The 69,186-nt window shown below is 60.1% G+C and overlaps 1 protein-coding gene across 2 annotated transcripts; it reads left to right on the forward strand.

Moving 5' to 3' along the window:
* Positions 1-2,546: 2,546 nt before the first annotated feature.
* On the forward strand, positions 2,547-58,632 carry FOXO6 (forkhead box O6). 2 transcript variants are annotated; one of them, XM_080379259.1, is made up of 3 exons: positions 2,547-19,494; positions 19,646-20,697; positions 54,231-58,632. In XM_080379259.1, exons 2-3 carry the CDS (start codon positions 20,263-20,265, stop codon positions 55,641-55,643), a joined length of 1,848 nt encoding a protein of 615 aa, XP_080235385.1. In that variant the 5' UTR covers positions 2,547-19,494; positions 19,646-20,262; the 3' UTR covers positions 55,644-58,632. The 2 variants fall into 2 exon arrangements, with proteins under 2 accessions (XP_080235385.1, XP_080235386.1); XM_080379260.1 differs by having other exon boundaries at positions 2,547-19,405.
* The last annotated feature ends 10,554 nt before the right edge of the window (positions 58,633-69,186 follow it).

The following is a 69,186-nucleotide window of genomic DNA, read 5'->3' on the forward strand; positions in this document are numbered from 1 at the left end:
GGGAATAGTAAATAGCTGTGCTGGATGAATGGGATATTCCTAGGAGGAGATGGATGTGACTACAGCCTTCAGCATCACCCTTCTCTTCCCAGCTTGCTTTGCTACCTCCTGCTTCTCCTGCTTTGGGTGAGATCCCAAACAGAGCCTGAGCCTCTTCCCACCAGCTGTCCCCTTCCCTGGCTCATGGGGAACCACCATGTGCAGGACTGGAGGAGGAAGGGGTGGGATGAGGGGATATGAGACAAGACGGCACCGTCCTGCTAGGGGACTACCCACACCAGGGCACCCATCCTGCCCACTGCTTCCTACGCTTCATCGGGGCTGAGTCCTGCCTGGCTCAGGCAGCAGGAAGACCCCACGATCAGCGGGGTCTGAGGTGCTCAGGTCTTTCCAGGCATGCTCAGCTCCACAAACCCTCAAAGAAAGAAACAGGCGAGCTGTGCAGTCCTCCACTGCTCTGCAGCAGCAGAAAAGGTCGAGGTTTAGACCAGCCACTGATAACGGCTTGAAAATCTGCATTTCTGTGATATGTGGATCTCCCTTCTTAGGGACGCATGACCTTGAACATTTTGATTTGATCTGGGGAAAGGAAGAAGGTAAGAAAAAACGTCTGACCCAGCACCAGGCTGAGCCTCCCCTGAGGAAGGCAGGTATGGTATTAAATCTCACCTTGCTACTATTGCCCTGCCAGTTGTTCGTGCTTGGCTGAGGGTCTGGAAGGTGACAGCTCTTAATTCAGAAAGGAGAACAATTAACAAGAAATAAAATACCAGTGAGCCTTGAAAATCACCTGGAAGATAATAAAGAGAAAACAAATCTATCCCTTTTTTTTTGAGAGCTCTTCTCAGCTCAGCAGATTTATTGTTGCCTTTTTAAATTTTAACAACTTGCAAGGCCAATGCACTGACTTCTATTACATTAAAACTTTTGCTTTTTATTCCCTAATTTGAAGCACAAGGGAAGCTAAATCACTAGGCAGTGAAAGGCTTCCAGTCGACAGGCACTGCCGTGCAAGGAAATAGAATTCTCTTGCAAGGTGTCCAGTCTGCCAGGCGGCACACGATGCGAGGGGGATTGCCTTCCTCCGCTGCTGGGGGCATCGGGAGGACCAGGCTGCTGCAGCCTTTTGGGGGCCCTGAAGTGAGAACTGCCCTGAGAATCTGCTCCAGCACATCCACGTCAGGTGGTGGGTGTTTTCCAGGGCACTGGCTGGTTACGGGGAAGTGCCTGCTGAGTCCCGGTGGCTTGGGACACCCATGCTTGTGTGGTGAGGTGGTTCTGCACAAGATGGGAGTATCGCTCTGCGCTCCCACGGGCACACGGTCTGATCTCAGCCAGTGGTGATGAGGCCTCAGTCCAGCAAAGACAAGGTGAAGGAAGCTGTTGTGCTTGGCTACTCACCTGCTGCAAGACTCTAAGCAAGACACTCCTGTCAAGCTTCATCTACAACAGGGACCAACAAAAATCTTTTTCCCTGAGTATCTTGCAAACTTTCCTTACTTGGCACTGTTTGACAAGGACTTGGGTGGCCGTGGAGGGATGCTTATGGGAGTTCCCACACCCTGCCTTCACCCCCTGTGTCTGAGCACAGGGCATGCTGCACTCCATGCCTCCCTGTGTGACACTGGACCATTACCCTGGCTGCCCCTTATATAAAGAGAGGCGCCCCGGGGCCCCGTGGGCATCTACAGTATCTTCCATTGCCTTCAGAAGATGTAGACCACAGGAGTCCCAAAGAGATATGCAGGATGCCTCAAGGGGCACGACCATGCTTGGGGCACTCAGAGCCCGATATGAATGCGTGGTGATCACCTTGGTCGATGCACCAAAGGCCACAAGTGCAGTGTGTGCCTGCATGTTGCTGGCTCTGCATAGGTGGTCGTTGGACTTGCTGGGGGTAATTGATGAAAATTGTTGAACCTGGTGGCAATACAGTGGATGCTTCGTTAATAAGGGGATGTAGACCTGGCGGTTCATGCCAGCCTAACAAACAGGAGGCATCAGACCAACAAGCTGGGGCTTGTAGATGTCTGCATGCACTGTCAGGGTGGTGGGGAGCAAACCCCACACTGTGTCCATCAGCACGTCCTTAATGCTGCCTGTCCCTGCTGCCTGTCCTGCCAGCCAGGCATTGCCTGCTGCCCGTCAGGCTCAGGACAGCTAGCTTCTGCTGGGACTTTGCTTTGCGGGACAGTCAGAGCTGTCCAAAGCAAGCACGGATGTTTTTACCTCTCACACAGACGTGGCTAATTCCTGTGGGGTTTTCTTTGGCCAGGATTCAGGGGAAACTCCCAGTGGGGCAGGTTCTCCATCTTCCATCACCCCCCCAACACCACTTCCCACGTGCCAGACACGATGTGCATTCCAGTGCTGCCTTGTCCTTCTCCAGTGTCTCCGACCCCTGACACCTGCGGGGTGTGGGACGGCCACAGCCCAGGGACCGACCTGCAGCAAAACAGCTCTGAGGCTCCTCTGTGTGCTGCGGTGAGAAGTTAGCCTGCAAAGAGAGACCAAGCAAGGTCTGCCAATTTTGTCTCTAGGTCAGGCCCTCCTTCTTTTCAAGCTAAAGATATTCCACCTGGGAAACAGGCTTTCCTGGCCTGGGAAACCTGGTGGCCCCAGTCCTGCAGGTGTCTTGAGTACAGCATTATCCACGTGCCGTGGGGACCTGCCAGCACCAACCGAGGGTGATGCCTGGGCTTCAGATTTCATCAGGATGGAAAGGGAAGCGAGATGGCACAAGCAGCTGTTGTGCAACCATGTTACTCATGGTCAGATGCAGCATCAAGAACCTGCTTTTCATGAGGAACTTGACTTGTTAATGAGCCTGGAATCTGGGTCAGGCATTTCCCACACTGGGGATGGGTGGACGCGGGCATCGACACCATACCAGGGAACCTGGAGACACGAGGCAGAGCAGCCAGATTGTCTCTGGCTGCGACAACCACAAGTGAATTTTTGCGAAGGGCCTTTTGGCTTCTGTCTCCTGCCAGTTTCAGCAGGCTGGGGTGTGTGTCTCTGCTGGCTGAGAGCAGCTGCAGTTGTGAATCTGGCCCTGAGATCATCACAGAAACTTGGCTCTTAACTGAAGGTGCCTGGTGCACAGTGGGTGCAAGTCCCTTCAGGCCCTGGCTCCTCCTGGCACACCACTGGAGGGTCACGGCTGCCCCTCTCCTGGGAGCAAAGCAAAAGCTGCTTTGGAGATGATGCATTACTTTCTTTAATGCAAGACTAAGCGCTGCCCTTCACAAGGTTTTCCTGGGGTGGGGAAGCAGTTGACCAAAGCTGTGTCAGCAGCTGGGCCATGGTCTGTGCGGTACAGAGGCAGGTGCTGCCCCAGCTGAGTGGAGCAGACACCTCTGCAGGCTGCTGCCCAGGTCACTGCAGCGCCCATGCAATGCTCTCCAGCTCCTGGGGTGAGACAGACCTTCCCTGCCACCCACCTGATGGCTGTTCTGGTGGGGAGCCTGCTGTCCTGGTGGCATGCTCCAGCACCGAGCAGGTTTGCTGAGCCCCCAGGGCTGCAACACCATAACCGTGGGAAAAACAGCCTGACGGAGGGTCTTCCTTCTGCTCTCTGTCCTGTGCTGGGGTATGGTTTGGGTGTTTCACTCCAGTGTCACTCTGCTCTTCGACCAAAACTTCAAAAATTACACACAGCAGCCTGTTTCATTTGTATGCATGTCTGGGCACTGGATTTGAAAATGAAAATGGTGCACTGAACAGGGGTTAAAGTACAGGCAAGTGGCTAATCAGATCTTTACATCCCGTGTGCCGGCTGGGATGCCCTCACCTGATTTGCAGGTTACTCTTGCCTTGTAGCTCTTTTAATTCCTTGATCCAAGCAGCATATTCAGTGAAAATCAATGTAAATAAGGCTCCTGTGGTTCTGCCTCTCCCCATTGGAGCCCAGTACTTGAGTCAGAGGGACCAAAAACTGCTCTCAGCCACTTATTTATTTTTTAAAATGAATCCAGCCTAGAGCAGGATTACGTGGATTAGCAGCTGAGCATTCCCCTGCCTACAAAACATGCACAGCCAGCCAGCCAGATACTCACTGATGGGAACCCTGTCCTCCAAACACGACCTGTATTTACATGGCCTCTTGGCTGCCTGCATCCAAGCCCATCTGTTCAGCTGATTCAGGGTCTGCCCGTCCTCCCGGGCGGGTTGGACCGCTGCCCTGGGGCGGGAGTGGCAGCTAGGCTGGTGCAAGGAGGAGATGCTGTAAGTTACTCCGTCTGCAGGGAAGCTCTCCTCACTGACAGCATTGCATGCCGATGGGGGTCACAGAGCAGAGTGGGAGACCTCCTTGAAGCAGGGGATGCAGGGAGGCAAGGGCTCCAGCTGACCAGCTGTTCCTTTTACCAGCAAAGCAGGTGGCATTTTTAGCAAGGAGGCCCTCCCTGGTGATCTGCAGATCTGGAGAGGAGGATGAAGCACAGCCTGGAGTTATCAGAACACAACCCAGGGTAGGAGGGATGTATTGGGCTACAAAAGCACCGGTGCTTTTCCAGACCTCAGAAGGCACCTGAGTGCCTTGAGTAGGAACATCACTGGGACATGGTGTCCAGCACAAGAGGCTGTGGAGATGGGTAGGAGACCCCCAGCAAAGAAAAAGCCCAGTGGGTCCTACATGGAAGGAAACACCCCAGCTGCTTGTCGGTACTAACCCACCAACAGCCTAGGGAAGGATTTAAATCCAGGCCTGAGCAGCCCAAAGGGCTGGGCTGGCTCTGAGCCACACGGAGCAGCACAGAGGAGCCAGAGCTGTCCTTGTGTCTGAAAGGCCACCCCCGGGTGCAGAACTTTGTCCCCAGGGAAGGATCTGTCCTCCAGCCAGGCATCGGGGTGGTGGTGTGTGTGGTTCTGGGGGCCCAGCTGGGTCAGCAGCGAGTGCTGGGGTTCATGGCAGTGCTGGAAACCCCCTCGGCTGGGGCTGGCAGGTGGGCAGGACCAGGATGGGTGGCTGCCTGCAGGATAGGGCAGGTGGGATAGGCAGTATGTGGGCAGGAGGGGGAGAAACTCAAGGGGTGCAAGCTCTCTAGAAGGACCTTTCTCCCTCTAGCTTTGCTGCTGGGAGGACACTGAGCTCTAGAAGACACCTGCAACTTGTGGCACAGCCAGGCTGGCCTGTGGGTCCCCCATCCCCTGCACCACCCCGAGTGCTGATCCTGTGGCTCTGCCTGCTACCAGCTCCACTCTACTCCCTGCCTGTGCCTGCCTGCCTGGCAGGGGCTGAGGACCACAGCAGTGCAGGGAGCTGCCCAGCACCGGTCCCTGTGCCAGGGAAGCCCACTTGGCTAAGCAAGTTTTCACTGACACCTTTTTTTTTTTCCTTCAGTGGAAGCCTTCCAGCAGTTTTTAAATTGCTCTCTGCTGAGCAGAGCGAGGCCAGCTCCCTGCCTGCTCCTTGCTCGGAGCAGACAGCTGGCTCCTGCCCTGAGCTGGCCTCCCAGGCTGACTGCCAAGCAGGCAGGACGTGGGTCCCACGCTCTCACGCATGCTCGCACAGCGAGCGGGTGCCCACGCAGCTGCAGAGAGCTGGCACGGCTGCTGGCTCCAACCCGGCATCCAGAGCGGGAGCAGGGCTGCGCTGGAAATCCCAGCCTCGGACAGGCACTGGTCCACCCGCAGAGGAAGGAGCAGCGTCTGGCTCAGAGCCTTGGCCGCGGGTTGCCTCGGGGGGGTGCCCTCCTGCAAGCCCAGAGCCCAGGCTCTGCCCAAGGAGCAGCACCTTGAACGAGATGCTGGTGCCAGGTTGCACAGGCGCCGGCGACCTCCGTTCTGTCCAGTGATGCCCTGGCACAGGCTGCCTGGGGGGCTGCACCCCTCCTGCCCACACAGCCAGACCCTCTGCGCGGGGCTGCCCTGCAGCCCTGTCCCTCTCTGCAAATACTCGCAAAGGAGCTTCCCAGGACCTACCCCCAGGATTAAAGGATAATTTTCTAGAGGGAGGAGGGTAGGTGGAGTGGAGGTGAGATAATCAGAGGTGGTTGGACGGAGGAAGGTGGAAATAACTCTGCTGCATTTGATGGTTTCCCTTGTTAATGCATTGCTGGTGGTTCCGGTCTTGCTCACGCGGGGAGTGACACAGGCCCCTTCTGCCTGGCTCCGCGCAAGGGTTGGATGCGAACAAGCCTGTGATTCACTGAATGAGCACCAAGGAAAGGAAAGTATTGAGCAGCTTTGTCATTCCAGACACATCATTCCTCCTTCACCGAACAAGGCAGGAGCGCGTGCTAATAATCTGGGATCTCGTAATTAAACACCCTGCAGCCTGAATATGTATAAGAATACACAGTTACGGTTTCATGGACTATCTCACTTGTGGCATTTCTGTGGGTTGGAGTTGCTTTGCTTTGCAACTTAAGTGCTCATGTAGGGCTTGCTGTATGTGGCACACTATCAATCATGGGTATGAAAAATCCCCCAAGCCACCAGAAAATGGAAACAATCTTGAACGCTCCTGAAGTGAAAGCAGAAAGCCATTCCCAAGACATTCCTTCCAACAGTGAAATGGCTTTTTAAAGAATCCAGACAGAAGATGTAATAAGGGAAAAGCTGTACAGAAAAAGAAAAGCCCACCACCTGCAGCAACACAGTATCATAGGAAAATTCAGGGTGGAAGGGACTCTGGAGGTCTGTTGTTCAACATTCTGCTCCAAGCAGGGTCAGACCAGGTTTCTCAGGGATTTTTTTTCAAGACCAGTCAGGTCTTGAAGGCATCCGAGGACAGAGACTGTACAGCCACTCTGGGCAACCTGCTACAGTGTTTGACTTTCCCCATGGTGAAAAAATTTTCCCCTATATCCAGTCCAAACTTGTTTCAATTCATGTCTGTTGTCTTTCATCCTCCTACTGTGAGCAGTAGTGAAGATCCAGGGTCTGTGCCTTCTCAGTAACCTCCTTGTAGATGGCTTTGAAGATTCCCCCCCCCCCCGTTGAAGTGTTCTCATCCTCAGGCTGAACGAACCTTGTTCCCTCAGCCTCTCCCCACAATGGCACATGCTCCAGCCCCAGGACCATCTTGGTAGCCTCCTCTAAACTCACTCTGCCTTACTGATGCCCACTGGCAGACCCAGAACCAGATGAGGCACTTAGATGCACTCTAATGAGTGTCGAGTAGAGGGAGATCCAAATGCCTCAGCTCCTTCGTAAGCACCTCCAGCCGTGTGGTCTACATCTCCAGGCAAGCCCTCTCCCCTCAGGACAGAGGTGTGCATGTCAGGAGGTGGCCACAGAGGGCTGCAAGGGAGATCTTGAGGACAACCTGTGAAAACCCTGGTAGCAGAGGGCTAAAAGCACCATCCTGGAGGCTGGCTGCACAGACCAGCAACCAAAGATGTCAATGCCATTTCCAAAGGAGGAGACAGTCCAGGGAGACAATTTGTACCCTCTGGGATAGCATCAAAACCACAGCACCTGCCATCCCTCCAAAAGGCTCCCCAGGGAAGTGCGAGGAGATGACACCAGCCAGGGTGGAGATGCTCAGTGAGGGGAAATCAGCCTAACTGTGGCCGCTCCGTGGAAGAGAGAAAGTGCAGCACCACCCTGCCAGGGCACAGGGCCAACGTGTCTCTGCACAGGCAGGCAGAGCTTCCCGTGCATGAGGTGCACAGCATTTACTGCAGGAACATTGTTGAAAATATTTGAAGAGCTTCTCAGCCCCTTCGTGCCTCCCTGGAGGCATCCACTTGCGTGGATGTGTGCACCACTGCACCAAAGGGACCGTGCCCACCATTTGGCTGTGGACTCCCCAAATCCAAATATATATACGCTTTGAGCAGTGCTTGCTACGTAATTCCTCAGGTACTCACACAGCTGTGCTTGCCCCAGCGGTAATGGGATGATCTGAGGTGTCGATGAATGGCCTTTGGTGTGAATTTATAGCGAATGTTGAGATTTCAGAAGTGGCTTTGGGGGATGACGTGCTTAACTCCCACCCCAGTGCACCATATCCATGGGTTATGGGAACAACAATGACAATGTCCCCCTAAACCAGTTCAAACTGGAGTTCCTGTAATTCTGTTTAATGTGTGGGGAAACACCTGGGAGGCTGATGGCAGCTGCGCTGCAGATGGCAGGGGACAGGGGGTCTGTACAGAGCTCTCCCCATGTCTGCAGGATGGAATACCATGCAGTACTGTCACTGTCCCTGTCTAGGGGTTTGCATGCCACCTTCAACAGATATAGCCCATGGGTGTCTTCCTCTCTGGTCCACCCCCACTTGCTGAAGGCCTGTAAGTATCTGCTGAGCTTTCCCATTGCTCTCTTCCAGGCCCCTGTCTGTCTCTGTGCCACCTGTAACCCTCAGCACAGTGAAGCAGATGATCTGGAGGATTCCTTGGTCCCAGTACTCCCCATTTCTGTTTGCACCCATCAGCTGGCTTTTGCCATGTGCTGGGATCTCCTGGGAGTGGGGCAGGTCCTGCTGTGTTTGGACATCACATAGGTGTGATATGGCTTGCAAGGGGAAAGGGGCAGCAATCGCATGGTGTTGAGTTCCTCCTCGGCCCAGTTAGCTAACCACAAACAAGGTTGCATTGGCACTGTCAGGCATGTTTCATTACAATAAACAGGGAAATGGGTAGTCTTTTGCTTTGCCTTTTGTAAGGAAAATATGTCAGATCTCCACTGATGGACTGGCTGACCTCTTGGGCTGTGGCACCAACTGGGAGCTGCCCCTGCCTGGGCTCATAGTTGGTTCCCGATGAGGACATAGTTCACATCAGCCCTCCTCATGGACGGGGATTTTCCTGTGGGCTCCCATCCTGAAGTCTTTTGACACAAGTAAGGGACCAGGTGGGTGTCAGGGCAGAGGCACACGTGGTGGAGGAGCGGTTCAGCCCATACACTGTTGAGAGGAGTGGGGATGTTGCCACGCTTGGTCCAGGGCAAGGCTGGCAGCTGAGCAGGGGCTGGGTGCTGCTGGGCCCTGAGGGGGGCTGGGGAGGGCCGTGGGCTGCAGGAAAGGCTGAAGTGGATGCTCAGTGCTGGGGCAAGAGTTTTGGCTCATGCTGTCACTGCCAGCTTCCCATCTCACATGCATTGCTCAACCAGTTTGTCCACAGAAGTCCAGGTCCTACCTTCTCATCCCAGGGTAGTGGTGCACGCAGTATTTAAATGCAGATTGCCTGGCACCCAAACGCCTCATCTCATAGTTGCTGGTGCTTAAAGAGTTCTGTAGATTGTCCAGCTTTTAAGCAGCTAATTGCAGAGCCATTGGCATGTCTGCAGTGCGCTGGAGGCTCAGAGGCTCGAGATGTACGTTTTGTTGTAGGCCTGCAGAAGATCAGATAATTCATCCAGGTCTGCTGACAAGAACAGGCTTTGACACAGACTCCCCAGCTGCTCGGCGAAGCCAGCCGAGCCCCCGCGGGCAGGGGGAGCAGCCTCAGGGAAGCGCAGCCGTCACACTGAGCCTTGGGGAGAGGCAAAGCCCCAAGAGCACAGTGTGTCAAGCCCAGCCGCTGAGGAATTCTGGGTTTCCAGCATTGTTTGTGGAAAAACAGGCACAAAATGACACACATCCCCCTAAATTCAGTCCCCTCCCAGGAGAAGTAGCTGGGCTCCCCTGACCCACAGCGCATCTCCAAAGCACCAGCCCCCAGCCAGGACAGGTAGCCAAGCTGGCTGCGGGAGGCACGGGCTCCTGGCTCCCAGCTCACCTCCCTCATGCTGCCAAACGCCCACGGCATCTTTTGTGGTGCTGGTATGGCCAGAGCTGACGGCAAATGTCCTGCTTCACCAGGGCTTGTGCTAGGCACATCATGGCCACCTCACCAGGGCAGTTACTCCACCAGCACCAGGAAGGCTTTCTCCATCGCTGCACCCCCAGCAAGGAGCCCCAGGCCGGGCAGGCCATGGTGCCCATGCCACCCACTTTTCCTGGTCCTTGGCTGTAGCCCATAACCCCAGAAGTTAACTGGCCACCAGCCCTCTGCGTGGGGGAGGGGTGGGTGGAGGGCAGAACATGGCCTCAAATCCAGCAGGAGGGACTCCCATCCCGGGCTGGCTGGAGATGGTGCTTCCCAAGGGTGGGGTCATGAGTCTGGGCCACCCTGACCCTTTCCTGGGCTATGAGATGCTTGACCCCCCCTTGCTGCACCTCCCCTGTGTGTAGTGCACCTCTCCACCTGGCTCGGTGCTGAGGGCACACCAGGTTTGATGAGGGGTTGAGTGGGTCAGAGTTGGTATGTGTTGGTGCACGTGTGGAGTGAGGATGAGGTCTCAGAGGTCCGTCCCCTCCTGCCCTTGTCCAGGAGCTCACCTGTCACCCCTCTGTGCCGCAGCAATGCCTGCCTTATGCACAGCCCCTTGCACAGCACTTCTCGTGCAAGCTGCGCCAGGGCTGGGGCAAACTGAGGCAGGCAGGAAAGGCTGGGGAAGGCAGAGGATTTGCAGTGCTGCAGGCTGGAAGCAAAAAGCAAACGGCACGAATTGACCCGGCTGTCCTCAGGGCAGCCAGGGAGCAGGTGACCACGTCCATCAGGCTCCTCTTGCAGGGTGGGCCCTCCCACGCCAGGACCCGCGGGCCAAGGCCGTGCTGTTTATTTGCAAAGTGGCTGGAGAGGGGCTGGCGGGTGAGCACGGCCCCGGGTTTTGGCCCACGCATCAGCCAGGGCGGGGGAGGCCAGGGCTGCTGCTGGACGCGTTCGCCTCTCGGGATGCCTTGGGACGGTGCCTGGTGCGTGGCTGGGCGAGTGCAGCAGCAGACGCACCCTGCTTGGGGCGTCGCAGGAGCTGAGCTCGCCGGCTCTGGGGAAGGCCGGCGTTCCTTCCTCCCCACGCGCGGAGCAGGGAACTGCACGTCCTCTCCCGCTGACCCCTCCTGCCGGGTCAGCAGGTCCCCGCTGGCCCGAGCCGGAGGAATGCTGGAGCACAGGCCGTTTGGATGCTGTGCTCGTTAACTTCAGCTCAAGTGCTGCGCTCATTTAAAAATATCCTCTGACAAATACCTGCACAAACACGGGAAAAAAACCAACCCACCAAACCTCTTAAAAAAAAAAAAAAAAAAAAAGGCATCTGTAATTTTCCACAGGACGGAGGCATATTATTTGGCCTCCCTGCACCAGGACTGTGCTGAGCGCCTTGCCCAGCGCCACGGGGTTTGCAGCCAGCGCAGCCCCTCCACAACGCCTTTGCAAGGGGGGCTGAGCCGGGCAGCTGCGGCGGGAGGAGGGACGCTGCCTGCCCAGCCAGGCCTCGCAGGGTGAGGCTCGTAACGATGCGAGCACCCGCCTAAGTCTTCCCGGCAAGTCTCTGGCACGGCTGAGCAGGGAGTGGGTCCTGCGCTGACCCGCTCAGCCGCACCCTCCTCCCGCCTCGCACCGGCTGTGTTCTGCTGGGGCTGCTCCTGGTGCTGGCACTGCCTGCGCTGGTGCTCGGCATCTCGCCTCCCTCCCACGCAGGTGCGGGTACTGCCCGGCAGGCAGCCACGCTCCCATGGGAAAGGGCTTCCATGGGTGCCTGGCAGGAGGGGGCTGCCTGAGCCTGGCCAGGGCTTTGGTAGGGGAAGGATGTTCCCTGGCATGAGCCTCAAGCCCAGGTGCATGGTCTGGAGGTGAGAAATGCCTGTCAGCACCACTCTGTCAGCACCACTTCTGCTTGCTAAAGCTCTGGCTGGGTTTCATGGCACTGGGGGCTATGGGTGAGAAACTCCCCAAGCTGCCTGCCCAACTGGGAAGAGGAGGGGAAGCATCAGCTCAGAAGGGGGTGGGGGGGGTGGGGGTGGGGGTGGGGGGGGAGCACAGCCCCAGGGAAAAGCCCCATGGGGATCAGGCACTGGGTGCAGATGGACTGGGACAAGGCTGGGGGGACCAGGCTCTGGGTGCAGGATGGCCCCATTTGGTGAGCTGGAGGCAGCCCTGGGGACCACCCCGCTTAGCAGACATCCACTAGGCAACCAGCCCCAGGCTGCAAGCACTGACTGGAGGGCAGAGCCACAGGGGTGCCTGGGGAGGGTGTGCATGTCCCTGCCATGGAGCACAGCCCTCCACCTCACCCAGGCATGGTCAAAGAGGGTCCCTGCGGTACTGGGAGACACCCAGCCCTCCAGCATTTGGCCCTCCCCTGCCTCCCCAGCTCAGCCTCATCTCCTCTGCAGCCCTGCCTGGGGCTGTGGCATCACCAGCTGCATTGTTGCCTCTGGATGGGCTCTCCCACCCATGCCCTGTCCTGCTAGGTCCTCCTGCTCTCCCTGCACCCCAAAGCAGGGCTGCCCAGGGGAGGCAGGATCCTCAGCACCAGCTGGGGGGCAGTGGGAGTGGGCACGGATATAAGCCCATTGCAGAGACCCAGGAGTGCAAGGTCCTGGCAAATCTCCCATCCAGCTTCCCAAAATCAGTGCAGTGCTGGTACAGCGACGCTTTCAGCTCCCTGTGACCTTGGGGATGCAAGACCCACCTGGGTCTGGTGCTGTGATGGGATGGGACTCCCACCATCACTGTAAGAGCCAGGTGTGTGCCTCTGGTGGAGGTAGCCTCCCCCTCACAGGGTGGTGCTGGCAGCGAAGCCCAGCAAAGTATCAGCTGGCCATACCCAGAAATGCTCCCATCGGGCTGGATGCTGACCTGTGCTCACGCTTGTCCCCACACCATGCCCCCTACACCTTGTGGCGAGTGCTGATAAAACCATATTCCCCACCACGGTGACCAGCAGCACTGCTGCCTCCACCCCCTGGGCGCTGGCTTCCTGCCCCATACACTCAAGGGATGCTTCGCTCCTGGCTGATGACCAGGCGCCTGCCCGGAGTGTTCGCTCTCTGAGGGACAGGGAGATGGCTGGGCTGTGTGGCTGGCGTGGTGTGGGCACGTGGCCACCACGGAGGAGCAGTGGCAGCCCAGAGCATTCCTCCAGGGCTCTCCAGGAAAGGAACGGAGAACCTTGGTCCTGTCTGAGCGGCACAGAGCTGGCTGTCCTCATGCAGAGGTCAGCATGGCTGGGAGAAGGTCCTGAATGCTGCAGCTGGGTGCTGCGTGCTGGATCGCAGTCTATGTGGTGTAGGACAAGGCTGGATGGTTGTGGAAGAGCATGGGGTCTTCAAGGGTCTTGAGGATCTTGGGTCATTCCTGTTCTCCTCCTGGCAGACACAGGGGCCCTCCAGAGCCCGTGGACACAAGGGCTCTGCTTCACAAGGGGGCACACCTCTGCTGCCAGAGCAGCCTGAGCAGCCTGGCTTGGGGCTGGAGCCTGTCCCAGCTGGAAGAACCAGAACCTCTGAGGAGGTGCGTGTGTGTGTTTGCACAGTGCACATGCATGCATGCATGCGTGTGTGTGTGTGTGCGCGCACATGCATGGACATGTACATGAGTGTGGGCACATGTGTACGGATGTGTGCATGTGGCATGCATGTGTGTGCACATGAGATTGCACATGCAGATGTCTCAGCAAGTGTCTGTATGAGTGTGTATGCCCACGTTCCTACAGCCCTGTTTCTTTTCTCTGGGGCCCTGCCCACCTCCCCTTTTGACAGGCAGGGCATGCATAGCCCCCAGACCCTTCCTACAGACACATGCTCCTGCTCTCTCCCTTGGAAATGCAGTTATTTATATGTGAAAATATGGAAGAGTGTTGAGTCCCTGCTCAGTGACCTTCAAAACCATCCAGCAAATTCAGCTTGGACTGTGAGCCCAGCCAGATGGCCCTTCTCTAACACGCTGGCCGTGCAAACTGGGGTTTTACTCTTGATTCTTGCTCCTGCTCCAAGGCAGGCTCTCGAAACAGCGGATTCAGTATGTGCTCTGGGAAGGCAGCCACGCAGCCCTGCTCCGAGGAGGAGGCAGCAGGGAGAGCGCCAAGCTGGGGACTGGGGGACCACGCAGCTGCGGGCTGGTGGCCGAGGGGCTTTGGGGTTTTAAGGGAAATGTGAAGCAGAGTTTCATTCAGGGGGATACAAAAGTGGAGGGGAGGGAACTGGGTGCAGGTGGCCAGTGCTGCCAGTGTCAGCTCCAGCTGAAGAGGCTGCTGGGGGTGTGAGCGAGGTGGAGGGTGGTGGGAGACATCTCTGCTGCTGGTGGAGAGGAGCCCCCAGGGGTGGCTGGACCACGGGAAGCTGGGCAAGGCCAGCGGTGGCTCCTGAAGCCCGGGAGAGAAAAGAGCAAACCAAAAGAACATCACCTAACAGAAGGGAAGGGTTAAAAGACCTGTCAGAGCTGAGCCTCTGTGGAAACATGGGAGACAGCTGGAAAAGATTTAAATAACTCTTTGCTGTGTGTCTGCAAGCCGTGGGTGCCAGCGAAAGGTAGTCTTATTTCTGATAATATCTGGTCTGACACACTCAATGTGTTTAACAGTTTTCAGTTCACTCAGGCAGATGAGACTAACTAGGCAGCAATCATGCAGGGATTCCTGGATGCTGCATTAGCATGCAACCTCCAAGAGGAATGTTTTTGCCTCTAAATGCAAATAGAGGTTGAAGCTATTGAAGAGGCTGTGACTGATCTCAGCCTGAGGAATCAGTCTTGCAAATTCAGGGGTAACCAAGCCGCTGGTGCAGATGCCATCATGCAGGGTGAAGCCCAACAGGGATGTTGGGACCTCTCCGGTGCGGTGCCTGGAGGGGTGCTGGGGCTGGGGTGCCCTCTTGCTCACCTCCATGTCGGCCACCAGCAGCACCCACAAGGAGACACACTGGGGAGGTGGCTGATGCTGGCGATTTCCTCCAGGTCAGCAGGGCCCGGATGGCACAGCTGGGTGCAGGGAGGTGGGGCATGCTCCCCCGTACGGATGGGGAGCTGGAGGGGGCTCCCTGAAGGAGCTCAGCTGCCAGTAAATGCTTCCCCATGGGGCTGGCACAGCCCTGCTGATGACCTCGTGGGTGCTAATGGCGTAGTGATGTATCCACACAAAAAAGGAGTCTCTGGCAAGGGTTTCATGCCCTCACCTGAAGGACACCGGTGCGAGGAGTTGACCACATCGCAGTAAGGTCTCTTGCCAAAACGGTCCTCACTTAGATGATGGGGGGCTCTGCCTGGGGAGACTGGGGAGACTGTGAGATGGCAGGGTGGTGTGAGGCAGGGGAGCTGATGCAGCCTTTCAGTGTGGAGACGGAACAGGGTGCTGGGCTGGAGAGATTTTACTGCCTTCGTGTCTGGCCACAGTACCTATGCCAGAAGGTGAGATTAGAGGGTTCGTGAACTTGTTGCATGGCATACACCATTTTCTATTGAGCAAAGGTATATTTAATCACACGGAATTGCTACCAACAATTAACATTGAAAAATATTATTAGGCATTACTATCATTAAAGAACAGATTTTCCCCTAAATGTTGTTCTGGAGCAAAATTTAATACCTATATCATACCACGAAGATCGGTCAGAAATTTTCCACCCGAGTCGTATCACATAAGAAATGGAGCTGTCAGCTACATGGGCCTATTCCTAAAGTGTCTGCTGGGGTTTTCAGCAAAACTACATCCTTCTGGACACAATGATTTTGGTTTTCAACTAAAAACACTCGTTCTTGAAATTTCTCCAAATAAAAGTATGAAAATTTAGTCCCGCTGTAATGCACTTGGTTTGACATGATGTGAGTGTGAACACGGACATGAAGGAGGGGACAAGCCCTGCTGCTGTTGGACTGCCTGTGCCCCTTTCACAGACTAAGGATTCAGCACGAGACACTGGAGAATCCAACCCTGCGGCGTGCAGGGGTGCGTCCGCCCCCCTTTCCCCAGGCAGGACGACGGCAGCTTTCCCTGCCTGCTGCAGCTCTGGGAAATGACTCGGGTGCCTGGCAAGCTGGTGACCCGGGGATCTCCTGGAAACCTGCCCTCTGCACAGGGCTGAAGGAGAATGTTGCCTGGAATGGTTTTCCATCAGGGAACAGGGTTTTATTGGAATCAGATCTTTCCCTGGGAACTTGTCAATTTTGCTGCCATTTTCTCCAGGAAGAAGTCTAGCAGAATCACTTTGACTTTCTTGTTTCAGCAGTGTCAAAATGTTTATTCCGATCATGTCAAAACACCAAGTTCATTTCAGGAAAGTAAAAATATTTCATTTTGACTTTATCATTTCATTCGCTTACTTCCACTTTATGTTCCCTGAAAGTATTTTTTAATACGTGCCGCTTGAGATCCTTTTGCGCTGCGACATCCAGGCACTCTGCGAGGAGACAACGCTGGATCATCACACGCGGCGTTTCAAAGGCCTGAATTAGCATTTGGGCGAATTTTCATTTCACAGGACATGCTGCACGTGTGGCTTTGCCTCCCAACGCGGAGCAGACACTGTGCCCGCTGCTGGGGTTTGCTTGGTACTTGCCCCCCCCAGCTCTGTGCAGACACCTGTGGGAGAACCTGTCTGCTGATTCCTGTTGGGATCAGGGGGCTGGTGGGGTGGCCTGAGGTGAGGGTGATGGGCTGTGGGGTGAGATGGGCACCCAGGATGTGCTCCCCTCCTCCTGGCTGCCGCCCGCTCCCCTCTCACCCTGCCAGGCTGCAGTGCCAGGGGAGCTCCCTTGCAGCAGGGTACTCCATGTTGTGATGCTGAAAACTGGATTTTTCCTTGGTGGCAAGACAAATCAGTCACAAATGCAGTCCTTGGAGCCTGCCGTTGATTTTTTGCATGGGCAGGTAGCCCCGTCTGCCTCCAGCGTGGTCCCTCCTCTGCTCCTGCAGCCCCATCACCACCCACGGGGCTCTGCTCTGGACCCCGGTGCTGCTGGGCACCCCCAAGCAGGGATGGTGAAGGAGATGGGGGCTTCAAAACAGCCCATGCAGTGTGGCGAGTGCCTGGCACCTGGGTTGTGGCATCTGGGACAAGGGAGCGCTCCGGGGTGTGCGGGAGAGACGTGGCAGCCCGGTGCCCGCCAGCTCTGCTCCTGAGACTTACCATAAAGCGGTGGATGAGCAGCAGGGCCTGCTGCTTAACAGGGACGGTGGCAGCGTGCAGCTGGCTTAATAGAGATGCTCCTGCCTGGTGCCAGGCGGTTAAGTGATAATTAACCAGGTGCTTGGGAAGGTGATGCTGGAAGCCAGCCCCACGCTGCTGCTGCTGCGGGGTAGAGAGCTGAACCACCACCTCTGTGCACCCCAGCCCTGCGGGTGCCTGTGCTGAGGCCACGTGCACCCAGAAACGTGCTGCTCTGCACCCTCGGGGCTGGGCAAGGAAGCCAGGGATGAGACCCTGGGCAAGGCAGGGATGGGAGTGCCAGGCAGCTCTGGTCACTGTCAGGTGTGAGGAGCCATGAAGCCATCCACTGCCTGCCTGTGACCTTTGTCACCAGCAGCCACCCCTGTCTGCAAAGGTAAATGCTGCTTTACAGGTGGGGAAACTGAGGTGGCAGGTGAGCAAGACCAGCACGTTTCTGCAGCGTTATTGATCAAGCACTGAGGAGACCTGGCAGCGTGGGCAGGGAGGTCTCAGTGCCGTTGCCCAAGGGATGAGGTGGCTTAGGGTGACCGCAGGGCGACGCATCCGCTGCAGCGGAGGAGAAGAAATGCTGCGGGAGAAACTGAGCAGCACCGGGCAGGGAGAGGCACCGGTGGGAGCAGCATGGGCAGGGCTGTGCGGGCTGGGACCCTCCTGCTCGGCTTGGCACCGGGGAGCTGAGCCTGGGCTGGAAAAACAAGGCTTGGAGGAGCAGGTAAGAAATGTGGGAGGGTTTCGGCTAATAAAGGCAAGAGCAAGGTAAGAAACTCCACCAGGCTCCAAGTGGGCAAAAGGCTGCTGAGAGAGGCGGGAACGACCCTGCCTCCGGGCCCTCGCGGCAGGGGAAGGAGTCTGTGGGTGTAAACCATAGCAAGGGAAATCTGGGAGAGATCCCAGGAGAAACGTTCCGGGAAGGAGGGAGGCAGAACGAGGTGTGGAGGTTCGTGCACCCTGGGGTCCGTGGAGTCGGGGGTGCGTGGCCGGGTGGGCATGCTGGGGCTGGCCCGGCTCAGCCCGCCTGCACCAGCTGAACCAGTCGCCACGGGGCTGGGTCAGCAGGTCCCCCAGTGTGGCCAGGGGTCGGGGAGCGCAACACCCCAGCCCCCAGCGGGGGGGACAGCAGGGGCACCCAGAGCCACCGCTGCCCCTTGGCCGGCAGTGCGGAACGGGGCACGTGTGCAGCCTCTCCTGGGTATTGTATCGTATTGACCCTGTCATTGTACCCTCGGGGTCCCTTCCACGCCGGACCACCAGACCAGAGCCTTGAGGCCAGCGGAGGTGCCTGCGGCCGTGCTGCCTGGGGAGCCTTGGCCCGGCCCCGGGCACCGCAGGGACAGCGCCATGTGTGACACTGGCACTGAGGACTCCATCAGAGGCACGGCTGGTGGCAGCAGGGTGACAAAGCCCCGGAGCGACCCAGGGCGCTGGGTGACAGCGTCCCCAGGGCCATTGGGGCAGGGGGGCAGTCGGAGTGGGCAGTGTGGGGCAGGCAGGCAGGCAGCAGCCCCTGGGGACACACAGGGGAGACAGGCTGCGTGGGGAGGGGGCAAGGGGGGACACAGCTGCTGACACCCCTGTCCCCGGTGGGTGCAGTGAGGCATGTGTCCCCAGTGGGTGCTGGGGTGGGTGTGCGTTCCGGGGGGGATGCATGCCGAGGGGCAGGCGGCCAGGTGGGTGCAGGCAGGGCTCGCGAGTGTGTCCCCAGCGGGTGCAGGGGCAGAGGCGGGTGCCAGGGCAGAGGCAGGGCAGCGGCCCGCGGGCGGGGTAAGGTGGGCTGCCGTGCCAGGGGCTGCCCCCTGCCCTGCTGGGCCTGGCGGGGAGCTGGGGGGGCTGCGGGCCTCCGCCCCGGCCCCGGGTGTGCTTCGTGGCTCTGACCTCATGGTCATCACATGCCCCCGCAGTGACGTCACGGGGAGTCACCGGCCCCGCCGGGACCAATGAAGGGGAGGGGCTCGGGGGCGTGCCTCCGGGGGCGTGGTCTGTCAGCGGGGGGCGTGGGATCGGGGGCGTGGTCCGTAGTAAAGGGGCGTGTTCCTCCGCGCGGCCGCGGCGGCGGCGTTGCCCGGGGTGACGCGCGGATGCAGCCGGCACCCCTGACGTCACCCGCCCGCCCCAATCCCCCCCTCCGCCGAGCGTCCCGCCGGCGCCGCGCCAATAGGCGGGCAGGGGGGGTGTGTCCGCCGGGCACCTCCCGCCAATGAGGCGACGGCGGCGGCTCGGGGCAACAATGGGGGGCGCCCGGGGCGCACGTGGGGCCGGCGGCGGTGGCGGGGCCGGGGCGGGGGCCGGGGCTGGGGCTCCCCCGCTCCGCTCCGCTCCGTCCCGCCCGGCGCCGGGGCACTCCCCTCCCCCGCCCTCCCCCGCCCCTCCGGGCCCTCCCCCTGTGTCACGGCGGCGGCCGCATTCGGGGCCGGGCACGGCGGAGGGAGGGAGGGAGGGAGGGAGCGAGCAAGCGAACGGCGGCCGCCCCGGCAATGTGGCCCGCCCGCGCCGTGGCGGCAGCGCGGCGGCGGCGGCGGCGGCGGGCAGGTGCGCGGCCGCTGAAACGGAGCGGGGGGGCGTAGGGGCGGGGAGCCGCCCGCCGCCCGCCCGCCGCCGCCCTCGCCCGGCGCTGTCAGGTGCGTGCCGCCCCGCCAGCATGGCTCCGCCGCGCCGCCGGACTTAGCGCCGGGCCGCCCGCCGCGGCCCCCAGCCGCCCCGGGGGGGAGGCTGCGCGCCCGCCGTGCCGGAGGCTCCCTGCCCACCTCCATCCCGCTTCTCCCCGCCCAGGTGCCCCGGCGCCGGAGCACGCCGGTTCCCCGGCCGAGGATGCCGCCCGCCGCCGGTCTCTCCGGTTCATCTGTTGCTGCCTGACCGCGCCGTCAGCCCGGTGCAGCCTCCGCCGATGGATGCGGCAGCCCCCGCGCCCTGCCCGCCCGCAGCCGCCCCGCTGGCCACCGTGCCGGGAACAACTCCGGAGCTCCGCGGCCGGTAAAACAAAAACAAAAACAAAACAAAACAAAAACCAAAAACCAAACCAAAATCCAACCCCCCCGTCTCGCCCGGGGCTTGAGAGGCGACCGATGAATATGCAGCATCCTCCCCGGCTCGTCTCTCCCGTTAGCCTCACGCTTCCCGGCGCGGAGCCGGGCACAGCCGCCTCCTAGAGCTCCGCCGGACTTCGGGCTGCGCCCGCCAGGACCCGGCGCACGGAGCGGCTCCTCCTCCCCTTCTCCCGCTCCATCCGAGCTTGGAGCCCTTCTTCGCACTCCTCTCCCTCTCGTGTTTTTGGTGGGTTTTTTTGTGGGTTTTTTTTTTTCCTTTTCTTTTTTTGGGTGGAAACCGACCGTAACTCCGGGGAGGGGGTTGTCGAGGGGGGGGGGGGCGGGAGCGGCGGGGAGGGGACCATGGAAGAAAAGCTCCAGGCGCATCAGGTGGAGATCGACCCGGATTTCGAGCCGCAGAGCCGGCCCCGGTCCTGCACTTGGCCTCTCCCCCACCCCGACTTCTCGGCGGAGGAGGAGGATGGGGGCGCGGCGGGGGGACCCCCGGCGCTGGCGGCCGGCGGCGGGGAGGGAGCCGAGAACGCGGCGGCCCCGGCGGAGCGCAGACCCGCCGCCGCCCCCCTGCCGCCCCCCGGCGCGGACGTCGGGCAGCTCCGCAAGGCCAAGACCTCCCGGCGGAACGCCTGGGGCAACCTCTCCTATGCCGACCTCATCACCAAAGCCATCGAGAGCTCGCCGGAGAAGCGCCTCACCCTCTCGCAGATCTACGACTGGATGGTGCGATACGTCCCCTACTTTAAGGATAAAGGAGACAGCAACAGCTCGGCCGGCTGGAAGGTACCCGACCCCCCCGACGCGACCCCCCGGCTCAACTTCCCCCCCCCCCCCCGCCCCTCCCGCAGGCGCACCGGGGCTTGGATGCTTCCCGTGGGCTGGGAGGTTTGGGGGATCCCCGCTTTCCTCACGGTCTAGGGGGTGTGTGGGGGGTAAGGGCTCGGTCAAGTTTTGGAGTATTGCATGTTGGAAGAGGGGTGAGTGTGGCTCGCTGGCCGGGAGCAGAGCCTGGAGCACCATGCCGCCAGCCCCCCCGGCACGGCAGGGGCAGGGGGGTGGCAGCAGGCAAGGGGGTCGTGCCCGCTCTCCTCTGCCGCGTGAGCACCGGGGTATGGTGGTGACAACCTCGCTGCCACAGCCCTGCCCGCGGGGACCCCAGGTGTGCCAGGTCCCAGAGCAGCAGTGGTGTGCCTGGGGGGCGGCCGGAGGGACAGCTGTCCCCCAAAACAGGTGTCTCCAGGCTGGCTTTTATCCAGCTTGGCTGCCCTGCCTTCCACAGGGCTGTGTCCCCCTCCCCGGGGGGCCACGCAGGCAGCATGCGGCCCCCAAGGTTCCACACCGGCATCCCCGGGCTCTGCTCCCGGGTGGCACTGTGGGCTTGTGAGAAATCCCTGGTGCGGGCAGTAATCCCCTCCACGCTCGGGGCGAGCAGGCGATACATCGTACCCACCGCCCCGGAGCACTGGGTGAGGTCACGGAGGGTGTCAGGTGCTTGGGGGGGGGGGGGGGGTCACACCAGCCCGTGCCCCTCCGGCTGACGCTCGGCTGGCTTTGCGCTGGGAAGGGGGAAGCAATTGCCTGTGTCCAGATGGTGTCAGTAAAAAGGAGACGGTTTCTCTTAAGCCCTCCCCTAAGCCCTGTCACCTCCAGTGTGATTAGTGTGTAACGAGGCTTCAGGGGCTCCGATACCAGCCTGCGGTCCTGGCAGGCATGCCCTGGCTCCGGCGGAGGCGGCCAGACTCTGGCCTGCCTTGGGGGGTCCTTTCGGGGTGCAGACGGGGCCCTTTTGGGGCAGGGAGGCCGGACTCTGTCTGGCACCTGTGGCCAGGCCATGGGAGCTGGCGTTGTGTGGACGCTGGGCATCCTCTCCACCTTGCCTCACTTGGGAGAGGTGGGCAGGGGGCAGCTGGTGTCCCCCCATGGCAGACATTCACTGGGGCATGGTGTCGGGGGCTGTGGAGGTGGCAGGAGGTGGCAGTTGCGTGGGGGTCTCTAAAACGTCCACCCGGGGTGAGACCTGCATGGCTGTGGGTGTGCATGGGGGGAGAAGGGTCCCCCCAAGGCTTGCACCCAGCGGGGACAGGGGGGAGCACGCACTGATGGGGTCTGGGGACATGCTGGGGAGGTTTGATTTGGGCTCTGGACTGGTGGCCAGGAGGGCTGGGATGAGGAGTGAAGGGATTCCCAGGCAGCTATGCCTGTCACTGGGGTCTGGGATGTTTGGGGATCCCCCCAGGCGGGTGTCCCTGAAGGGCAGCCCGGGTGAGTGAGGGCGAGGGCATGGGGCCGTGAACAGGGTCTGTGTGCCCAGCTGCGGCCGGGCAGGACGGGGGAGGGGGCTGCTCGTGTCTCCCAGCGCTGGCACACGAGCCAAAGCCATGGAGCAAAGCCCTCCCTGGGCGGGAAGGACCCTGGCTGGGGACAGCGGGGCCAGCAGCCATCCTTGTCACGGCCTGTGCTGGGAGTTGATCCAGCCACGGCTTGCACGGGACAGAGGAGCGAGCCGTGTCCTCCCTGGGCGTGCCAGGGCTTGCACAGGGGACAGTGGCAATGCATGGGTGTGTCTGTACGGGTGTGCAAGGTGGCACAGGCTTCCCGTCCCGCCTACACCAGCACCGGCTTTTGGCCCCTGGACAAGGACAGGCTGTGACAGCAGCAGCATTGCGTGCCCGCATCAGTCCTGGAGAGGCGACCCTCGAGGGCATCCTCCCAGGAGAGCTGGAGTGGCCTTCCCCCGCGGCAGCTGTCACCCGGGGGTCCCGATGCGTCCCAGACCCAGGGGAGGGCCAACACCTTCTCCTTGGCAGAACCTCCACCAGGGAGCGTGTGGGAGCAACCTGTCCCTTGCCCCCCACGCTGTCCTGGTGTCCCCAGTTGTAGCAACAATGCCTGGTCTGTGTCCCCACATTGGCACTGCCTGAGGTGCCACCAATGGAGCCCCATCACCTGGTGCGGGGTTTGGTGGCTTTCTCGAGGGGGACTGCGTCCCTGGAGGCTTTGTGGTGTGTGATGTGCAAACAGGGAGGACAGCTTTGGTGTCGAGCTGCTGTTGGGCCCGAAGGGGCATTGGCAGGGGCTGCTCGCTCGGGTGGGTTTGCCTGGGTGCACCCTGGGGTGGGATGCTCTCTGCCCTCCTGGCCCGTCGCCGGTTGGAGCAGCTACACCGTGGCTCTGCCTGTGTCCTCTGGGCTGCACTGCTGCTGCCTGCTCCCTCCTGGCAGCCCCTTGCCCCACGTTGTCTGTGGCTTAAACCTCCCAGCCCAGGGCTCGGCTGGTCACAAGGCAGACGGGAGGGCTGGGGCTGCCCAGCAGAATGCCCTGCCTGCCCCACCTGCCCACAGGGGTGGGCGCCCTGGGGCCTTTCCTGGTGCTGCAGGTGCCTGATCCACAGCCTGGGCTGGCAGTATGAGGGCTGGCAAGAGCCCGGGGCAAGAAGATGCAGGGGTGTTCCCCCTTTGCTTGGTGGTCTTGTTTGACACCAGCATGTCAGGGTTTAAATGCCCTCCTGACAGCCCCATGTCTCTCCTGGCTGTCCCCTGTTCTGGACCCCTGGGTGACCCCTGTGCACCCCTCACCAGGGCAGGCTGGCAGCTGCTGGTGCTGAGGGAGCGCCCAGAGTGCTGGGCAGTCAATTTTGTGGTAACAAGCTGCTGGTGGCTTATGAAAGAGCCCCTGGAGATGCCACGACCTTCCTGCCCCAGGCCTGGGAGAAGCATGGTGGATTTAAAGCATTTCATTACCCAGCACAGCAGTGTGGAAGGGGGGTCTTGGGTAATGGACTACTCCTTTAATTAGCTCCTTCACAGCCTCCCCATGCCTGGGAGAGCGGGGATGATGGAGGTCTGGGAGGCCAGCCGAGGGCACGGCATCCCTACAGGCACAGGCTGTGGTGCTGCTGGTGTGGCAGGACCCTCCCTGCCCTGCTCCAGCACTGGGGGGACTTTCCTAGCAGGACCCCTTCCTGCATCCAGTGGCTGTGGGGGTGTTGCACCCGCACCTGGCTGCGGTGTCCGATGTGCCCATTGGTGATACGTTCCCCCAGGCTCGTTGGTTACTGCTCAGAGGGGAGGGATGCTGGCACGAGGTGCCTTCTGGGGTCAGGCCTCTGCTTCCTTGCCAAGCTGCCAGTTGCATCGCATGGTTTTATGGCGAGGTAGACTGAGGCACAGTATCTGAAAGCCTCAGCCATGCTCGACCAGGACCCAGCTCTGTCTTAACGGGGAGGGGGGAATGCTGTGGCCGCTGGGATACCCATCCCTCTGTGCTCCTGTGCCGCGGTGGGCTGGGTCGGCGTGTTGGACTCGTGCACTGGGAGCTGATGCTGATGCTTCCCGATGCAGGGCAGCAGGCACCCGTTGACTGACAGTTCTGCTTAATTAGGGAGTTGTTATTTTATCAATTCCAAAGCGCTTGAAGTTTTCTGCTCCAGCTCACGCTTTCCACTTGTTAATGGGAAACCAACACCCTTCGTCAAAAAGGCAGCAGCACTGATGCATTTTAAAGGTTTCTGCTTGCTCCGGTTTGACATCCAAAATATAACAATCAAGCAATCAGCTGGTGGATGCCTGTTTGATGTGGCTCTGACAGTGCTGAAAACCTTAATTTTCCAGCCCTCCCCTACACCTCCTCCTCCTTTATATTGCTGGGTCGGAAGCGTGGCGGCTGTTCCCAGCATGGGGGACCGGAGCTGCTGGCTCCTGCTGGCCTGTGGGAGCTGGGAGCACTGTGTGCTTGGTGCTGGGGGCTGCCATGCAGACACCCTGCCACCACCCCCAAGTGTCCTTGACCCCTTGCAGGGCAGGATGGAACTGAGCTAGGGAGAAAAAGGGGTGGAAAGAGTGTTTGGGTAGGAGCGTGGTCTGAGTGCCCTGCGCTGCCCAAGGGTTTGGTGTGTACTGAGGTGCTTCACCTCCTTGCTGGGCATGGAGACCCCAGGGGGGCAGAGCCATAGCTCTGTCCGGGAGCATGACCCCACAGGGCATGGCAAGAGCATCCTTCAGGGTAGCTGCTCCTGGCTGTGCGTGCTCTGTCCCTGCTGCCACCCCCTGCCCTTCCCCTTTTAGATGGTGGCTAATGCTTCTGCCTGGAACGTTGCCTGGTGTGGCTGGAGAGGCTCAAAACCAGCACCTGGGACTAATGGGGACAACTTCCCCCTTGCGGAGGGCAGCCCGGGTGCCAGAGGTGCCGCAGGGGGATGGCACAGCGGCGAAGGGGGCAGTTATGGGGCAGTTGGGGTCATGTGGCTCTGGGGGCACACAGCAGGCTTGCTCCTGGCCACACTGGGATGAGCAGCATGTGCCACCTAGCCCCGGGGGGTCTCGTGGGGGTCTGCAGGGGGCTGCCCAGCCAGGGCTTGTCGTGGGGCGGTTTGGCTTGGCTCGTCGTCCCCATCCTCTCCATATATGGAGATTTTTCCAGCAGCATGGAGAGCCCGATGCTCCCGGAGAGCTGCCCATGGCCCGGAGCAGAGGGGCTGGGAGAGCCCGGCCGTCCCGGGGGTGAGCAGGGCTGGGAGGAGCTGCTGGCTTCTTCACCTCAGGAGAAGCCCTCTGCTTCATCCCCCAAAGAGCCCCTGGATAAGCCACCCCGGCTCTCCAGTCCCCACAAGTGAGATGCCCCTGAAGGTCCCCCTGATGTAAGGGGACCCCTCTGGCCCTTTCCCACAGCACAGGCAGGGTGCCCCGGGATGCTCAGCTGGGGTACCCGACCCTTCAGCATCCCAGGGCTGGAGCAGGGGACTCCACACTTGTCTCCAGCTTCGCACAGGGACGGGGGAGCCCGCTCGCTCCCTGCTCCGAGCTGCTGTGATGTGCTCTGGTGCTGCTGGCGGCATGTCTGTGAGGAATCCCCCAGGCTCTTCTCCTCCTTCCTGCCTCATTTTTCTCTCTCCTTTTGGAGATTTTCATCTTCATTCTAATTCCCTCCCCCCCCCCCCCCCCCCCCCCATTCTTCTGGAATCACTTTTCATGCAGCGCTAACTGCTGAAGTAACACAAACCTGCTAAATGGTCCGGCTTTATGATAGCATAAAAATGATACTACAGCAGTGAGTGGGGCTTTATTAAACCCAAGGGAAAGGCTCCAAATGAACAGCTTGCTCTGATCTTAGCTTTCCCCCCCACTCTCCCCCCTTTATTTTTAATAACTGCTGGAATATAAACTACAGTTAAGATCCTACGGACTAGAATAGCGCTCGCAGCCCGGCATTATCTCCGTCCGTCCCCACGCACAGGTCCCTGTGTGCGTCCCTCCCTCCTGCTTGCTGGGTGCTGTGATGGGAGGACCAGCATCCTGGGCTGGGAAACGAATTTCCTGGTGTTCGGCTTTGTGCTTAAAAAAAAATCATAAATATTTTGCAGGGGGGCTGTGCCCCCAGTGGGTCAGGCCAGGTGTGATACAGGAGTGAGCTGGAGATCCTTGGCCCGGCTTCCCATCCTGGTGGGATCCTCACCGGGATGCTGCCAGCTGTGGGAGGTCCCCTGGGCTTAGGGAGCGGGTTGGACACCTGTCACCACCGTGTCCTCGCAGAAGCACACTGGAGGGGGATGAATCTCTCCACTGCTGCAGCAGGGTCTGGGCACGGTCGGACTGCCAGCCACAGGCTGCCCCCTCCATCCCCGAGGTCCACCCCAAGCCCCACTGCCCCTGGGTCTCCCATGGGGATGCCCTGGAGCTGGGTGTGGGGTCTCCCCCTTGTCCTGCCACTCCACAGCCCTCCTGTGCCCGTGGTGGTGGGCTCACCACTCCCCGATCGCATTACTTATAATTAGCCTGACACTTCCCGTTGGCTCCTCTCTCCTGCTGAAGGTGCCTGATTAGCGCCGAGGTGAAAGGCACTTTGGGTTACAGAAGGACACGCGGAAAGGCTCGCCTGTCTGCTGCTGAAGCTCATTTTGGACAGCATCTGTTCATTATTATGTGGTGCCTTGGCTGAGCGCCAGCCAGGAGAACTGAAAGCCCCAGCACAAAGCTTGCTTTCACCCGCTGCAGAGAGGAGGAGGGAGCCGATGTTGGGAGGGGGTGTGGGGACCCCCCAAAGCAGCCTGGTCCCTTCCCTCCCAGTGATGGTGCTCCAGCATTCTGGAACATCCCTGAGCTGCTGTCTGCTATGGGACTGGCCATGGGGTGTCCAGCCCTGCCAGCACCACTGCTCTTCTGTGGGGTGGGGGGCTGCCCCAGGGGTGTTAGCAGCAGGATGGGGTGATGTTGGGGTGTGCATGGCTGATGCCTGCTTTTTCAAGAGTGGGCTTACCCTTCCCATCCCCAGCACCCCACTGGCACCCTGTGCGTCCAGCTGTGCCCATCGGGGCAATGCCCTGTGCCGGGGCTTGGCAGCAGGGAGGTTCCTGGGCTTTGTTGGCCCTCTGGACATGGGTGCCAGGCTTGAGAGCACTTTGCACCCAATGAGCCAGGGATGCAGCAGCAATGCAGCGTGGCTCACTGCTCTCCTGGAGCCTGGGGGGCAGAAGAGGTTTCCCAGACAGCCCTGGCTGCTGGCAATGGGGGTATGTGGGGGGATTGCTCCGCCACCTTGATACCCTGGTGCAGGCAAACCCTGCTCTGTGCCTGCCCACAGAGCAGGGCAGAGCACAGGGCGCTGCAGGCAGCAGTGCCGCAGGGCATCCACTGCCTGTGCACACGTCTGAATTTGCCCGTGTTCCCTTGCACACTTGTGCGTGTGCATTTGGGGCAGGGCATGTGCACACATGACTCATGTGCTGGGCTTGCCACGTGCACTGCTGTGTGTGCTCACACCTGCACGTTGTAGTCAGATGTGCATCAGGTGTGCAAGGGCAGTGTGGGGAAGGAGCCTTGAGCCCACCTTGGGCTGGCTTGCACCACTGCACGGCCCTACTGGGAGCATGGGCTGATGGCAGCATCCCCCTGTCCTTGGGGACCAGGGAGGGGTGACATGGCCTTGCCATGGGGCGGTGGGTACTGCAGGGGCTGAGTGCTTTGGAAAATATGACACTGGGTCAGTGTGTGGTGGGGAGCCTGAGCTGGGGTGCTGAGCAGCCACCTTGGATTTACTGGTAAGGGGGGGGGGGGGGGGGAGGAGGGGAAGCCAACCCCAAGAAAGAGAAGAAAGGCGAGGGTTGTTTGGAGCTGCCTGCCACCTGGCGCAGTGCCAGCCCAGGGACGCTCTGGAGTAGACATGCCAAGCTGTAATTGCAGACAGGCTCATTTCAAGAGACGAGACGGTTATTTTTAACTTGTGTTAAGGTAATGCACTGATCTCCTGCCTGCTGGTTCAAAAGTTCACATCCCCCTCACCCCAAACCCCGGTCTGCACACCCACCCCATGGCGGTACCCCCCAGCTGGGCTCTGGGTGCCCCCCGGGGAGGAGCATCCCCTTGCCTGTGGCCTCATGACTGGGCAACTTGGCCGTGCCAGAGCTCTCGCCCTCCCCAGGGCAGCCTTTGTGTCTCCCGGGGAGTCTGGCTCCGCTCCTGCGGGACTGGGAGGAGGCTGCAGCAGGGGCCAGCACCGGGGTATGAAGCAGACCGGCGCTCACGGGGCTGTGGCAGCTCCGGGCCCAGCCTCTGCTCTGCTGAGGTCCCGGGGGGATGGTATCGGGGATGGGTGCTGCATGCCAGGGTGCCAGCTCCTGCTCAGAGCCAGCGGGAAAGCCTTGCAACGCTGAGCGGTGGCATTGCTCGCGCTCCAAGGTCCCCAAGCACTCTGCAGCCACGGTCCCATGTGCTGGTGTCCATGCTGCCCCAGGGAGCGCTGGCATCTCCTTCAGCTGCAGGGGTGGCAGGGCAGTGCAGGGATAGTGGGATGCAGGTTCCCTCCTCCTTGGGCTCGCTGGGCATCCCCTCGGTGGAGGGCTGAGCCTCTGGGCCACCTGTCTGGGTAGACCAGCCAGGGAGCCTTGTGCTCCCAGTGCCGCTGCTTATTCCACGTGAAGGACTGTGCAGCTGCCTCAGTCCTGGCTGCTGGCAGTGGGAGAGCCCAAAAGCCAGGTGCAGGGATGTGTCAGCTCTTTTTTTCCCCCCTTAAAACATACTGGAAAGTACCAGGAGGGCTTGGGTGCCCTCTGCTCCTCGGGGAGCAGCTCTGCTACCCTGAGATGGGATGTCACTGGCTGCATGGGACCCAAACGAGGTCCCAAGCTAGGGAGCATGGGGATGAGCCTGGTACCTGCTCCCCCAACCCTCTGCCCAAACCATCTGAAGCAAAAGTGGAGCAGAAACGCTCCACACCATGTCAGGTTTGGACCTGTAATAGCTGTAATTAATCCTTTGCACACACACACACACACCCCACACACACACCAGCCTCCCCCAGGAGTTCAGCAACTGGGAGCCAGCAGGAGCAAAGCCCCAGGGAGCGTCCCCCTGTCCCCAAATGCCCTCTTGCCCTGGTTGGTGGCATCAGCAGTTTGCCATATGGCCGGGAACATCCTGCGTGGCTGAGATGTCTTTTGTCCTTGGCCATCGCATGGCCGGGACTGCGGCCGCAAGTGCTTCCCTGCTCCTTCCCGCTGCCATGGTTCAGCATTTTCCTCCCCTTGGATGTAGCTGCTTTCAGCAGGAGCACCGAGGTCTGGGGGCACCCAAGGGGAGCTGAGAGCTGCTGGCCACGTTTCCTGGTGTTCCGCTGCACACCCAAGCTCATCGCTGGCCCCTGTGGCAGCGCATCATCTGCTGGAGCCAATAAATCAGGGGGAATAGCCCGGCTGCGTCAGCGGTGAATTGTGGAGCCGTTATCTGTAATGAGTTCAACAAGGGTGGCACGGCGGGAGCCGCGGGGGGAGCCTTGCCAGGGTTATCGCTGGACTGGAACCCTGGCAAAGCAGGGGACATCTCCTAGCCCACCGGGGTGGCTGGCTCCGCAGGGGGGGTTCATGGCCGCGCACGTGGCTTTGCTGCTCCACTGGGCTGGACCTGTGGGGCGGGAAGGGCTGCCTGCCATCCCGTCTGCATGGGGGATGGGAACGGAGGCAGATGGGGGGACCCTGTGGGTACCATTGGCTCCATACTGGTGGCCTTTGGTGCTGGCGGCAGCGGGCACCGTGTCAGTGTGCACTGAAGTTTTGAGCATCCCTGGGGCCTTCCCTGGGCTCTCGGGTGTGTTTGGTAGTGTGGGATCGGAAACGCCTGGTGCGGCCTCTGAGGATGGAAGAGCTGGGATGACCGCAACTGGGACCGTGCTGGGGTCCACGCTTGGGACAGCACTGGCTTGGGACCACGCTTGTGCCCTCCCTCAGCAGCGGGTGCGCTGGCTCCTTCCCCGGCAGGTGCCAGGCACCAGGAGCCATCCCATCCCGCTGCGTGGCCGGTCGGCCCTTCGGAGGGCTGGCGGTTGCCAGGAGCAGGTCTAAGCAGGATGAAGGGCAAGTCCCCGGCTCCGCGATGGCCCACCGGCGGGTTCGGGCAGCCAGGCTGCTGTCACCTCCTGCCTGCAACCTGCCTGTCCCGCAGCCGGCCCGTGCGCCCTCCCTGCCCCAGGTGGAGGGCGCATGCAGAGATGCAGGGAAGGGATTAACAAGCTTGAGGAGCGACAGGCTCATAAATTTTGGCTTTTTTTTTTTGAGACTGTCAAACCTATGCCTGTCCCAGGGATGTAAGACAGCATTTTATTGCTGCCTGCTTGATGGTTGTTCCCTTCTCCTCTGTGGCTGTGATTTATCTCTGCACTTTGCGCTGATTGGATTAGAAGTTTAAATGCTAAGGGTGCATAACAATATATTTTTCTTATTAATATTAAAAAATCATTATTGGATTTTTTATAGTTCTGTTTTGAATTGAATCCCCTTGCTTGATTTATTGTCTCTCCCAGAGTAGAATTTAATGCTAATAGGAACAATCATTGCTTTGTTTTGAATCTTTGACTGTTTGGAAAACTTTCCCTGCAAAGGGAAATTACAGCATTATTAAGAGTCCATTAAAAGAGGGTTTGCCCATTCCTGGGTATTACCTGCGAGCTGGAGAGAAAACAAAAAAGCAAAGACAAAGAGTCTCTTTTGCAGGGCTTTTTGCTTACACCCTTCCCTAGGTGTAACACAATTATTGTGCCAATTACTATAATCAACTCTATTGTATCACAGTTATTAATTGCAGGACCCGTCCGTTCAATTTCTTGCAGGATGCTGGGTGGTGAATGCGTATGCGTGGCGGCTCAGTGCGACTCATCTGTGCTCACCTATGCATGGGCGAAAAGCAGGGCCTTGGCTGCCCACGATGGGGGGTGATGGGGACTGCGAGGCTCCTCCGCTTCCTGCTGGATTTCATATCTTTAAGGCAAATACAAGAATCACGGTGGCGGTCCCCTGCTGATGCCTTTCTCATCAGGGTACCAAGCGCGGGATGGAGGGTGCTGGATTTCCTCCCTGTGCTGCCCCTGGCCCTGGTGCGGATGCTGAGTAGTGCCTCTGCCCACGCCTGGGGACCAGCCATCATCCACCCAGTGCCGTGCCAGCCCCGTGACCCAGCACATCGTTGCAGTTGTGCCTGGCGTGCCTTGCTTTTGGGCAGCTGCCTGCAGCCCGCCGGGCTCCAGCAGGCAGCGGGGCTGAACACGCCGCCCAGGCAGCCCTGAGAGCAGAGGCAGGTGGGGCCAGGCAGGGGCTGGGGGAGGGCGCGATGCCAGGCAGCTGGAGACACGCCTGGGCTCCGTGCATGGCGCTGGGGTGGTGCAGCAGCGATGGGGAGTTGCGCCAGGCTTGGCACGTGGCCGGCAGGGTTGGCAGGGGGAACGCAGCCTGCCCAGGCACGGCTGGGGCAGGCCTGGTCAGCTGCGGCCCCGAGGAGCGTTGAGGTGGGACAGGGAGGCTGGGGTGTGGGGTGCTGCTGGGTGTAGGTGGGAGCGGCAGGAATGTCAGCCTGAGGCACGCGGGATCAGCCTCCCTGCAGTGCTGCACCGTGCCAGGCCACCGCCCGGCTCTCCGCACCCCAAAACCTGCAGCCTGCACCCCTCACTCTGCTCCCCAAAGCCTGCACCTGTATCCTGCACCCTGCTCCCCTCACTGAACACCCCGGATTCTGCCCCCCAAAGCCTGTATCCTGCACCCTGTGCCCCGAACCCTGCACTCTGCGCCCCAGAACCTGCACCCTCCACCCTCCATTGTGCTCCCCAAACTCATCTCCCTGTGTCCTGTACCTCATGCCCTGCATACCCAACCCTGCACCCCGAAACCTGCACCCTGTACCTCACACCCTGCACCCCACCTGCCCAGACTCCCACCCAGACATTGCTTATTGCAAACCTGTACCCACTCCCACTGTGCACCCCGTACCCTGAACCTGCACACCCAGAAACCCACCTGTGCTTGCTGGACACCCCATATCCACATCCCACTGCCCTCCTACTCCCACCCAGCCCACCCCATACCTGGAGCCCCCCTACCCACCCTGCTAACCTGGGGCTGCTGGGGCTGGGAGGGGGTGCAGGCAGGGGGGCTACCCTCACACACTGCACCATGGGCTTGGCTTTCACCAGAGCTGTTGGCTCCCTGACCTCTGCCCCACACGTCTTGCCCTTAGTGGGGTCCACACCTTGGAGTCACACCTTGGGCACTCTCACCTACTCTTCAGTGGGATTCCCAGTTGGCCCAGTGCACCCTGGGCACTGGGAAGCTCCATCTTGCTGGGCCACTGTGCATGGGTGACAATGCCCTCAAGCCCTGGTGTGCTCAGCTCTGCCTCCCCGACCCCTCTGTGCTCTGTGGGTTACGGGTGTCACTGCAAAGTGTGTCAGCTGAGGGGGTGACCCCTGTCCCCCCTCGCCCCATGGCATGCCAGCACAAGCAGTTTGGATCATGGGACTGGGGGTGCAGTGCCATCCCTTGGGCACCATTCTGCTGTGATGGGGTGGGGGTCCCTAGCACACCTCTGTGTCCTGGGGCACGCTGGTGTGATGGGTGTTTGGAGAGTGCTGTCACTCACCCGGCTTTCCCCCACGTGCTGCCGAGCCTGCAAAATATTTTTTTTGCCATCACTGACAATGCTGTGGCAAATGCACGCAGCAAGACAGCAGCCTCAGTGTAATGAGAAAATGCCAGACGGGTGCGTCAGCTGCCAGGCCGAGGGGAGCGAACCCAGCCACGCTGTGGGGTCTGGCTCACCCGGCGATGGGGTGAGGAGGTGCTGCCTCACACCCCTCTGGAGCTGCGGGCTGAGCCCTTCCTTGCATGCCGTGCAGGGGAGATGCTCACACAGAGGTGGTCTGGCTACCTCCCCGCTGCTGCTGGGACAGCCCCACAAGGCACACACGTGCCCCCCTACCCCACGCTGGCAGGTGGCACCGGGCATGGCCCCAGTGTGGCTGCTGGTACCCGCACAGCATCCCCATCTTCCGAGCGGCATGTCCTTAGTTGTCCTCCATGCGTCGGGACCATCTGGCTGAGGTTTCCAGCACCCCATTCATGGGCAGGCAGTGCTGGGATCCCGGTGGTAGGATCTGCTCGCCCTCCATGCGTATTTTTTGGCTGACCCTCTCTTGTTTTCCCTCCATCCTGGAGCCTGAGTGCGCCAGCCAAGGAGCGGCTGTGCGGAGGCTGTCTGCCAGGCCCCCGAGCCGGCTGCGAGGCCGTGGGGTTTATGGCAGTGGCAGCCCTGCACTTGGCTCGCGGTGGCGGCTGCGGGCTTTGAGGCGGGGACCTGGCATGGGGGGATGCGGGGGGAACCCCGGGATGCGTGGTGGGGCCCTGGCAGGTACCTCTGTGCCCATCCTGCTGCCCATCCCCAGGAGGCAGGGACACGTCGTCATACCCGTGCAGGGTGCGGGGTGTGACCCCACAGCTGGGATTTGGGGGGTGAAGTGGGAAGACATGGGGTACAGTGCCGTGGAAAGGCTGGGATGCAGTGTGGGGAGATTTGGGGTGTGGGACTGTGCAATGTGGGGTGCAGGGCTGGGACATGTGGGGTGCTGCAGCTGCCACAGGGCAGCAAGAGGAGACATGGAGCAGCAAGGGGAGACATGGTGTGCGCCGTGCTTGCAGTGGGGCCATCCTGGCTTCCCAAAGCTCCCAGTTTAACCAGCAAGGCCCCAGCAAGGTACCCAGCTGTGGGGGTCTGGGGCAGGGCCCCATGGCCACCCAGCCAAGACCTACAGGTGGCTCCTCAGCAGGGGGGCAGGATGCCCAGGGTCTTCTTCTGCCTCGCTGGGGCACCCCCACAGTGGCACAGCCCCAGGGAGACGGGGCTGGCAATAGCCTTGGTCCCCGGGACTCCTCTCCTGCCCCAGCCCCTCTCCATGGCATGAATCCTGCGCCTGCCTGCAGAGAGCGAGTAGAACCAGGGGGCACCTATAATTATCATCGCACTCTGAATAATTCACAGCAGCATTACTCCAACAAAGCTGCTCCCTGTCCCGGCTCCCTGCCACACCGCCTGGCAAGCACTGGCTGGCTTTGGGGGTGCTATAAAGGGGGGGGGGGCAGGCTGGCCGGGGTGGGACAGAGGGGTGTCTGTCACCTGCCACCTGCTGCCAAGGGTTGGTGGGCAGCACGGGCAGGGTATGGAGGGGTGGGTTGGGGTGCATGGCCCTGGGGGCTTCACCATCTTCCGCATGGCTCCCCCATGCTGTGTGCCTCAGTTTCCTCCTTGTCACAGTGCTAGGGATCCTGGGGTGAGCTGGACTGGCCAGCAGTTTGTATCACTGCCTGGCTCAGGACACCCCCTCTTTTAAGGGGGGGTGTCTCTGCACAAGCACACAGCACCCTGATCCTTCCAGCCATTTCTGCGGGGCTGGATTTGCCCCAGGGGAGAGTCAAGACCCCATCCAGCCGCGATCTGGCTGTGGGTCCAGGAGCTCCTGGCCCTGGGTGGCTGCGAGTCCGGGAGCAGTGAGGGGTTAAATGCAATAAAGCTGATGTGAAACTTTTGGCTGGGGAGCTGCAGGCAGAAAGTGCATTTGTAGCCGCAAGTGGCCGCCTTGAAGACGATCCAGATTTGTCTGGGAGCCGTCTGCTGCTAAAACCCTTTGATCCACTTACTTCTCCCCGGGGAGCTCCCTGCAGCTCTGGTGCTAATGCCGCCGTGGCTACAGGGGCTTAGCTGCCAGACGGATGCAGGAAAGACCCCCCTCCCGCTGCCAGGGAGGAAGGCAGCCACAAAAAAAGGGGACCAAAAAAAGAGGGGCTTTGGGTCACAGGAGCCATGCCACCAAGCTTAATCTGTGGGGTGCTGAGGGTGGGAGCACTGTTCCTAGGGTATGGGCAGGGATGGAGGGGTGGGGGGAGCATTGCTGGGTGATTGCCGTGGTGCCAGGGCGTGTGGGGGGTGCTGTTATGGGGAGGGTTTGCATCGTTGATGGCTCCCCAGACCTGCAGGTCTGGGGACTCCCAGCACAGTGGCGGACTGCACCAGTGCAGGGCCACACGTGCAGCTCCGTGTGAGGACATACCGCTCAGCAGCCAGGCCCACCGGTGATTTTGGGGGTGACAAGGGTCCAGAGTGGCTCTGCTTGGGCGAGTGTGTCCCTTCTGCCTCCCTGCCAAGCCCTGGGAGCAGGATGCACCCTCCCTGGGCTGGGAAGGTAGCGGTGGCACATGTGGCTGTAGGGATGCTCTTGGGGATGCGATTCCTATTCCTCTTCATCCTGCACAGCCCCATGGCCTGGGTTTGTGGGGCAGGAGGACCAGCCTCATGCCCAGCTGTGCCTGAGCATTTGGGCTTTATCTTGATGTGTATTTGTACCCATTCCCAGCATGCGCGGTGCTGGGATCCCAGTGCCAGCCATGCTGTGCCAAGCCAGTGGGTGTGGGGATGGCTTTTGGGGTCAGTGAAGGTTTGGGGGGTGGGGAGCTGGGTTTCATACCATTTGGGGTTGTTGGCTGGTGGGGATTTTTTCTTCGACAAAAGCATAGCAAATTTGGGTCAACTGGCCCAGACAGCAAAATTGGCTGAAAGGGGAAGACAGGAGAACTGGCAGCGTTGGGCAGCCAGGAGCCAGATCCTCTGGGGGTTAAACAATATATTGGCAGTTCTGGTTCTTAGGAATTACTTTGCTTTTACTATAGGAAATGTTTAAAGACCAGGAAGCTGAAATAAGCTGCTGTACTGGACCTCAAATACCCATTTTCCAGTGGGTGTCAGGACTTGGAGGATGCGCTCGGCTCTCCTGCGTGGGCAGTCCTGTGTGCTGCCCTCACCAGCTGCCTGTTGCGGGTGGGTTTCTCCCCTGTGGCAGTGGGGATGGGGATCCTGCAGGGTCCCGGAAGGGCAGCAGTGCTGTAGAGCTGGGACAGCATCAGCATGGGGAGCAACAGGGCTGGCATGGTGTGCTGAGCCCTGCAAGGGGGAGATGTCCTGTGGTCTGTACCCTGCACCCCATGGAACACACACGGGTGAGGTATAGATTGACCTGTTAACCACAGGCTGCAAGTCTGTGCATGCAGCAGGACGAGGCTGTGGGCAGGAGAAAGGGCACAATGTCCTCCTCCCTGCGGGGGGGGTGGCATTTGGGAGTGGGTGATCTGGAGGGTGCCTGGCGCTGCCTGCGGTTTCACAGATGCTGGGCTGCCCTGCCTGCAGGACAGCATTGCCTCCACCGCTGCCAGCAGCCCTGGCCGCATTTGTGGGGAAGGAAAGGGCCATCAAAGTGGTGGTGGAGCCGTGGGAGAGGCCAGGGGACGGTCACGGCTGGGGACAGTCATGGGGGGCTCACGGAGGGGCCGAAGGGGTGGGTAGGAGGTGTGAAGGCAGGCGAGCGGGGACCGAACAAAAGCTGCATTGAGTGACAGCGCCCGGCCGCCCCGCCGCCAGCGGAGCAGGAGCTTGGCCAGGAAAAACAGGGCCTGGAGCGGGAGCACATCGTGTCCCTGGCTGGGGCCGCCGGGGCTCGGTACATTCTGTAGCGGAGGAAGCTGGCGCGGGGACGGGCTGGCTCGGCTGCCGCGGCGCAGCTGACCCCGGCGGGGAGAGGCACCGGGGGCTCCCCCCCTGCGGGCTGCACCCTGCGACCCCATCGCTCGCTGGGGCTAATTGTGTAACGAGCCCCGCTGAGGCCAGCCGGACCCTGGCTCCCCCCAGCTTGCTCGGGGGGACTGGAGGCTCCTCGGTTCTGGGTCAGTGCTGGGGGAGGAGGCGTTGGGGGGGTGCTGGCTTGCAGACAGCGATCGGGCGTCGTGCCCAGGAATTCGAGGATGGTTTGCAGGCTGTGCTGCCCAGGCAGCAGCGTCTAATTCAATTAAAGCTCAGTGTCACGAAGCTGGGAGGCCGGCAGCGCGTGGGAGCTGGGTGGGGGCCCCACGGGGAAGGCGCCCGTCTGAAGGGCTGCCAGGTCCCCCAGGAAACAGCCTGGGCGGCAGCGGGATGGGGGTGTCCTGTCCCCCACAGCTTCCACTGGGAGAGGTGGCACGCTGTTCACGGGGTCCTACCCAGGCTGGCACTGCTGGCAGGTGCCCACAGCCCAGGGACCCCGTGGAGGTGTCACCCCCAATTAGGAGGTACTGGGGTGTGGCCCCGGGGCCACACAGACCCCTCAGAATGGGCTTCCAGGAGATGGGGGTCGGGAGCAGCCCAACTGCAGCGCCGTGTGGCTTCCTGTCGCTTCCACATCTCCTTGTGCCCTAGCATCCTCCACCCCCCTCCCAGGCACTGCGCCCCAGTCCTGCTGCAGTCCCCATTCCCTCACCCCCGCAGGAGACACCTAAAATTAATGACCAGGTGGCTGTGGATGGGGTTCAGACCCCTACAGTTCAGGTGCTGGGCATTGTCTCCCCACCTGGTGGTCTGGGCACGGGTTCCTCCTGCCCCTTTCTGGACATTTTGTGACACACACCCCCCAGACATCATTTTTTTGGTGGCTTTGTTTCCAAGTGTCTGATTTCTCCAACTGAAAGACAAGACCCTGCTGGCAGCATGGACCCGAGGAGGGTCCCAGGGCCACGAGAGCCTGCAGTGGTGGGCAGCAATTGTGCAGGCAGGGCAGGATTTCAGGGTCTCTTGCTCCGGAGAGACTCATCAGCGCTAGAAACCAGCCCCAAGGATGCTGCATGGCCTGACCTGGAGCGTTCCAGCCGCCTCCCAGCCCCGCTTGCAGTGCCCATCGCTCAGGGTCAGTGGCCCTGCGGGGCTCTGGCAGTGCTGGGGTGGATCCAGCTCCTCCCTTGAGCGGCACCGGGACCGGCTGCTCCGGCAGCCTCTGGCTGATGTAATTTTTACCATTACAGGTAAAACTGCTCTGCCTCGGGGGGCAAACTCCTCTGAGACAGACAGGAGGGAGATTGTTGTGATCCTGTTGCTTTGCAGCATCCTACAGGGAGCCCCGCTGCCTCCCCAGGTGTGTCCGCCTCCTGCTTGGGCTGTGTGTCATTGCTGATTCATTTTCAGAGCTGTGCTGGGGGGCCAGGGGCTACACTGTGCATTTTCCTCCCACCGGCAGCCCCCGTGGTGGCTCTGCTGACTTGTTACCCCTGGTCCTGCTGGTTTTATACCTGGGCTGGAAGCATCCCTGCAGCCCACTGCTGCCTGTTGCCTACGGCCAGCGTGTGTGCAAGTGCAGCCCAGAGACCACCATGGTGGGCTGCGGCTGTGGCTTTCCTGCCACCCTGTGTGATCATGTAGGGCTTGGAGAGGGGGGGCACCCTGCCCAGGGTAATGATGCATCCCCAGTGGGGGCAAGCAGCTGAGATTTACAGCCAGGAAAGTTTGGGGCATTGGAGGAAATCTTGGGGCGTTCCCTGTGCTTCTGAGGCATTGGAGAGAAAAGCAGAGACTGTGATTGATCCAAAGGCAACCCGGGAGTGCTGTTGGATCCCTGGGGTGGGATTGCTGCCAGCCCCCTGGCAACCCCCTGAAGGATGGTCTGATGCTGGGGAGCTGCAGGCAGGGGAACATGTCCCTGGGCATTGCTGCAGGGGGGCAAAGCGAGCAGGCAGCAGCAGGGGGAGGGTAGCAGGCAGCACAGTGCTCGGCCAGGGCTGGGGCACAGCAGCTCCTCTCTGCCTGCTGCCACCAGCCCAGCCCCAGCAGCCCCAGGTGAGGTGGCAATGTCCCCAGGAGGAAAATCCCTTCCTCATCACCCTGCCAAGTACCCCGGGGGGTGGCAAGGTGGGGATCAAGCCATTGCCCACCCCAGGGCATATGCCTGTCTGGCACAGGGCAGGGACCCCCTTGGAGGAGGAGAAGGCAGATGAGGCTGTGGTGCATCACCCTAGCTTACCTGCGGGATGTTGCCCGCCGTTTCCCTGGCAACGGAGATGGCATCCCTAACACCTCAGGCAGAGTTTCCGTGCCTCCCCTGCGATGTCATCTGTGGTTTCCCGGGTAACCCAGCATCCGGGAGCTGGCTCCAGCAGGCAGGTAGAGGACCTCAGCCTACCCGTTGCCTTCTGCTGCACCCAGCTGTTTGCCACCCTAAAGCAGAGTGCTGGTGGAAGAGCCGTGCCTGTGTGGTGGCCTGTGGTCACCTTGGGTGGCTGTGGCTGGGTGGTGGGGACAGGCTGGCAGGCCCCAGGGTTGCTCTTTCCAGACCCAGGGATGGGAAGATAAGGCAAATGACCCGGCAGCTTTGGGGGAGCAGGCAGCCCTGCCTGTCAGGCACACAGCCCAGGCCATGCTTTGCTACCTGAAGATGCCTGATGGGTCTGCCTGGTGCTGGGGAGCCCCATGAATGGGCAGCTTCGGGGTGGGTGGAGGAGCACGGCTCAGGGAGGCTGGGGGCTGTGGCTAGGCTTGTGGAGAGTTGGTGTTCCCAAGGGAAGAACAGGCAAGAGAGGTTGGAAATTTTCCAAGACAGCCAGTAACTCCCTTTCCTGGTCACCTTTGAGCAACTGGTCTTGGCAGGAGGTGTTAAACCTCCACGAGGGCACTGGTGAGGCATGTTGAGCATCCCACTGTGTGCTGGGGCTGTTTTCCTCCAGGTGATGCCCTTCATGCTGTGAGCTTGTCCTGGGGTGAACGTACTGAGCAGAAAGTGTCCTGGCAGCTGGCATTGCCCCCCTCGCTCTATAAACAGCTTTGCTGCTCATCCCCGACGGCTTTGCTTCATCCCATCCCAAGTGGCAAATCCCCCTGCGCCCAGTTCAAGCCTCCAAGAGACCAGAAGAAGCCCAGCTAAACCCCATTGCAGCAGGTTTAAGCACTGGGTCCTGGGGCAGGGGAGGGGGGGAGCCCCCAGCTACTGGCTGGGAGAGCACCCTGGGATGGTGGCAGCCCCAGGTGCTTTCTCCAGCAGCAGATCAGGAGCCTAGAAATTCCCTTGCTGATGCAGCGGTCCTCAGTCCCGGCTGGGCCAGCTGCAGGGGCCCCAGCCTAGGTGCTGAGGCTGGGGGGGGGGGTGTTTGTATTTGGATGAAATTGGAGCCTGCAGCGCGGCTGTCGCCAGGATTTCCCCATGGATCCTGTGCTTTTCCCCACTCACTGTGGCCGTGGAGGTGAGCACAAGCAGGGGCTGTTTGCTGGGTCTTTTTTTTGGGGGAGCCACGGCCCTGCTGGCAGCCAGCTCCTCTCCTGCATGGCCCCTGCTTGGGTGCATCACCTCAGGCAGGACTGGCTCGCTGTGCCCTTGCCTGTGCTGCCCTATCCTGCCGAGCCCTCAAAGCAGGGGGGTGTCCCAAGGGGGTCCCCCCTTGCCAAACCCACCAGTGGGGCTGTGCTCACAGCAGGGCGCAAGCACATTGGCGCAACCCTGCATCGTGTCAGTGTGGGGTGATGCCAGGAGTGTGTAGGCTGCCCCGTGCCTTGCTCACTGTTGAGGGGCTGTGCAGGAAGCCCAGTGACCCGAAAAAGGGCTCAGCGGGCACCTGGAGGCTGCAGGATGCTGGCGCTGCCTCTGCACCCTGTGGGTGGGGAGCATCAGGCTGCCGGAGCCTCCCTCCCCGAAGGGTTTTACCCTGCCCTGCCATGAATGGCACAAGCCCCTGCACTTGCTGAGGCATGGCGGGGTTGCAAGCCCACCTGTGCACAAGCACACAAGCTGATGTGCGTGGGGGAGGCTTGCCCTCCTCCTGGCTCCCTGCGCTGTGAGTAAGTGCAGGCTGGCGAGACCCCGGCACGAGGAGCTGTGGGGGTGGGGGCGGGGAGGGGGGGCATAATTAGCAGGTGCAAAGCAAGCTGCTGTTGGTCGGGTCAGCTGAGTCACTGCGCAGCCGGCATGCCGGGACACGTGCCTGGGCAGGCGGGCATGGGTGCTGTGAGGCACCGGGTGGGTGCTGGGGCTGGGGGGCTGTGTGGTGGGTGCGAGGGGTGCGTGTGGTGGGGCTGGGGGTGTACAAGTGCGAGGTGAGTGCATGCTGTGCCCCTGTGTGTGTGACTGAGAGAGGTGTGTGACACCCCGCTGCAGGCTGGTGACATCGTGGGCAGGGCTGTGCGACTGTCTGGAGCTCCTCCAGCCCTCGGTCGGTGGCTGTCCTTTCAACTCCGCCCCCCCCCACCCCACCCCCCCCACCCCCGGGAAATGAAGCTTTTTCCATCTCCCCTCTTGAGAGCACATTTGGTTTTGGCTCCTGTCCAGCATCAAGTGGGGGCTGGGAGCCCCGGGCGAGCTCGCTGGCTGCCACAGTGAGACACTGCAGTGGGTGCTCCTCGGGACTATGCAGGGCAGAGCAGGGATGGGACCCCCCCGGGATGGGACCTCCCCATCCTTCTTCACCTCCAGGACCTTTTCTTGCTCAGGAGCCACCCGCAGCTCTGAGCCCCTTGCCCTACACGCTGGGCCAGTGACCCATAAGAGCCTCCCTCTCGGGGAGACCCACAGGGCACCATCACCCCCTGTCCATCTCCGTGGGTCCTGCAAGCTGTGAGCAGGCGGCAGGGCATGAGGTCTGGGGAGGGCTGGGCTGGCCCTGGGGACAGCTGGGGCTCTGGGGCATAGCAGATGGCCGGGGAGGGCTGATGCCTGGAGCTCTGGCCGTGGAGCAGCTCTGCCAGCAGCTCACTCTGCCACAGCCCCCTCTGTGCCTCAGTTTCCCTTGACTGCAGGCAGTCCCGGGCTGTGTGGGTGGGGGCAGCATCCCTCCTCCCTGCAGCCAACGGGGGCTGGAGCTGCAGAAACATCCCTGGGGGCTGTGGTGATCTTGCTCTGCTTGCATGACTTTGGCTTGCCGAGCGCATGCTGGAGGGGCTTCAAGATGTGATGAGCGTGTTGCGCAGGATGCTCGGGGCAAGGGGTCCCTGGCTGCCCCCCCGGTGTCTCGCCGTCTCTCCCAACAGGGTCTGCGTGCAGCTGGGGACTGCGCAGTGCAGCCCCGGGCACAGGCCGGGGCTTTCAGCTGCCTGAGCGACACTGTGGGCGCGGGGCTGAGCCCTGCCGGGAGCTCCTGTTCCGACGCCTCTCGCCCCGGGGTCCGCGTGTGCGTGCGTGGGTGTGAGCACACAGCGGGCAGGCGGCTGAGCCTCCCTGCCTGCGTGGGATGAGCAGGCAGCAGTTCGCCTGCTGTTGTTACCAGTGCCCACCTGCTGGTGCGACCTGGGGAACAGGGTGGCTTTCCAGGGGCTGTTTCAGAGGTGCTTGATGTCCCTCGGGTCCCGACAGCAGAGGGTTCCACTCTCGGTGGTGTCTCAGCTGTGCTGGCATCTCCGGGCAGCCTTTCCCTTGGGGAGGATGTGGCGATGGATCAGGACCCAGTGCTTTTGGGCTTGCCTTGACCAGGAGGGACGTCAGCGTGAGGCCGTTTCCCACTGTGTTTCTGGCCGTGCAGGGGCATGGTGACAGCTGTGACCGTGGCTCGTGCCACTGCCTCCCTGTCCCCATTCTCACAGGGTGCCAGCTCCAGGCGTGGTGCATTCGCCCCTGCTAGGTGGGCGACCACGGGGGTCTCTGCTTCCTGCAGCAGCCGGTTCCTGCCTGTCCTGGGTGGGCTGTGCTGGTGGCACGGGGCTTTGTGCCCCCTATCTCCTGTGCATGCACACAAAACAATTGAAGTTGGAAATAGAAAAAAAAGGGAGTTGTGTGGGTTTTGGAGGGTTTCTGTGCTGCAGTGTGCACTGGTGTGGGGTGCGTGGGCTGGAAGGGCTGGTGTGGGGCCAGCTGGCGCTGGTGGAGGGGACGGGGCTGGACACAACCCCCAGCCAGCACCGGTGGTGCTGAGGGATGTGCAATCTCACAAGGCTGAATGAGGAGGGGTGGCTGGAGCCAGCCCATGGCAGGCATTGCTGTGGGCTGAGGTGTGGAGCAGCGTCCTGCAAGAGGGACAGCAGCATGGGGACAGCAGGGGTCACGTGGGAGCCGGCCAGGACAGGCAGGGGTGCCCTGTGCTCGACCAGAATAGGTGGACCCAACACTGCTGTTGGCTGGAAATGGCTCATTATTTTCACAGGTGTGTTTTAAATAGTGCTGCTTGCAACATTTCTGCACTGTACAGCAGGTCCCCATGACGAGTATTTTTGCCTCTCACCCAGAGGCATTGCATCACTGAACCCTTCCCTGCCCCACCTGTGGGGCCTAAAACCCTAAAACCTGGAAACTAGTACAAATGCTTGTTTGCTTGAACAACTGGGATTTTTTTATCAGAATGAAACTGCTCTATGAAAAATCTTTCAGCCAAGAGCATTTGGTGGCAGGGATGTCCCCACTGTCCTGGCAACCCATCTGGTCCCCACCCACCTCGAGGTTGAGAGCCTCAGTGCTCCCAAGTCTTTGCCATCTGCACTTGCTGGTGGCAGGATGAAATCCCTTGCAGGTATTTGAAAAGCAAACCTCACCTTTCCATGCACAGCCAAACCAGTCCCTCATCTCCAGGGGCTGCCCTGGGATGCATCTCCATGCATCTGCCCAGGGTTTGCTGCCTTTGCCAGGGAATTTTCAGACCACAGGGAGCCTGTCTCTGCTCTAGCAGCCAGCACAAACCTGCTGGGGTCCTGGATGGGACACAGCGTATCGGAAAGGGTTTGGCTTTGCTCCCTGGGCCCCTTGAAGGACCCATGGCCGGGGCTGGAGGGCACAGTACAGAGGGACTCACTGCTCCTCTGAGCGTCCCTGTGGAGCTGGTCCCCAGGGATGGCATGGGGCCACAGGGCAGGCAGGGAAGACCTGAAGCAGAGCAAGTCCTCGGGGGACACGTGTGCCCCCATGCATGGCTGCGTGCCCAGCTTTCTGTGCTTTTTTGGGTACAATCCAACTCTGATGTAGATCTCAGGCTGAAAAGCAGGGCAGCCTTGACCGAACAGATGGGAGAGGACAGGGCTGAATGCAAAACCCTCTGGGGTCTGGGGTTTCTGCTGCTGCTCAGGTCAGTGTGATGCTGCACGTGGACATTTGGACAGGACAGTGGTATGAGGGTGACGCATGGCTGGGACCCGCATCTCTCCCAGGCAGCCAAGGGACCTAAAGACAGCATTTCATGGCACCCCACAGGACAGTCATCTCCCACGGGTGCCCAAGCATCGCTGCGTGAAGCAGGATGGTACAGGCTGAGCCTCGCTGCTTCCCTCATCATCTTCCTGCAGGCTGCAGGTGATGAAAAGGAGGCAGGTGGTTTCTCTCCTGGGAATAGTCAGCTCCTTTGCCTGGTGGGGTTTGGACCCCGCCATGGGGGCTTGGCATCCTGCTTGGGGTGCCTTCTGCATCCCTCGTGGGCGCTGGGTCTCCTCGGCGTCTCTTGATGTGGTTTGATCTGCCTTGCCTTTGGGTCTGGAGCAGCTCTTGCTGTTGTGCTCTGGGTGTGCTCAGCGTGGGTGCAGGCAGGGCTGCCTGCAGGTGTTGGGGCACATGCTGTCCCCAGCCAGCCACAGCCCCGGTACTGGGCAGCGGCGGGGCAGCCAGCAGGGAGTTAAAGCGGTACCCGAGGAAAAGGGAGTGTGGCTGCTTTAATTATTTGGCTGCGGTGAGAACTTGGTGTGGAGGAAATTGAACCCAGGGGAAAAAATACTGTAATTTCATGCAAAAATTACATGGCAGCTCCGAGTGATTTACGGCAGCTATTTTGGTGGCCAACTCTGGGGTGTAATTAGAGTATTACTGGATAAGTGGCTGATGGTGGAGAGGGTCTTTCTGAGGCATATCACCTGGTCTCACATGTTGGAGAGGGGTCCAAGCGGGCTGGGACAGGAACTGGGTGGGGGTGTGTTTTGTCCCAAAAGGCAAGGAGGCTTGATATCTCAGCTGCATGCAGGCACCTTGCATTGCAGCTTGCCGGCACCCTTGGGACCCTCGAGGGAAGCTCCAGGTCTTACCCAGCTCTGGGGTGGTTTGGCGGGGGGGGGGGGGGGGGGGGGGGGGGGCGCGGCGCAGGGGGAACAACAGCACAGCCATGCTGTGTGGGTCTCTTGGGCAAAGGGGTGTGCCAAAGGGGCTCAGCCTTGCCGGAAAACTGTGCTGGGGGGATTTCTCAGCACATGGCTTGGTGCTGTGGCGTTTTCTGGGAAGCTGGGAGAGGACGTGGCTTGCAGCTGTGAGCGTTAGGTGCTGCGACCTGGGATGCTGGGGGCTGGCTGGGCATGGTGCTGGACTGGGAGGGCAGGTGCTGCCTGGAGCCCTCATGGGGTGCTGTGAAGGGGGCAGAGTCCGACCCCATGCTCACCAATCCCCTCTACTGGGGCTGGGTATGAGCAGGGTGAGCAGCAGGGCCTGGCACTGGTCCCCTGAGCAGTGCCATGCCCAGCAGCGCCGCAAGGTCCCCCTGCCATCTGGCCAGGGCAGGTGGCCCAGCAGCCTCCAGCTCTGCCGCAGCCTGAAGGCGCGAGGGTGGCCGTGCCAGGGCCAGCTGGCTCGGAGATGCACGACACATGGCCACGGCTCATCTGGTCCATAAGCCCCCTTCCTTCTTTTGGCGTCCCATCACAGGACAGGGATACAGGGCACATGTGGGGCTGGGGGCAGCAGGCTCCTGGCTGTACCCTGCCTCCCCCCAGTCCCGCACTAGCACCGGTGTGCCGCCTGCAGGCCTGGACCCCATAGCCAGGGAGCATGTGGAGCCAGCCCATCACCTTGGCCTTGGGGCACGCTGCAGCACCAGCCAAGCTCTGCCTGGGCCATGTCCCTTGGTGGCACCTGGTGCTGAGGTGAGCCTGCATCTGAGCTCCGTGCACCCACTGCTGCATGATTGCGCCTGTGCAACTCCTGCCTGCTTGCAGGGGGCTGGGAAAGGCTGGGCTCCCCCAAAATGTCCCTTGCTGGGCTCAGCCCTGTGCTCTGCACCCCAAAAGTGCAGCCTGTGCTGTTAGCAAGGAGGACTGCGGGGACAGTGACACCATGCCTGCTGAGCCCCCGGGCTCCCATAGGAGGATCCCCAAGCTCCCCGGCCCTGCCTGCTCTCTGCCTGCTCTCTGCCCGCTTCCCCAGGAGGTGAGCATGCCTGCTCATTATCTTCAGCTACCCTGGTGTGATCTAATGAGCCCTTTGGGAAGCATGTAGGGCAGGACAGGCGGTGCTGGGGCTATTCATGGAGCCGCAGAGGTGTCACTGTGTTACCTATCACCCAGGGGCTCCTCCTTGGCCCCCGCACCCCACTGGCAAGGCCTGGTAGTGCTAAGGATGGAGGGTCCCAGGGCTGGGAAGGACCCCCTGGGGTGATGACTGGGGCTGCCTGGCAGGACAGGGCTTGGGACAGACACTGGAGTGAAGGGACCTCTCCCCCTCCAGCCATACTGGGGACCGGCTCTTCTGGCCCCTCCTGTCCTGAACCATCTTGGAAATGGCCATGGGTGGAGGAGGAGGTGTCACACCGAGCCCAGCAAATTCACAGCAGGTTTCGGGGCTGTGATGGCCCCATCAGGGGAAGCCCAAGGCTTTGGCCAAGAGAGGAGCAAACCAAAGTGAGCAGTGTCTTTGAGCAGGCTGGCGGAGCTGAATTTACCATCCAAGTGTCCCTCCGGCACTGGAATCACCCAGTGCCAGTCCTGATGCTGTTCCCATATGCCCATTCCCTTCCCCCTGGGCCGGGGGGACCCATCCCCTGATCCACCTCACTGTGACCCTGTGGCTGAGCTGGTGTGAGCCCCACCAGCCATGGCGGGAAGTGGGGAAGGTGTAGGTGCTGTGTGTGTCCCCTCTCGACAGTGGGGAAAAGCTGTGCCACAGAGGACGGGTGTTATGGGTGCTCCTTGGGGTCTCAGCAAGTTGCCCGGGGATGGGGACAAGGGAGGACCCGCTGAGGCAGGGAGGATGCTCTCGGTTTTAAAGGGGACATGGCGGGGTGGCAGCTGGCTAAAATAAACCGGCTGCCATGGCAACAGCAACACTCCCATTGCAGAACTTGGTAGCAACCAGCTGTTTGGCAGCAGCAGTAACCAGGGCTGGGAGAGGGATGCTCGGCTGCGCCTGCCACCTCTGCTTCAGTGGCACTCCTGCCACCACTGGGATGGTTCCAGCCTAGGCATAAGGAGTCTCCTGATGTGGCTGACCTGCCCTCTGCCAGCTCCATCCTGGCCGGGAGCTGTGCAGGGGGACTCACCCCTCTGTGCAGCCCTGGCGTGCAGAAAGGGCTGAGCCAAGCACCCACTGATGGCTTGGCACCCACCTGGGGCTCCCTGTGCTGAGCCAGGGCTCGTGGAGGCTGCAGAGTGGGGCTGTCCCCGTGGGCATCCCTGGCCAAGTAGAGCAAGTGCTGGGCATGGGGGGCTGCCTGGGGGGCATGGGGAGTGGTGTGTGATTTGATTTGCATCAGTCACTTCTCCGGTGGGTTTGGGAATCACTTGCAGAGCTTGTGGTCAGGAAGGGGAGGGAGGCACTGTGCCAACTGCGAACACACTCAGCTGCCAAGTCCGCAGGGGTGGCGTGGGGCAGTGCTGTGCCGGCTGGTCTTTCTGGGGGGGATGCACTGCGGGTCAGACCCGCTGTGAGACACAAGGTGTATAGCAGAGGTGGGCCAGGACTGGCACAGGGCCAGGCAGGGGATGGGCTTTGCCCTGAGGACCCATCCAGCCAGGTTCCTTATGGATTTGGGGGATTGGGATGGGGCTGGCAAGTCCTGGATCTTCTCCTTCAGGAGAGGTTGGTCTTAGTCACACCATCACCCGGCCCTGGGGAACGGCAGAGGGATGTGGGCAGGGCGCCAGGCAGACGTGCGCCCCGGGCTGTCACAGCGTGGCCTCACAGCGCAGGTTCTCAGCTACAGAGCACAGGCCTTACTGTGCCCCACAGCACCATGGATCTATGGGGCAGGGCATGGCTAGACCCCCCTGCCCAGTCCCTGCCAGGCTTTGCCCTTGCTCTGTCCCAGGGGGTGGCACAGAGAGGGGCCATGGGGGGCTATGCGGGGGTCTGCAACGTGGGGTCCCCTGTAAGCCCCAGCTGCCTCTCTCCCCCCTGCCCCAGCGCAGCCTAGGGGCTGATTAGCGTTCCTAATGAGATGCCGGCTGGTCTTTGAGCTGGCTGTGATGTGTGAGGAGGCGGGAGATGCTCTGGCCCTGCCATGCTGAGCAGCCTTCAGGCTCCTTGCGTGTCAGCCACCTGCGACGGAGGGCCCGGGATGGACATGGCCAGTCACGCCTCTAATGGGCATTTGGTTCAATTAGCAGCACGTCAGACCAGCTCTGCTCAGGCAGCGCACTGACCCGAATACGCTTGCCTCCGCTCGGCAGCCGCCGGCGAGACCCCTGCGGCGGGGAGGCAGGCACCGTCCCTCTGCCCCCACCGTGCCCTTTCTGGGGGTACCGCGCAGCCCATGTGGTCCCCCCTGCCCAGCTACAGCAGTGATGCCCCGGGGAAGGACAAGCTGGGGAGGGCGACAGCCCCAGGTCCCCAGCAGGGAGATGTCAGACAGGACCTGGGCAGCAGCTGGGGTGCAGCGAGCTGGCTGCATGGTGCCTGAGACAGTGCGAGGGGCTGGGGGGGTTATGGGGCATTGCAGGGGGGCGGGCTGTAGGATGCTGCAGGGTGCTGCAGAGAGCTGGCTGTGGGACGCTATGGGGCACAGCATAGGGCAGGGCAGTAGCTGCGTGGCTACAAGGCACTGTAGGGCTGCCTGGGGCAGGAGCAGGCAGTACAGGGGGATGCTATGGGGCGGGGATGCTATGGGGCGGCGATACTCTGGCGTGCTGTGGGGCAGTGCAGAGCGCAGGTGGTAGTTTTGGAGCAGACATCCCAGGCACGTGGCAGCTGCTGAAAACTGCCCCGCCGAGCCCCGCGCTGTGGGTTGCTTCTTCCCAGCAAGCTGGCGTGTGCTGCCCCAGCCCCAGGGGCAGTGGGGAGATGGGGAGATCATGGGGGCTGCTCACAGCACAGAGGCCAGTGGGGATTCACAGCCCTCCTGAGCCCGGCATGCAGCTGGTGCCGGGCTGGTCCCCTCCTTGGGGAGCCCGATGCAAAGCTGGCAGAACCTTGTCGCATGTTAGGCTGGATTTACAGCCACCCAGTGCCCTGCCCCAGCTTTCTCCTCTGTGCCGCTTCCCCCTGCCTGGAGCCTGCGCTGGGTTCACCCACCATGCACAAGGGCTGCCGTGAGGTGGGCTGGTGTGCCTGCAGCCATGGGAGGTGGTGGGGGTCTCATCCTGCTCCCCGCCTTAGGCATGGCACAGGGGTCCAGCTACTGTCAGCATGGGGTGTCTGTCCCCGTTGCGAGCATCTGGGGTGCCTGGCATCGCTCTGGTGCGTGGGGCATGCTGCCATGGCGTGCCAGCTGCCATCTGCTCGCCAGGCAGGCGTGGGCCCTGCTCAGGATACGGTGCTTCGGTGCCAGGGCTGGTGGGCTGCGCACAGCCACCAGCTGCTTCAGGCAGGACAGTGACACCAGTGGCAGGGAGCAGGGCTGGCCATCCCTGGGGGATCGTGCCAGGAGGCCACAGTGATGGCCACCGTGCACTTAGCTGCTGGTGCAGTGCCATTTCTTGGGTGAATAAGATGTCTTTGGGGGCGTGACCGGTCACTGTCCCATGCCACTGCCACCCCCTGCATGGCATCCCCTGGGATGTGGCATCATCGGGGCTGTTGGCAGCCTCTGCCCCCTGGAATATTTCCTCCAATGCTGGCAATTTTTATGTGTGAGAAGTAAATAAGCATCAATTAACCCCTGGAGCCATCCTCGTGCTGCTGGAGAGCAGCCGGCAGAGCTCGTTAGTGACCCTGTCACTGCTTCCTCCTGTTAACCAGCCTGCAAATCTCCGCCAGGTAACGGGCTCATTAGCTGCATGGACCGGCAGCTGATGGACCTGCACACCCTGTCGCACTCTGGCCATGGGGCTGGGGCTCGCTGGGAGCACGGGGGTCTCTGCGAGCACGGCTGGGCTGGGCTGCTGTTGGGAGGGGGAGGAGGCTGGGGTTTGGGGTTTTGCTCAGAAAAACCCCAGGCGATGTGGGAACAGCAGGGAGGGGTGGCAGCCCAGGGACAGCGATGGAAGACAGCAAATGGGCACAGGGGAAGTGGCAGGGACAGGGGGCTAGTCAGTGGGACCCCCTCATTTGCTCTGCCCAGCTCTGGCCAGGACCAGGGCTTGTTCAGTCCTGCTCTCGCTTAAATTGCACTCGTTTCCCCTACCCCATGCTCTCCTCAGGGCACACAGGTGGATGCCCAGCCCCCCCTTGCACCCCGAGACTCGTGGGCACCCCAAGGCTGGAGGAGTGACTCCCGGGCCATGCCACTGGGGTGCTGCTGCTGGTGGGTTTTGGCAGGGGGCTTGGGATGTTGCAAAGGGTATCGCTTTGCCCGGCATCGATGCCCATCTCGGGGGTCCACTGGTGCCCCGCCTGTGCTGGGCGCTGTGTCTGTCTGGTCAGGACAGGGGAACGCTCCTAGCAGCAGCAGCAGCCCTGCCAGATGCAAATTGATAGTCAAGTCACTCATCCAAACAATGGGGTCCGGCTAATCCTTTTACAATGGGACTAATTGCTAATCAGACCGATTTCACACTGGCTGTTCCCCTGACAATGAGGCTCCGTAGAGAAGGGCTCCTGGGGGGGTGAGGAGGCTCTGTCGGTGCCCCCAGCTCCCACGGGTGCCCCCATCCCTGTACCAGGCCCTGCAGCGGGGCCAGCCCCTAGCAGATGGGCACTGGGATGGCACCGGGGTCTTCCCAGTTGGCAAAGCCTCCAGCAGCTGGTGGCCGGGTGTTGGCACAGGCTCCAGCCTCATCCTCCCTGGGTGTCAGCCAGGGCTGAGCAGGGCTTGGGTCCACCTGTGGCACCTGGCAGCCCTGGTACCACCTCCAGCTCTCGCCTCTGCTACCCAGAGCATCCTCTGCCCCTCTGCAGAGCTGTGAGGATGAGGGCTGGTGCCTGAAATGGTGGATATCATCCCATGGCGTGGTCTGGATGTGCGCTGGGGACTGATGCTCCTGGCTTTGCACTGTTTGGGTACTGCAGAGCTGCGGTGCTGCGTGAAGCCAGGATGCTGAGAGGGTCTCTGCTTTGGTGAGGGGCCTGAGCTGTTCAGAGCAGGGCGGTCCAGGGCAGGGGTGACATAGGGGCAGATGGGCGTGGGGAGGGAGACACAGCGAGGGTGCAGGGCACGGCCAGCCCTGCAGAGCTGCAGGCTGCTGCGAGCAGTGGTGCTGGGCTTTGGGTTGCTGGGCAGAGCAGTGTCAGAGGTGTTGTGAGTACCTGGGACTGGCCCCAGCCTTTGCCTGCTCTCCCTACACCCTACCAAAATCTGCCAGGCACTGGTGCACAGCCCTGCCATGGCAGCTGCTGTCAGGGAGGTTTTGCCAGCCCTGATGTCCCCTGCACATCACCACACTGCCAAGGGCTGACCAGAAGCTGAGCCCCGCGTTGTGGGCCATACGATCGTGTGCTGCTTCCTGCCAGCTCAGGGCTGGGTGCTGCGAGGTGCTGGGTGCTCGTCGGGCTGCGGGGCTGGTGGCAGGTGAAGCAGGTCCCTGCCTTCGTGGTGATAACAAGCTCCTGGCCCACCCCGTGCAGCCCGCTGCCCTGTGCTGTGCACCCTGAGCCGCGGCCAGCCGAGCACGTCAGGGTGCTAATGAGGAGAGAGCCTGGCTCCCTGCGCCTTGCACTTAATTGCTGCTGTCTTTTGGCTCTTAATGAAGCTCCGATGCAGAAGGCGCAGCAGCCTCCCCTCCCCTCCTCTCCCTCGGGCAGCCTGACCCCGCCAACCTCCCCCCCGCCAGCCCTGTCCCCTGCTAGACACCAGCTTGGATCCGTGGGTGGTGGTGGGTGCCTGGGTGCCCTGTGCTGGGGCTGCAGAGTGGGAGGCAGGCAGCGGCAGAGGAGGAGGAGGGGGAGGTTAGCATTGTGCTGAATGTCACCCCTGTCCAGCCATGGTGTTCCCCAAACCCCCAAACACAGCCCCTCTCTCCGTATGCTGCACTGCAGCTCAGTCCCTGCTGCTGAGGGTGGTGGCATCTCCTGCCTCCTGGGCTGAGCAGAGCTGGGGAGCGCCGGCAGTGAGGGACTGGGCCGTGCAGGGGGTCCCCACTCCTGCGAGGGGCTCAGCAGCGGTTGGGCATCCCCAGCCCACTGGCACCTGTGTGTGTGTGCAGGGCAGCACCGCGGGCCTGAGCTGGCTGGTAGCTCTGGCTCTGCAAATGCGGTGATGGCCATGTGCTCTGCTTCTGTCCCCTGCCACTTGCACCGCAGCTCAGTCGCATGAATGGGAGCTTGGGTCATCCTGTGGCTCGAGGAGGGGGTGTTGAGGGGTCAGGGATAGCTCTCCCTGCCAGGCAGGCTGGCCCAGGGCTTGGCTTGCTCTACCTGAAGGTGATGAGCATTGCCATGGGCAGCCGCCGCTGCAGAGGGCAGGGCGAGTTCCAACCTGTTCCCTGAGCTATGCTAGCCGTGGCCTGCCCCCCCTCCAGCTGTGCACAGGGATGTGCAGGAAGGGGTTAACGGCTAGCCCATACCTGCCGTTGCATTTTAAAGATGTGAAATTAAAGCCCATAATTTATTCTCCCCACACACGAAGGAGCAATTAGTTCTAAACACGGCTTAATCAGTCAGCGCGAGATTGATTTCTGTAGACTTGGATTTGGTGGCTGCTGGCGAGGAGCCAGCCTGGGAGCAATCTCCAAATAAATGAAGTGCAGAGAAGTAAGCCATTACATAATATGATAGATGAGGCTGGAGCTCACTCGCCTCTTCATTAGTATTCCACTGTACGCCGGCAACAGCACCAAACTTTCTCCCTGGCACCTTGGTTTCTTCCCCCTCCCTGTCCCTCTGCCCCTCCTGCAGCTCAGCAGGGGCAGGAGGAGCTGCCTGCCTCCCGTCAGCAGCCCCTGCTGAGCCCTGAGCCCTGGAGTAAGGGTCTCTACACCTTGGACTGATGTTCTGCCCTGGCCTCTGCCCTCTGGACCCTGAGGAAACCAAGGCGCAGGGAGCTGAGTGGCATCCCGTGAGCTGCAGAAGATCAGCAGCAAGAGGCAGATGTCCTCACCCCCTCTCTTCTCCTGGCTGGAGCTTTGAAGGCATCTCCCCAGGGTCACCCCAGCCTGGCACCCCACGGGGCAGTGGCAGCTGGGGATGCCTGTGCTGGGATGTGCCCCCTGGGCATCCCCACTCTGGCCAGCAAGCCGCTCAGAGCCGCAGCGCCAGGCAAGAGCCAAGAGGGCAGGAGTATTGCTGTCCACACGAAAGCCCCTTGGGGTGCTGGAGCCAGAAGTATCTGGGGAGAAAACCATCCGCAACCAGCCCTTGCCTGGGCAGTGGGGGTTGTGGTTTGGCTTGCAGCCCCCCCGCGCTATGGTAGCTGAGCCTCTCAGGCAGGGTGCTTGCCTTCTGGGCCCTGCCACCAGGGCCAGCCTGCAGGGGATGACAGGCATTTTGGGGACAAGATCTGGCTTACATGGTGCTGGCACAGTGCTTTGAGCTGTGGCAGTGCTGATGCATGCTGCACAAGGCATGCTTCTGCCTCCCCAGCGGTGAGGGAGGAGGAGAGCAGTCACAGAATGATGCTGGGCAGGGAAAGTTGTTTGGAGCCAGCTCCAGAGGGTTGGTGCCTGGCGGTGTGTGGGCAAAGGGGTCCCTTTGCCTGTGGAGCTGGTGGGATGCCTGGTGGTGGGGAGAGAGGGCTGGGATCTATGCAGAGGTGTGCGTGGGCAAGGCTGGGCTGGGAGCATCCTGGTGGGCTCTGCTGGGCATGTGGGTGGCTGGAGCTGGGAGGGGTGGAGAAGACTTGGACCTATGCGCAGCCCTGACTCCCGCCTCTTCTTCTGTTGCCTCCTCACCTTTTCCCTCCCCAGACTTCTTCCAGGGAAGAAGAGTCCCCTGGGACTTGGTGCAGGTCCCCGGAGCACATGCTAAAGACCCCGCCCCGCTCCCTGCCATGACAGTAATTGCAGTAACGATAAATAGCTGACAGACGCAGCAAAGGGCCACGACCCATGGGCTCCTGGAGGTGAAATGCCCGGCAGTGCTGTGGGAGAGACCCTCCAGCTGAGCCCTGACCCCTCTGGCTCAGAAAGCCATGGAATCCTTAGGGGGTGGAGCACAGGTTCCCCTTGATACCCCTTGTACCCCCCAGCCCTGCAGGCATCCCCTTGTGCCTGGGGTGCTGGAGCCGCTGCTGACCGTCCCCTCTGTCCTTGCTGTCTCTGCAGAACTCCATCCGGCACAACCTCTCCCTGCACACCCGCTTCATCCGTGTGCAGAACGAGGGCACGGGCAAGAGCTCCTGGTGGATGCTGAACCCCGAGGGCGGCAAGACGGGGAAGACGCCCCGCCGGCGGGCGGTCTCCATGGACAACAACAGCAAGTTCCTGCGGATCAAGGGGAAGGCCAGCAAGAAGAAGCAGCTGCAGGTGACGCAGGAGCGCGGGGAGGACAGCCCTTCCTCCCAGCAAGCCAAGTGGTCGGAGAGCCCCACGTCGCACGCCAGCGATGAGTACGACGCCTGGGCTGACTTCAGGACGCGGGCCAACTCCACGGCCAGCACGCTGAGCGGGCGCCTCTCGCCCATCATGTCCAACCACGAGCCAGATGAGCTGGAGGAGGATGATGGTACCCCCTCCTCTCCGCTGATGTACCCCAGCCCCTCCAGCACCATGTCTCCTTCCCTCAACGCCCGCTGCTCCGTGGAGCTGCCTCGGCTGACTGACCTGACTGGCACCATCAGCCTGAACGAGAGCCTCGGGGAGAGCATGCTGGAGGACCTGCAGGACGGCTACACCATGAGCCCTTCGCAGCAGCTCCCCCCAGCCGCCCTGCGGCAGCGCAGCTCCAGTTTCACCTTCAACTCCAAGTGTTCCACCATGGGGGCTGCCACCAACACCTACTGCGGGACTATCTACAGCCAGCCGGCCATGAGCCTCATGCGCCGCCTGCCCATGCAGACCATCCAGGAGAACAAGCAAGCCACCTTCTCACCTGTCAGCTCCTACAGGAACGCCTCGCTGCAGGACCTGCTTTCCTCCATCTCCTACGCGCACAAGGAGAGCATGGTCCCGGGGGACCTGCCCCTGCCGCAGGCCAGCCCCATGGTGCCGGCCCGTGGCCACAGACACAACCCGCTGCTGTGCGGGAGCGGGGAGCAGGGTTTGTCCTCCTACCCGTCCCACTCGGGCTCTCTCATGAAGAGCAACGCTTTGTACCACCCGTCACCAGCCGGTCACCACCCTGCGGTCAACACCAGTGCCTTAGCTAATCCTGTCAGCCTTATGAGCTTGCCCAGTGACACGTGCAGCATGACAGCCGTGCCGCACCACGGGCATCTGCATTCCTACGCTAATAACCAAGGGGCACACATGAGCTTGCTGGATTCGCTGCAGGGCCCCTACCCGGGGGCTGTCCACCCCCCTGTGTTGGGCCAAGACAGGTTCCCAGCAGACCTGGACCTGGACATGTTCAACGGGAGCCTGGAGTGCGATGTGGAGTCCATCATCCTGAATGACTTTATGGACAGCGACGAGATGGACTTCAACTTCGACTCAGCTCTCCCGCCGCAGAACGGGCTCAACGTGCCCGTGCTGCCCGGGGGTCCACAGCCCACGAACCAGAGCTGGGTGCCCGGGTGACGCCTGCCCCAGGGTGGGGGCTTGCCACTGAGAAGCCACGAGGGGAACATTGAGACTAACTTTTTTTTTTCCTTTCTCTTCTGCCTTTGTTTGTTAAGATGGGCTAGAGCCGTCGATCTGAGCTTGAGATCGAACACAAAACACAAACCGTAGGGTCAAATATTGAGATGGGGTAGGGTCCCCAGCCCGCAGCACACACGTGTGCCCAATCCACTGGGTCCTCCTGCGAGCATCCTCTGGAGGACGCAGAACAGACGGGCCGGAGAGGCAGACTGAGCCAGGCGGGTCCAGAGGGGGAGCAGGAAGGGAAAACCGTTCCAGATGGTCCCAGTGCCCCACTGCAATGGTGCCAGTTTGATTTGTCCTTGGGCTGGGTGACGGAGCGGTGACAGCTGGTGGCATGGGAACCACTTGTGTGGGCATCCCACTCTGGAAAGGGACCCTTTTCTCTGAGTCACCTTGGGAAATGAGTCTTCTGAGTAGTAGTGTCAGGAGTGGGGACCCTGCCCCAGGGCAAGGGCCAGGGGGGGCTCCTCACCCCCAAACCCTGGTGGAGATACGAGCTCTGTCAAGCCCATGTGCCCAGGCCACCTCCACAGTGGGTTTCGTGGTGTGGGTCCAGGCAGGTTTTCCTACCAAGCAGGGAGAAGGGGGGGGTTGGGAATGGAGGGAAGGGTGCACAATCTGCAGCCCTGGTGACAGCATCTTGGCAGCCCACGTGCCCACTGGGGGCGGGGGGTGCCACGTCGTGCCTGCCCATAGGAAGGCTGTGGTACCCTGCCCAGAGCAGGCGTGGGCACACTCCTGCATGTGGTGCACAGCCCTGCACAGGGTGGTCCTGATGGGTGTGACATGCTGCTGGCCTGGGTCCCCTGTGCCGGAGGCTCAGGGGGAGCTCACAGGGTCGGGGAGGGGGGGGGGGGCGTATTTATTTGATTTCATGCACTCTTTTGCCATTGAGTTTTTGCATTGGAAAGAAGAAAGGGTTGAACTTAGGGAGAGGAGAGAGGCCGTGGGCAATGCCGACGGCTGTGCCCTACTGCACGTCTCATCTTGGCTTGGCCATGGCTTTGGGTATTGGATGATGGGGTGGAAGCTGGGGGGCTGTGATGTGGGTCACCCTCGAGAAGGGTGTGTGTGCGTGTGAGGAGGGTAGGGATGTGGTGACCAGGTCTCCAGAGCCAGCATGGGGTCCACCCAGCCCCAAGCCTGGGTGACCCACGCTGCTCAGGGAGGTGCCACAGGGCTCACAGCTGGGCTGGGGGGCTCCTGGGGGGCCACTGCTGGTTTCAGGAGTGTCTCTAGCTAGCAGGCAGCATGCCTGTCCTGGAGGGCTTGCTGCCCATCCCCAGGATGGTCCAGGGGGCTGTCAGCAAGAGGGGTCAGCCCTAGTGCACCCACCTGCCAAGGGCCGGTGCTCCGTGGGGCTGGGGACGACAACTCACAGCTGGTGCTGCTGTCTCTGTTGGGAGCCCAGACCAGCCCCACTGCTCTGCGGGGCAGGAGTGGGCTGGGGTCCCACTGCCATCCTGCCCAGCGGTGGGGGCTCCCTGCAGCAGCTCAGCCTGGGTGCAGTGGGGCTTTTGGAGTTGGGCAGGCTGATGGGCAGCCGGAGTTGGTTGGTCCCGAGGAGCTGAGGGGGCTGGGAGAAGGGGCTGGGGGAGCTGCTGCTGTGTCTCAGGGGCTCTGCACAGCCTGTCTTCCTCCTGGGCACCACAGGCTTCCTTTGAATCCTCTACCCCTGGTGCACTGAACCAGCACGCTTTCCCAGCCCAGCTCTTCCCTTCCCACGCCAGCACCTCCTCTACCAGGGTGCAGGTGCTGGGTCCCACCGAGCCATAGGGGAAGTGTGGCCGCTCGGAGCTGGGTCAGGATGGGACCCATGCGGGGGCATCTCCTGCTCCTCTCCTGGCCCACGAGTCTGTGGCAAAGCGTGATAGAGGAGCCCCATGTGCCACCCTTCACCTTCGCCCTGGGCACACGGTGGGCATAGTCTCTAAAGACATTCTTACAAGTTAATTAATTATGTTTACATTATTTGATCATGTACAGAATTTAATATATTCTATTATATATAATCTTTCTTGAATGCTTTTTTAAAAAGGATTATTCTTCGGTCAGGATCATTACCGCATTCGTTTTATACACCACCTCTTGTTTCAGGCATATTTAAAATCGTTGGAAACCGATTGCAAATGGCTATTTAATACCCAGCACCCCAGCTCCGCACACGGGGTGTGAAGGACTGCTCGCAAGGAGAGGCAGGGAGGGCAGCTGGGGCTGCCCTGGAAGAGAAGGGGGGCCCTGCCCCCCAAGCATGGGAGAAAGGGAAGGAGTCCTGGCTCTTCCAGGCGTCCGACCTGCAGGCACACATCCAGCAGCACACCAGCATGCCGGGCAGCATGGGCCAGCTGGGGCTTACCCTGGCAGCCAGGCATTTCCAGATGGGATGCTCGGGCACAGGGACCCCCAAAAACCCCTTCGGTGTCACAGATATGGGCTGACCATTGTCACAGAGGGGAAGCCGCACCAGCAGTAAGAGAAAAGCCCCCCCTTGTCCCGCGCCTGCCCCCTTGCCCCCGCCCACCTCCCCCTGCCCTGCTGCGTGGAGCCCCCGGGCATCCACCCCCGGGGCACGTCCCCTTGCGAAGCTGTCTTTGTGGTTCGTGACCGTGGGGTTGTCGTGTGTGCGGTGGAGTCGTGTTGGTAAGCGTCGTGTGTACAGTCGTCGTGCGGTGCGAGGGACGGCGGGCAGCGGGAGGCAGGCACGGAGACACCACCACCACACCCCCCCCTCCCCCAGTGGCTGGGACCCCGGGGAAGGGGGGTGGTTGGAGTGGGAGGCGAGACGGGCTGGCCCCGCCGCGGCGGAGGGGGATGGAGCCAAGGGCCCTGGGGGTACCCGGACCGCGGTGAGGTGGTGGTGAGGTGGTGGTGGTGGCACAGGGATGTTGGGGCTGTGCTTCTTGCCCGTGGGGCAGGCAGGTCCATGGGGAAGGAGAAGCCAGGGCTTCATTTCACTGTCCGGTGGTGGCTCCAGGTTCCCCCTCTGGAAACAGCTCCCTGAGCACAGGCCACCTCACGTCCCACCTCGCTCAGCTTCAGCCTCCCTGCTCCCATCACCTCCTCTCCCTCCCGGCCCTCCCCGCCTCACAGGACAGCCTCTGGGGACAAGGAGCATCCTCCGCTCCCAGCCCTGCTCCCACCCAGACCCAGCCCTGCCCGGAGCAAGGACCCGGTGTCAAGGGGACACTGGAGGGGCCCCACCAGTTTGCTTCATACGGCGGTTTTTGGTCCGTCCTTTCCCTCATATTTATAACTGTACAGACTGGGGGGGAGGGTCTCTGACAGGCGTCATCTCTCACCACGCATCTATCGTAGGCAATGGTAACTTTCTTGATTGTGCTATTAGAGTTTGTGTATGTGGCAATGTAAAGAACTGTGTATAGTGCATTGTACAGCATATTTTCATGAATAAAATTGTTTTAAATATTACATTGAAGGGCTGCTGCCTGCAATGTTTACGTGTGTCTGGGCTGACAGGAAGGACACTGCTGGACCAGTGAAGCTGGGGGCACCTGGGGAGAGCCACCAAGGAGAAGATGCGATGTTTGGTGGAGCTGAGCTTGCACCCGGCATGGGGATGGTTGGACTGTGGAGGTGTCTGTGAAGTCCTACCTGGACACAGACATCTGGACATCATCCTTGGCAGTCTATAAATATACGTATTTACTGAGATTTGCCAATATTTTCTGAGACTGATGGCGTGCCGCAGTGTCGCAGCTGCCCGGTGCAGTGGTGAGTGACAGTGTCCGGCTCACGGAGGTGCTCATTCCCTGCACCCGCTGCCCCAAGCCCCTTTGCTCCCTGGTGAGGTTCCCTGCCTGCAGCTCCCAGCCACTGGCCTGGAAATCCCCTTTTTCAGCAGCTGTTGGAGCTCTTTGGACTGAAACTTCCCCTTCTCCCTGCTCTGCAAATGACGCCGATGTCCACCCCCTGCCCCCACCGGTGACTCCGCAGCAGGACCTCCCTCCTCACAGTGAGCGCTGCTGGGACACAGACAGCCCGGCGCGTCCTCCCTGTCACTGGTGGGATAGGCCAGGGAGAAGAATGCCCTGCAGAGCCCTGCAACAGCAGTTTGTGCCCGCTGCTGCGCAGCCAACCCCATGATCTCCAAAATGGGTCTTAAACCAGCCCACACGGTAGGTTGGGTTTTCCCATTTTTGTGAGAAAACATCACGCAGCGCCCAGGTGATCGCTGCTGTTCTCTGTGTCCTCAGCAAACCCCACTCCTCACCGGAGAAACTTGTAATCCTGGTTTTAAAGAAAAGAGAAAAAGAAAAACAACAGGAAGAAAGACGTCAAGTTGGTTTGACAGGATTTATTTTCCATAAATCCTTGTTGATTGGCATTAATTATATCAACCTTTCTGGTTCTTTATTCATTGCATTCCATATCAGACATTCCATTATTTTGCCTGGGATCAATGTCAGGCTGACAGCCTTGAAATTACCCATGTCGTCCTGTTTCCCCTTTGAAAATATTAGGCCAACCTCCACTTTTCTCCCAGGGCCCTGGAAATTCCCGTGTGCTCTGCACCGTACCAAAACTCAATGGCAGTGCTCCAGGATGTGCTTCAGCCAAGTCTCCTGGCCCGTGGTTTTCCCTCCTGGAAGACAGCAAACCCCCAGTGCCAGACATCCCTGTGAGCTCCTGAGCAGAGCCTGGTTTTGCTCCCCAAGGTTGTCCTCCTTCCAGATGCTCAGTAGAGCTGCATGCTGACAGCTTCTGCCTGCTCTGCACACACTGACCTTCTCCCAGTGCCATCTCCTAATGCCACCACCATCACCAGGAGCCTGGCAGGCTTAGCCTTCGCACAGCTCTCGGTGCACCGACAGCCCTTTTGCAAGCACGACCTTACAGCCTCTTGCAAGGGTGGGATTTGATGCTGTGCCAAGAGGTCGGACAGGATGGGTCAGTGGCCGTTCTAGTCAGAAATGCAGTGGGAACGCAGCCTGGCTCGCTTCCCACCCAACCTCACTCCTGCTGTGGTGACACCCTCACCCCCTCCACAGCAGCGCCCTTCCCAAGGAGCAGGCTGCTCTTCTGTGGTCATTTCAGCCCAAACATCCCCTCTCCCAGCTTTCCTTGACCTTGCGCTCAGCCTTGCTCTTGTTCTCAGCTCCAGCTGCTCCCTGTGCTCTCAGTCTCCCAGGTCTGCCCAGAGCTGGCCTCCGCCTCCAGCTCTCTGTGCCCTGGCAGCTCCCATGTCCTTCTGCTCTTCCCTGCAGTCCTCCCTTCTGCCACTTTCTCAGCCTCGTTGCACCAGACGGGAAGATGAACATCACAACACCAGGGTAAAGAATTGCATCCCACTGATACCTCATTCATGGTGCATGTATACCCTGGATGCAGCGAGCTCATCATGCAGATTTGGGTGTCAGTGATGTCCTGGTGTCCTGGTCTGTGGACATACCTTCCTAGTCATGAGCTCAAAGCCACCATGCCAATGGATAAACCATCAACCAGATATACTCCCCAGTGTGACTCTCAAGCTATAGATGATTTCCATCTGACTGTAAAGGCGGACTGCTCTGCACGTATCTCACCCTTTGTCCTGCTCTGGGCATCAGAAGGAAACTGGGGCAGGTCCTCATGGCAGCTGTGTCGTCCTGAGCTGAGAACTGAGAACTACCGCTCTGTCAGCTCTCCTTGTGCTCCAGTCTGGAAGGATCCACTGTGGAGGTCCTCAGCTAGGGTGGACATCAGATGGGGGTGAAGGGGATACCAGACGGCAGTGAGTTGGGCAGAGACCTGGGCTCAAATTCAGCTCAGGTCTCAAAGGGGAAACCTCTGGGGATGCATAACAAGGCTGAGAGATCAAAAGCTAATCCACCAGCTGATTTGTCTGGTTCACACTGGACTACCCTATCCGGCCAAGGACCCCTTTGAGACGTTGCTCAAAGCCCGTGGTCCATGAGAGCTTTTCCTTCCCATCCCAGCTGTCACTGAGCTGGATGAAGCCAGCAAGGCAGAAGAAGGTGGCTGGCTTGGCCCATGCCTGTGCAGCCTGGAGAGCACTGACTAGTATCACTGGGAAGGAGGTGCTCTTTAGCGAGTGTTGCCCAAGACCTGTCCTCCAAAGGATGTCCAAAACATCTCGGTGAGGAGGCCTTCCAAAAGAGCAGGAGATGCATGTAGACCCCTGGACACCCAGGCAGAGCTGAGGGGAGGGATGCGGGAAGGTGGGCTGTTTTAGAGGGGAGCAGGATAAGAAACGGATGGGGCAGGGGCAGTAGGGGTTCGGTAGTGCTCCTCGTGACCTCCTCAGGAGAGAAACATTCTGGTATGGGGAGCTCTGGGATGTGAGGAGCCTTTATCCTGCCCACAAAAATGCCTTCACTGGGGCTGCACTAGGTGCTCTGCCATGTCCCTTCCCGCCCCCAGAGCATGCAGGGGAGGAAAGAGAGCTCAGCATCCCCACCGAGACCAGGGAACAGGCAGAGGTGGAAATCCAGCATGTGCTCTGCTGTCCCTGCTCTGCTGCCCTGCGCCAGCTCTGCTCTGCCCACTGCCTTCGCCTGCCTGCAAGGCAGGGATGTCCCTGCAGGGTGAAGAGGCACATCTGGAGTCATGCAGAGATTTTTCTCCATTTACAGGCTGTGGCTGGGAGAGCAGGAGGGTCTCCAGCAGCTGGGGGCTGTGCCTCTGACCCTTCCCACCCCATCTCGCCTCGACAGAGCCAGGGCCGGTTTCATCTCACTGGCATTGGCTACAGGCTTGTCCTGAGAGGATACTTTGACATATTTTACTATTATATGTGATAACTGGCACTTGAAAGGCTTAATTGGAGCTGCAAAACTGTGCCACTTTCTACTGCTTTGAAGACAGCAATCCCTGCATGGTCATGAATACTCCCTCCACTGCACCAGTGGCCTCCCCATTGCCCCTGTGTTTGAAGGCTCCTGGATGACCTGGAGGGATCCAGCCCACAGGTGTATCACTACTTTATCCCTGGAGCTGAAGGTCCTGGGGAGGGGACAGGAGCTCCTGTGAGTGCTGGTGGGACGGGAGCCAAGCCTGGGCACAGCATCCCCCTCCCCACAATCCCACAGGCAGATGTACCCACAGACGCCCTCAGAGCATGCGGAAGAGGATAAGGACAGAAGGCTATAGACAAATAAGGAGGAAAGCCTTCAGGAGCATGTGTCTGTCATAAGATATTCCCTTGCAGAAATCTTGGAAACCTTAGAAAGAGTTTTTGCTCAATGTTATTAATTAAGGCAAAAGAATCCCCATATGGAAAGAGAAACAGTCAAGTTATATTTTTGCTAAATACGCGGCACCATATGGTAACATACAGAAAATTGGCCACATAGGCAGCCTAGAATATATGTTACCATATGTTCGTATGTACTTTATAATTTCTTTGTTTTTGATAGAGGGCATTGTCTTATGGGGCAAAAATGAGCAGCCCACCCCAGGGAGAAGGAGAAACATCACAAGCTGCTTTTGCTGAATTAAGCCCAAGGAAGCAACCCAACCACCTGGCCTGGGGGCTGCCTGTGCAGGCAGGACGGATAAGACAGCATGAGGGCAGTGTGAGCTTCCCTGCTCTGCATCCTCCACCATACCTCCTTGGTATGGGCTGCACTGCTCATAACCTGCGTGTGCAGGCTGGGGAGACCTAAAGGAGGAGGAGCAAAGACCCTCCCTTTCATGCTGTCCCCAAGAAACCTTCATTTCCCTACAGCAAAAGCAAGAGGAGAGAGAGGGAAGGGTCTGCTGGGAAAACGGTGGGGACCTTGGGAAAATGCAAAGAGCCTCCATCCGCAGGCCTTGAGCACAGCACAGGACCCCGTGTGCGTATGCATGTGCACAGGGCTGGGGTGCTGCTGGCACGTTGCAGCAGCACCGATTGTGCAAACGTGTGTTTCCCCGGGGAGGTGGCTGCGGGAGGAGGGCTGTACATTTTGCATGGGGTGTGGGTGAGCATGCACCCACACTAACACACCCCAGATGCTTTTGCATCAGCCGTGTTGTGTCTCGCAGCCCCCCGAGGGGGTTTTGCTGAGCAGCCAGGACAGGAGGCAGCTCAAAGTGAATCAAGCTCCAGCCGCAGGTGCCAGTGACTGCATGTGCCACAGCCAGGGTGTGCACAGGGCTGGCTTTGGGGCTGTGCCCACTTGTGCTGAGCTCTCACTGAGCTTGCCCCCCCAAAACAATCGGACCAGGGATCTCTGAGCAGTGTGTGCACGCACTTGTATGTGCGCAGGCACGTGCAGGCACAGGGAGCTGTTATTTACCCCATGGGGAGGTTGTCACAGTGGGAGACAGACCATGGCATGGCATAATGTCCCCAGAGACCAGGTCCTCAGAGGCCAGAGACTCGGGTGATCCCCGGCAGTGCAAGGGTACAGTGCTGCCTCCCCGGTGTCCCTCCCAGGGGACAGGCCAGCCGTGCCCCTGACGCAGAGCATGGCCACAGAGCTTTGCTGTGCAAACATGCCCCAGCGTTTGGCCCTGCTCAGTACAGCTCTAATCACTTCTGTTTTTTTTCCTTTTTTCTTCAGCTTCGCTTTCCCCTCTGTCTACCCTTAATCTTCCTCCAAGGACAGGCTGGAGCTGTGCCTTGCCAGGCTGCTGCAGCTGGCATTGCGCAGTGCTGCCCCTGCACAGCCCCGGCCCCAGCACCCCCTCGCCTTCGGAGAGCCTGGACCCTGCAGCTCCTCACGAAGCCATAATTTAACCCACAGCCCTGAGAGCAAGTTTTCAGGGTTTGTGGCCGGCTGATTAATAGTCAGAGAGTCTGCGGGCTCCTGGCCTTCCTGACTGCCCTGCGCTGCTGCCGCTGCAGAGGTTTTAATGCAGGGCTGCAGAGAGCACTGGCTGGGACTGCGGGGAGCGGAGCAGGTGATGCTCTCTGAGCAGAGGCAATGCATCCTCATTCCCAAACCCACCAGCACCCCGGGCTGAACCCTCAGAAGTCATACCCGAGGGGAACTGTGGGACCACAGCCAGGCAGGCAAGGAGGAGGTCCCCGGTAGCAGACACCTTCGTTGCTGTCACGACTGGATTTTTGGTCCCAGGTCTGTTTGCAGCTCTGGTGCACAACCCATGGCTCAGCTCTCTGCTTACAAACATTCCTGGCAGCTGCCAAACACTTGCTGTAAATACAAAGCCCCTCTCCATGCTGAGCACCAGCCCCTCTTGCCGGAGGTTGCTTGGCTCTCCTTGTGCCGCCTGCCCTGCCCTGTGCTATGTCCCTAGGTCCTGGAAAAGTGAAGACTGCGGTGAAACTGTGTCCCATCAGGGAATAAGGGCTGCTCCTGTCTGAGAGGGAGCTGAGGAGGTGACACCCGGTGTCCCCATCCCATCCAGCATCCTGGGGGCTGCACCCACTCCCCACTGCGTTGCTTTCCTCTGGCCATAGGGCAGAGCCAGTGCCAGAGCCCCGCTGTCTGGGAGCATGTTGTGAGCTGTACGGTCTGGCTCCTGCTGCTGCAGCTCAGGAGATGCCAGGAGATGTGGGCGGCCTGGAGGCTGTCTGCCTGGCCCAGAAATGCCTCATGGGTTGTGACGGGCTTGGCTTGTGCAAGGGAGCTTGCTGGTTGTGGGCTGAGACCCTGGGCCTTGTCTGCACCCACCGATGTGCAGGAGATCCATGGGTGTCTGGGGTGGATGTGAACCCTAACCCCCTTGCGGGATGCAGGGTGAGTACAGGAAGGGGCTCCTACCCCTGCACCCACATGGGCAATGCTTTTAAGGGGATGAGCTTTTCCTCACTGGCTTCTTACAAGAAGGAGGATGGGCTGTGCCTGGAGCAGGGGGGCTGCAGCTGGCAGAGCCACTAGGGGTGGGATGGGGTGCAGGGAGCTGTGCATGGGGAGTGTGACCCCATGATGCTCAGACCATGTGTGCCCATTGAGGCAGCCTCAAATCTGCAGCCATGCCTGGACACGGTCCCTCCAGGTGGCCAGAGCGGGGCACCTCCAGCCAGAGCAGGGAGCTGGGAAGGACCCTCTGCGGGGGGGCGGCCGGGTGTCGACCTCCCCGGAGAAGGGAGAGCCACCGGAGGAGAGGGAAGCAGGGTGCAGAAGTAGCCAGGGCAGGGCAGAGACCCTGTGCGCCCACCGACCCCTCAGACCACAGGCAGGGGGAGGCAGACCTCCCCCCTGCCCTCATGCCTGCCTCGAAGGCCAGCAGGACCTCCCCCTCTGCTGGGGCAGCCTCTCCCCGCACAAAGCACAACTGCCAGCCTTTTGTGCCGAGGTCTGGGTGGCTACCGCCGCCCAGACAGCCCTCCCCACCGCCCGCGGCGAGCCGGACTCCACACACGCAAATGCAGGGCTTGCTTCCAGCCCCACTTCTAAGCCCCCCTTCAGCTTTGGAGGAGCTTCATTAAAAGGAAACAAACCAGAAGCAGAAGGAAGCACTTTTAAGTTGCTGGCAGCTTTGCCTGTCTATGAGTTATGAGGTCTTGCTTTATTCATGGAGCAGAAAAAAATGCTTATCTCCTCAGAGTCCATTATGTTTCATTTGGAGCCCGGGTGCAATCGGTGCTTTGGCAGAAATATCCCCCTGCCCCGCTCACCCTCCCGAAACTTTATCTCCCTATTTCATTACTGGGAGTTGTGCTTGCCCTGGTTTATCAGTGGTGATAGAGTGGATTGCTGACTTCTCTGCTGTCCTAGCAAAAATGAGGATGGAGACATTCTGCTCCAGGTTCCTGCTATTTTCAGAGACCTTGGCTGCATGATTTATTCATAAAAAAGCCATTATTTATGCCAAAGAAAGAAGACAGAATGGGTTAGCTTTTTAAGTGCTTATAATGCATTATATGGTACCTTAGCCTGCCAGACATCATTTATAATTGTAGAATCCCTTAACCTCCTTTTTCTCTTTTTCCTACCCTTCACATCAGTGCGGAGGGTGATAGCAAACTCGGTAATTAGCAGAAGTTGACAGATGTGGCAAGGAGAGGTAAGGTGAAATATCATCGAAGGAGACGTTTCTCCAGCACCTAAGTGAAGAAAGACCCTCCCTCCTCCCAGCCTTGATCTCCCGGCACAGGCAGTGCAGGGAATTGAACGCTGCCACGAAGGCATTAGCTCATGGACTCTGATGCTGGTAGCTGTCCAAGTTGTTGGCTCCCAGCTTCTGTCTTTTCCGATGGCCTGCAGGTATGCCAGCCTGTTCCCGTCTTAAAAAGGGTCCCAAGAAACCCATCCCTGCTCTCACTGGAGGCCAGCACCGCCGGGTGCTCCAGGTCCCTCCTGCTGCCACCAGCACCCTGGGCACTGGGGCTCCTGGCGGAGGTTGGCCCAGCCCTGGGACACCCCAGGAACTTGCTGTGTCACAGGTGCTGTGAGCACCTGTCACCTGCTCACCCTCACTGCAGTCCCGGGGGTCTTCAGGCACCGAGTCCCCCTTCCTTAGCTCTTGCACCATGAAAACAGATGTCAGGACAGGATCAGCCAAAAAAGAAACAAACTCCAAACCTATAAAATGTGATGGAGTTAAAAAGCAGGGGGGCTGGGGGCTGGGCAGAGCTCAGGGTTGGTGCAGCAGCCAGAGCTCAGCCATCCTCTGCGAACAGCATAGCAGCTGCCGGCGCCACAGTCTCTCACCACCGAGAGCTCTCGGGGTTTTTAGCCCTATACCTGAGAGCATGTTGGACTTGGTCACCTGAGCCCAGCGGGACAGGTCCCTTCCAGCCAAAGCACTCCTTCACTAGTCCTACCATTGCCCCGCAGTGAGAAACACCGTCCTGGGCAGCGACCTTCTGCCTTCAGAGCTGAGTCACCTCATGCAAAACAAGGTACCAGGGAGGATTTTAAATATCTCTGTGTTCCTGGCTCTGTTGGTCTCACGTAGCCTGTTTCCCCACATCACTGAATCAAGGCTGAAAGCAGTGGGAGAGGGGATTACATCCTGGGTCTTAGAGGAAACCACAACATTCCCAGTATAACCCATTCTGAGGTGGATGCAGAGCTGGTTTAAGAAGCAACTTCAATTCACTGTGTTTGGGAGAGGCTGCCCTGTGCTGGACCCAGCCTTTGCAAGGACACAAGGAGGGGAGAGGGTTGTCCCAGCAGCGTGGGCAGTGCCAGGGAGGGACGGGGGTGTTTCCCCAAGCTGTGGAGGTAGAGAGGTTTGCCTGGTGCTTTTCCCATGGGGTGCAACATGATGGCCAAGGGGACAGAGCGCCTCACCAGCCCAGATCAGGGGGGGCATGCTGTCTGTGCACATTCCCACCTGGCATGAAGCACCCACACTATGGACTGCAAGACGAAACACAAGAAAAACAATTAGCTGTTTGGAGGTGAGAGGCAGCCTTCCCCTCCAGCTTCTTGTCTAAGCTGGTTTCAAGTAGGAGAAAATCCCCATTAAAAGGTAGTGCCATTTCCAGGATCCTTGAGTTCAAAAGCAGAGACAGAAATCTCAGCTCTGATTTTGCTTTTTAAGCCTAAGATAAATAAAAATGTAAGAGACGGGAAATAATGTAATGTAATCATCAAGGAGAAGAGAAACCAAAGGCTCAACTCACACACACACACAAATATAAACACACACACAGAACACATTTTAAAACCAATTAAAATCCCTTTGCAGAGAAAGCTCTTTCACCCACTCTCCGGGATACAGGCTATCTGCTTCCTTGGCTCACTGTATATGAATAATTAAAAGCTAAACATATGTTAAAAAATGCAAACAGTACATGATCCTGGAAATTTCCTCTCCTTATTATTATTTCCACAAGAAAGCTGTTAAATGGTTATAAAACTCATGAAATACGCCAGCCTTGGCTTCTCATGCGATTCCCTGCTTTGGCCAGGAAGGAGTTAAAACCATTTGGCAGAGACTAACCCATTAGGCCTAATAATTATGAAATTATAGAGGTACTCAGGTGACTGTTAATTTCACACATACTGTTCAGCTCTGTGGCTAATGAGAGCCTGAAGAACTCAAGTGCCTCATCTTTCTTGTTGAATGGTGACCTGCAATTAATGAGCTTCTGCAAGAAAAGGCAGCATTTTGCACTTGGGGCTAATAAGATGGCTTTTGTGCAGCAGCATTGTGATACCAGGAGCTTTCGAATGAAGATTAAGAACTTTTCCCCTTATTTATTTATGAGCGCTACGCAGTCCAAGAGACCACACATGCAGAGAAGCAGCCCTGGTGTGAGTCTTGGAAGAAACTTAAGAGCACAGTTGCTCCGAGGCAATGGCAAAATTCCTCCATCTCCTGCGCTGGGTAGTAATAAGGCGGAGATAGAAGGGAAACAACTGCAGAGCAATCACCCGTGATGGGGAGGAACCGTGCAGGTGTGGTTCAAGGAAAAAGAAATGGATAGAGACCCCCCTGTGCCCCCACTGGCACACACATGCAGGCACCAGGCACGTGCTCACCCATCCCCACCACAAAGAGAAAATAAGTCCTCACGGCCAGGAGTGACCAAGCCCAATGCCTGTCTTCGCCGCAATCTCCAGTTCAGGACCTGCGCTCAGACCCTGAAATCAATTCCAGAGATGCTGACATA

Source organism: Falco punctatus (assembly GCF_963210335.1).
Source record: "Falco punctatus genome assembly, chromosome: 3".
NCBI lineage: Eukaryota > Metazoa > Chordata > Aves > Falconiformes > Falconidae > Falco > Falco punctatus.

Bases quoted from the DNA above. Each gene is read 5' to 3' on its own strand.
- FOXO6 (XM_080379259.1), top strand. From the start codon at position 20,263: ATGGAAGAAAAGCTCCAGGCGCATCAGGTGGAGATCGACCCGGATTTC. The intron at 20,698-54,230 runs GTACCCGACCCC...CTGTCTCTGCAG, and splicing joins ACAGCTCGGCCGGCTGGAAG to AACTCCATCCGGCACAACCT.